The sequence below is a fragment of the Quercus robur genome, chromosome 10 (assembly GCF_932294415.1).
Source record: "Quercus robur chromosome 10, dhQueRobu3.1, whole genome shotgun sequence".
NCBI classification, from domain to species: Eukaryota; Viridiplantae; Streptophyta; class Magnoliopsida; order Fagales; family Fagaceae; genus Quercus; species Quercus robur.
Genome location: NC_065543.1, coordinates 19405573 through 19477661, shown reverse-complemented (window position 1 = coordinate 19477661; position 72089 = coordinate 19405573). Strand labels below are relative to the sequence as shown.

At 34.3% G+C, this 72089-nt stretch overlaps 1 protein-coding gene and 1 long non-coding RNA gene across 2 annotated transcripts; both read left to right on the top strand.

Annotated features, from left to right (window-relative positions):
* Positions 1-14666: 14666 nt before the first annotated feature.
* LOC126701404 (ultraviolet-B receptor UVR8) lies at positions 14667-35657 on the top strand. The gene is made up of 15 exons (XM_050399483.1): positions 14667-15128; positions 15775-15851; positions 17029-17107; positions 21482-21541; positions 21708-21809; positions 24675-24768; positions 27264-27306; positions 27399-27444; positions 27572-27618; positions 27728-27830; positions 30361-30415; positions 30529-30595; positions 31484-31520; positions 34448-34527; positions 34991-35657. Exons 1-15 carry the CDS (start codon positions 14864-14866, stop codon positions 35108-35110), a joined length of 1275 nt encoding a protein of 424 aa, XP_050255440.1. The 5' UTR covers positions 14667-14863; the 3' UTR covers positions 35111-35657.
* A 23599-nt stretch (positions 35658-59256) lies between these two features.
* LOC126703157 (uncharacterized) lies at positions 59257-60536 on the top strand. Its single transcript, XR_007647950.1, has 2 exons — positions 59257-60196; positions 60289-60536. It is a non-coding gene; the product is annotated as an uncharacterized LOC126703157 (long non-coding RNA).
* The last annotated feature ends 11553 nt before the right edge of the window (positions 60537-72089 follow it).

Sequence of the window (72089 nt, the reverse complement as noted above, 5' to 3'; positions counted from 1 at the left end):
GTTTATTCTACTCTTCAGGCTGACATTGATTGCCTACCTTATAAAATGACATATCTTTCTTCTCAAAAAAGAAAAAGTTATCAAAAATTTTTATCGTTTAAATAAATAAAAAATTATCAAAACTTGGAATATATGATGCATTAAAAAGAAAATTTAGAGTATGTTTGGTAACTGTTTTTTCCTTTTATTTTCTGTTTTCAAAAACAATTTTCTATTTTTGAGACTAGAAAACTTGTTTGACAACCCAAAATAGACAGAAAACAAAAACTGTTCTCAAAACTCAATTTGTGAAAGAAACTAAAAATATGCAAAAATTTATTTTCAGTTTCTAATTTTCAAAAGTCAATGAAAACATGCATTTAATTTAATGAATCTATCTCATTTAATGAGTTTGCATTAGAGTTTAAATCCTAGTAACAACATATTTTAATATTTTCTATTTTTTTCTTCAAAAAACTATCTTTTTAATTTTAATTAACCAAACATGTTTTTTATTTAAAAAATACAAGAAAATTGTTTTTTCTTTATATTCCCAAAAACAAGTTTTTGAAAATAGAAAACAGAAACTGTTACCAAACATAACCTTACTCTTTCTCTTGGCGCCAAGAAGTTTTCAAAGCACTTTCAAAAGGTAAATTCAAATTCAAACTTATTCTTTAAATTAAATCTAAAAACATACTCCCACTATTACAATACAAACTTTATTGGCTTGCCTTCAAATTCAAGCTTATACTTTAAATGACATCTAAAAAAATACTCCTACTACAATGCAAACTCCGTTGGCATCCCATTCTAAATAGTGGATGAGAAGAATATTGAATGAGAAGGAATGAGATTGCTCTTCTTTTTTATTATTTGTTCTCAATATTGCAACTAAAAAGGGGTCCCATTTTTATTGATTGTTTTAACTTTTAAGCGTTTGTTGGTCTTCTTTTTTATTTTTAAATGCTCCCGGAAATAAAATAGGAGCATAATAGAAAAGTTAGTAAATTAGTGGTTTTAATTTTCAAAGCAGGACAACATTTTGGGACATTCCTAAATATAATATATGTTCAAAAATTTAAGACGGAAGGAGTCCATGACTTTGGTCCTAGTTTCTAAAAAATGAAAATTACATATATAAAGCTTAGTCTACGAATTAATAATCTAAGATTGGATGTTAAGTTACAAAGTGAGAAGATGTTAGTCACTCACCTCGCTTGGTGAACTAGTTTTCTAGAATATGTTAGCCATGGATTCATGTCACACAATCAAAGCGTCCAAAAATTTCATAAAAACAAGAAGCAATGTGTTATTATATGAAAAATGAATCAAGAAATTAGGGTTTTGAAAAAGTTTTTGTGAAAACTAGGGTTTTTAAATTTTAGGATTTTGATAATGTGAAACCTTAATCTAATAACAACTTGCTTGATCTTAAAACACCCCACATCAACAATCAAAAATAAGTTTTCAATCATAAACAACCAAAAGTTGGATCTAAACTAGTAAGGTTCAAGCTTTATACTAGCATGCATAACAGATTCGATAAATAGAGTTCAAGGGTCAAGCTCCTAATTATTTGGGCAGCACCTCTCTAGTTTGAATTAGGGTAACTTAGGCAATGCCTCCTTTGTTTGAATCAAGGTGGTTCAAGCATCACCTCCTTGGTTTGATTTGGGGGAGCTTGGGCAATACCTTCGCTAATTAATGCTATGTTTGGAAGTTTGAAGAGAGAGGAGAGTAGAGGGGAGTAGAGAGGAGGAGAGTCGAGGGGAGGAGAGTAGAGGGGAATGGTTATCCTCCACCTTATTTGGATGTTTTTAAAATTAAATAAGGGGGAGGGGAATAATTAGCCCTTCCTCTTTTTTGAATATTTTAAAAATTAAGATGGGAAGGGGACGAAATAATTAAATATTTTCAAATAGACAAATTTACCTCTATTTGAAAATGGACTTGCAACATTGGTCTATGATTAATTTGTTAAATTAAATAATTATGACTATGACGTGCAATAATTTATTTTTTTTTCTGATTCGAATTAAATAATCAATATTGGTCTATGATTAAATATATTTTTTCTTTTTTTATACTAAAAAAAACCATCCTTAATTGATAATAATTAAAATAAGAAAAAATGTTTTTTTACTGAAAAAATCAAGAGGAAATTGGGTTAACTAAACATAAAACAATAAACAAAATAAAACAAATGGAGTTTACCTTATAGTTTTTATATTGAAAATCATCAAAATATAGCTAATGTATTAGGTTACATTGAAACTGTACAAAATTTTCTTTCACTTAAAACACTTTGAATAATTGCTTAGACCTGAGTGAGAAATGATGCATCAGCTTAAGAGCATCAAAATGAATCTTAATAACTCTTTTTTTCCAGTTCTTACATAGCTGTTACATGTTTCGTCCACATCGAAATTTTACAACTTGAATTAATTGAAAGTTCAAAAACGTGTACAAAACACCTTTGAACGTTTAGACCCCCAAATAACAACTTAACCAATTCAAGCAATATGTCAAACAACTAGTGTGCGGAAACTTAACATATGCTATAATATGAAATTGGTTAAAAACTATCTAAGCCATAACAAAATAAAACCACAGCAGATAATAAAAAGGCAAAGATAGAGAGGAAGGAAGATGCAAACACAAAGACAACACGCGATGTGTTATCGAAGAGGAAACCGAAGTCCTCGGCGAAAAACCTCTTCGCCGCCCTCCAAGCGGTAAGCAATCCACTAGAAAATACAGTTGGGATACAAGGACAGCAATAGACCCTCCAAGCCTAATCTACCCAGTGCACCTAAGCCTTCCAAGCTTCTTACTCCAACGAGGTTGCGCCGAACCTTTTTCTTTTCTAGCTTCCCGAATTCCGCTACTAAACCGTAGCATCAACCAATGAAGATTGGTTCCTTCCTAACTGCTTCCCAGAAATCCAAACAACTGACTCACAGTGATGATGATGGTGAGAACCAGGTTTGGTATAATGCCTCTCAAGGATTTGACAATGGAGAGGAAGAGAGTTGAGGAATTTGAAGAGACTCTAAGGTAGAGATTGTGGGTGAAACAATCTGGTTTTTCTTTAGGGTTTCTCTCTCAAAATTCTCTCTGGAAGCTCTCTTTCAATCGTGGGTAAAAGGGGTATTTATACTGGAGTGGGAGAGGAATGTGAAACGTCAGGTTTTACAAAACAGGGGTGGCTCGCGGCTTGACTAAGTCGCGAGATCCAGTCACGAGTTAATCGTATGACCAATTGTCCTGTTTTGTCCTGTAGTGCTCCAGCTAGCATGACTATTCATCTTCCAGCATGCTTGGCATGTGTGCTGCTTCTGGCGGCTTGCAGTCGCGAGTCACCCGCGAGTCCCAGTCGCGAGTCTCTGTTTTCTTGCACACTCTTGAGCAAACTTCACTCTATTTCACTCACTACCCTTACAACAAACCCACCTAAATACAGGGTTACTAAATGCTGAATTACAAGCAAATTTGGCACGGAATAAAGCCAATTAGATGGTTGAATAAATTCAACCTTACAATCTCCCCCTTTGGCTATTCCGTGACAAAACCCTAAAACAGACTCTAGACTTAACATGTGAGTAGGGAACAGTTGAACAAAACTCACTCACACCTAACTCTATAAGCTGTGAAGCACTTGAATCATATGAACAAAATACTCTTGAAACACAACAATACACCATGATCATTGTAAGCAGAAAATTATAAATGCATATGAAATAGGCAATATGTGATCAAGCAAAGATGGAGTTAATAAACAAACCATGGCTTGATCAACCAAGTGAACACCACAAGGTAGTGATCACAGTGCTCATTCACACTTGGAATGAACACAAGGACATACAAGTTAACAAGCACAAGGCAAGACACTTGTATGCTCAACACTCAACCAATGCATAACACACAAGGCATATGCATCTAGGAACAATCCTACAAGGGCACAAGAGTGACAGTACATAAACCAAAATGCAGAACATTTAGATTAAAGTACTGATTTCAACATAGCATAAAGGCTGCATTAAGCAAGGTACATACCATAAAGCCTACAAACTATGCATAAAACATTAACCCTAAAAGCTTACAAAAGCACATGGGTACAAACACAAAAATATCCTGAATAACAGTTTACAAAACACAATATATCAACTTAAAGAGAAAAATGAAACTGAAGAAGAATGTAAAGACACTCCCCCTTAGGTAATATCCTCCCCCTCTAATTATGCCTATCACTCCCCCTTTTTGTCGTGGAATAGGCTAGTCATCCTCTTCCAGCTTTCTCTGAATTTGATCCAATTGAGTTTGAAGAGAAGTAAACTTCATATCCCATCGAGTGCTTTGATGGTGTAGAGAAGCTGTGAGTCCAGACATCTTTGTATTCAACTCGTGGACAGAGGATACAATGCGATTAAGTTTCTCATCTAGGGAGAGAGTGCTAAACTGAGAGTCACTGTGAGATGCAGAAGTTTCTGGTTTGGCTCTCTTCCGACTATGTCCAATGCTTGCATTGAATGTACGCATGTTGATTGGACTTGGTTTGGAGATAGGAGATTCATCAGCCGTTGGATAAATTCCCTTGAGCTTCAAGATCCGTGAAATGAGACTGCAGAAAGGAACGCATATCCGAGACTCATTTCGAAGAACCGTCTTGCGCAGAACATGAAAGATATGAGCACAGATGTCTATTTCCACATCAGAGATTAGATCATGAAGAAACAAAGCACGTCCGAGGTTCATATACCCAGTGCTTGATAAAGGGTACAAATTGTGAAACATCACAATTGTAAGCACTCTCAGTTTTGGAGAAAGAGAGGAAACACTGATGGATTTGCCATTGGGTGAGAACTCTAAGTCTTGACCAAGACTTTCTTTGAGAAGTTCCTCATCAGGACAGAGATCATCATAAACTGGTGAATGTCGGAAAATGAGTCTGTTGATGTGAAGAATTTCTGCCAGATATGTAGGAGAGACAGAAAAGCTCTTTTTCCGAACCCAGCACTTAAGTTCATCTCCTTCCACAATTGCGTTGGCATAAAATTCTTTTACCAACTCTTCATACACGTCATCCGGATCAGATAGAAGGTAATTCCAATCCTTGTGAGCAAACCATTTCGGAATGTCAGTGTCATGAAGTGAGGACTGATCCAAAACTCTTTCTAGTAATGGTGTGGCATGTAGAAAGAAATTCTCATAAGACTGATAGGCTGCATATGATCTGAACTTGTTGGGATCGAATCTCTTTGATGAAGAGCGAGTCCCTTTTGGTTGAGGTGGGTAATCATCAACATCAATTACTGGTTCCTTCCCTTTGGAACTACCTCCTTTCACAGCAGCTTTCTTGAATGGTGACATGACCAGTCTGCATTATGAACAAGGGAAATGACAGAACACAATCCAACAGACTATATTAGCAGTGGGTTAAAGGAAAATTAGGGACAATGAAGGAACCCTAATAGCTGGATGAAAATGGTCAGAAAATAGCAATGAGAGACACAAATGGCCCAAATTGAACTAAACAGTAGAGGGATTCCAAATAGAACCACATAATCAGCTGAAAAAGGACCCACATTCAACAACACATCAACAAGATACCACACAGGATCATAGTGAAACACGACATCAACAGCAGATCAGACAAAAATAGCTAACCCTAGCTAGGCACATGATGAAGAACACAACCACCAAAATAAACTAGCTCAAAAACAGAAACACAAGCTTTCAAAAGCTAAGCATGGACAAAGAGTAATAGTTGAGCTAAAAACCCATCACAAAATCACAATTAAATGTGAATAATCCAGAGGGAAAACCATAACAACAAGTAAAATAGAGTGCAAGACAGAAAACCATACCTGTTAGTCGACGATTTTGAGCTGAAAAAAAAAAGGCAAATAATGGAGATCGAAAATGGAGGCACGGTGTGAATGGGTAAGAGCAGATGAGAAAGACAATGAACAGTCACAAAAAGATCGAGGGAAAAACAAAAAGTTTAAAAACTGCCCCTGTATGTCCAAAACACGCGATTTTCGCGACTGAAACGAGTCGCCAAAAAGTCGCCAGATCAAGCCGCCAAAACACTCAAGGACAAAAATTTGAAAAAATTTTCTAAGTGTTTTTCGCGACTGGAAGGTCTACCCGCGAGTGAGTCGCGAGCTGAGCCGCGAAAATCTCTGAGTAAACCATGCGACTGGACCTTCCACTCGCGAATAAGTCGCCAAAAATTACCCGCGAAGACGCGTCTGAGGCACGCGACTTGACATACCCGCGACTGAGCCGCCAAAACAGGGCAAAACTGGATTTTTGAAATTTTCAGATTTTTCAAACAAAATACTTTTCAAAAACATCTAAAACTCTCAAAAATCTTTTTGTGCTTGAATTAACAAAGATTGAGCATGTGAAAAACACATTTCATCAAGTACAATCACACAAATGAATATGGCATTTATTAAACATAAACTTGTGTGTTGTGTGTGGATATCAACAATGAGATAGTCCTTAGTCTAGAGCGAAGCTTCAATGATCAATTCAACCAAGGCATACACAATTAGCACTAGATCATGTGACCCATCTCAATTATAGAAATATGTATATATGACCTCCCACACAACTTGATAACATAACTTGGAGCTTATCATTTTACTCCACTTTCAATCATAACATTTGATCTTTTTGATCTTTTGAGGCAATCACCTCTCATTGTGAGAGTGATATATGACATTTCACTTTAAAGAACAGGCCTTTGGCCTTTTTGAATAAACATTCACTTTAATATAAGGTCGCTTACCCTTTTTCCTAGTCAAATACTAGAATGTGCGACAGGCTTTTGCAGCTCAATATCTCTTTTCATTTGGAGATTTACATTTGGTGAGCTCTTTATAGCAAAACAAAAATAAAGAGTGGGAAGATATATAGACACAAGTCTATGCATGTCTCAAGATCAACAAAACCATTCACTAATCATTCATGACAAGTTTGAAGATCTATTTACAACAATCACAAAGATTTCAAGATTTTTCCCATAGTGATATAAGTGCATGAAAACAAGCAATGCTTGAAAATGCACAAAGCCATTAGCACAAAGATACAAGACAAAACAAGTTTTGAGACAAAAATTCAACAATGTCAATCAAGCATTCTGATTTTCTAATTTTTATGTGATTTTTGGATTTTTGACACAAAAGAAGAAAATGATTGAACAAACATAAAAAGAAGCAACAGTATTCACAAATGGACAAACAAACAATAAACATGTTGCACAAAAAGCTAATCAAAGAGGTGTGTGCCCCAACACAAACAGACTTATCATATTATAAATATGTGAAGCACACAACACACAAGAGAGTCAAGGAATTGTACCAACACCAATGGTCTTACGGAGTGATTCAAACCGTAGACCATCGAGAGGCTTGGTGAGATATCCACCTTTTGATTGTCGGTGTGTATGAACTCAAGACACACAACTTTTTCCTCTACCAAATCCCGAATGAAATGGTAACGTATCTCTATGTGTTTGGATTTTGAATGCTGGACAGGATTCTTGGAAAGATTGATGGCACTGGTGTTGTCACAGAAGACACACATCGTTTCTTGAGGAATTCCATAGTCATGAAGTAATTTCTTCATCCAAAGAAGCTGAGTGCAGCAACTTCCAGCAGCGATGTATTCTGCTTCTGCAGTAGATAGAGACACTGAATTCTGCTTCTTGCTCATCCACGAGACAAGATTGTTACCAAGATAAAAACATCCGCCTGAAGTGCTTTTCCGATCGTCTACACTGCCAGCCCAGTCAGCCTCTGAATACCCAGCAAGACAAGCATTTGAGTCTTTTGAATACCACAGACCATAGTTTGCAGTACCATTCACATATCAAATGATTCGCTTAGCAGCAGTCAGATGAGATTCCTTCGGATTAGCTTGGTACCTGGCACAAACGCCCACACTGAAAGCAATGTCCGGTCTACTGGCTGTAAGGTAGAGCAAACTCCCTATGATGCTCCTATACAATGTAGGACTTACTTCAACTCCCGACGAATCCACATTCAGTTTAGTGGAAGAGCTCATGGGAGTGGAGGCATGTTTTTTGGAGTCTAGTCCAAACTTCTTGACAATGTTTCTGGCATACTTCTCTTGAGATACAAATATACCCTCCTTCTGTTGTTTGACTTGAAGACCCAAGAAGAATGTGAGCTCCCCCACCATACTCATCTCAAACTCCTTCTTCATCTCCTCAGAAAATTCAGTAGCACGATCTTCGATAGTTGCCCCAAACACTATGTCATCAACATAGACTTGTGCCACAAGGAGATAATCTTCATCATTTTTGACAAACAGAGTTCGATCGGCGTACCCTCTCTTGAAACCTCTATCTAGAAGATAATGTGTAAGACGATCGTACCAGGCTCTAGGCGCTTGTTTTAAGCCATAAAGGGCTTTCTTCAATCTTAATACATGATCTGGAAAATGAGGATCCTCAAATCCTTTTGGTTGCTCAACAAATACTTCTTCATTTAGATATCCATTCAGAAATGCGCACTTTACATCCATTTGATAAAGTTTGAAATCCAAAGTGCACGCAATGGACATGAGGATTCGAATGGATTCGAGTCTTGCCACCGGAGCGAATGATTCATCAAAATCCACTCCTTCTACTTGAGTGTATCCTTGAGCTACTAACCGAGATTTGTTTCGAATTATCTCTCCATCTTCATCAGTTTTGTTTTTAAAAATCCACTTTGTGCCTATAACATGAACGTTCTCAGGCCGTGGAGCAAGTTCCCACACATCATTCCTCACAAACTGATTCAGCTCTTCATGCATTGACTCAACCCAATTCTCATCTTGAAGAGCCTCTTCAACCCTTTTTGGTTCAAACTGTGCAAGATAACAGTGATATGTTACATGATTGGCTAGCATAATGTTTCCTTTCCTGAGGCGAAGACCGTCATCAAGAGATCCTATGATATTACTTTCCGGATGATTCTTGATAACTCTTGAAGATGGCCTTTTTGAAGTGGAAACTTCATCACTACGAGAGATAGGAGGATGAACTTCTGGAGGAGTAAGAGGACTTGAAGTTCTAGACCTCGATCTCGTTTCCATCCTTGGGTTTATGGGAGTCGATTCAACTTCTGGTATAGGTTCTTCACCTTCTATATCCAAAGCTTCTACCTCAACATCGGGCTCTTTGGTGCTCGGCCCTTCTACATCATCAATCATTTCCACCTTAGGTAAGGCATCATCAATCTTGACATTTATGGGCTCCATCACAGCCTTTGTTCTCTTGTTAAACACTCTATATGCTCGACTTGTAGTAGAGTAGCCAAGAAAAATACCCTCATCGCTTCTCGCAACAAACTTCCCAAGATTCTCTCGATCATTTAAGGTATAGCATTTACTTCCAAATACCCAGAAATACTTCACTTTAGGCTTCTTCCCATTCCATATCTCATAGGCAGTCTTCTTTGTACCTCGAAAGAAAATCCTATTGCTAATGTGACACGAGGTGTTGACAGGTTCTCCCCAAAATTTTTGAGGTATTTGCTTGTTAAGCAACATGACTCTTGCCATCTCCTGAATCACACGATTTTTTCTCTCTACCACTCCATTTTGTTGTGGAGTTTTGGGAGTTGAAAACTCTCTTTTAATTCCATTCTTCTCACAGAAGGACTCGAATCTTGCATTCTCAAATTCCCTCCCATAATCACTTCTAACTTTGGCTATCGGAATCCCTTTTTCGTTTTGTAATTTCTTGCACAGAATCTCCAACCTCTCACAAGCTTCTGATTTTTCTCTAAGGAATTCAACCCAAGTGTATCTTGAGTAGTTGTCCACAATGACCATAATGTATCTCTTCCCTCCTAGGCTTTCAGTTCTAGTAGGCCCCATTAGATCAACATGAAGTAACTCCAAGCACCGAGAGGTTGCTATCACATTCACCTTGTGATGACTTGCCTTAGTTTGCTTCCCCATTTGACATGCACCACAAACGGTCTTCTTCACTTTTCCAAACTTAGGAAGTCCCTCGACTGCTTCAAGTTTGGAGACTTTTGCTACTTGTTTGAAGTTGGCATGCCCAAATCTGTGATGCCACAGCTCCAACATATCCACACGAGCACTTCTACACGATATTGGTGCCATGGGAACTATTCCATAACAGTTATCTGTAGTCCGATTTCCTTCCAAAACCTGAATCCCCTCTTTATTGATGATCAAACATCCTTTCTTAGAGAATTGTACCAGGAAATCATCATCACAAATTTGAGTGATGCTCAGCAAATTCGCCTTCAGCCCTTTTATGAACAGCACATCTTTCAACAGAGGCAAACCAGGTATCTCAATGGTTCCTTTGCCTAGGACTTGAGCATGACTTCCATCACCAAAGGTCACATAGTCACCAACCTTTTCTTTGAGTGTCTTAAACAGTGACTTATCCCCTGTCATATGGCGAGAACACCCACTGTCAAGATACCACAAACACGCATTAAACACCTTCAATGAGGTATGCACAAATAGGTTCACATGTGACAGACATTCTTGACCTTCAAACACAAACTCATCATCAGTTTTCATACTTCTTTCAGATTGATTTTTCATTTTCAGATTCTCAATCATCTCACACAACATTCTATTCTTTCTTTTATATTTCTTAATCAATGATTTAGATTCAGATATGCTACTGTGTAAGACAAGATTCTGATTTTCAAGATATTCCAACATGTGAACAAATACTCTAGCATGTTTCTTGGTTTTTAACAACTCTACAAGATCATCAGTAAGACACCTTTCAGACATATGCATAAAGTCATTTTCACAAACACTTAAGCTACAATTCAGCATGGTATAATCCAAAACAACAACCACAACACAGGGGTCTAGGATCACACTTAGGTAATAAAACCACAACAAGTGTACCTGCTCTGATACCAATTGAAATTCAAAAACGTGTACAAAACACTTTTGAACGTTTAGACCCCCAAATAACAACTTAACCAATTCAAGCAATATGTCAAACAACTAGTGTGCGGAAACTTAACATATGCTATAATATGAAATTGGTTAAAAACTATCTAAGCCATAACAAAATAAAACCACAGCAGATAATAAAAAGGCAAAGATAGAGAGGAAGGAAGATGCAAACACAAAGACAACACGCGATGTGTTATCGAAGAGGAAACCGAAGTCTTCGGCGAAAAACTTCTCCGCCGCCCTCCAAGCGGTAAGCAATCCACTAGAAAATACAGTTGGGATACAAGGACAGCAATAGACCCTCCAAGCCTAATCTACCCAGTGCACCTAAGCCCTCCAAGCTTCTTGCTCCAACGAGGTTGCGCCGAACCTTTTTCTTTTCTAGCTTCCCGGATTCCGCTACTAGACCGTAGCATCAACCAATGAAGATTGGTTCCTTCCTAACTGCTTCCTAGAAATCCAAACAACTGACTCACAGTGATGATGATGGTGAGAACCAGGTTTGGTATAATGCCTCTCAAGGATTTGACAATGGAGAGGAAGAGAGTTGAGGAATTTGAAGAGACTCTAAGGTAGAGATTGTGGGTGAAACAATCTGGTTTTTCTTTAGGGTTTCTCTCTCAAAATTCTCTCTGGAAGCTCTCTTTCAATCGTGGGTAAAAGGGGTATTTATACTGGAGTGGGAGAGGAATGTGAAACGTCAGGTTTTACAAAACAAGGGTGGCTCGCGGCTTGACTAAGTCGCGAGATCCAGTCGCGAGTTAACCATATGGCCAGTTGTCCTGTTTTGTCCTGTAGTGCTCCAGCTAGCATGACTGTTCATCTTCCAGCATGCTTGGCACGTGTGCTGCTTCTGGCAGCTTGCAGCCGCGAGTCTCAGCCGTGAGTCTCTGTTTTTTTGCACACTCTTGAGCAAACTTCACTCTATCTCACTCACTACCCTTACAACAAACCCACCTAAATACAGGGTTACTAAATGCTGAATTACAAGCAAATTTGGCACGAAATAAAGCCAATTAGATGGTTGAATAAATTCAACCTTACATTAATAATGCTCCCTCTTTACAAAAAAAAGCTGAAATCTAGTGTTATGTACAACATGATAGCATTCAAACAAAGACCAAATCACTACAAGGTTGAGTCATTGGCACCAATATTCCGGTCAATTGCAAGTAGTGGGATTTATCCAAATTCATATCAGCTAAGCACTGTCAAATCACTGATCGGACCATTTCAGGTAGAAAAAGAAAATATATTTAGAAACCAATTTTATAGCCACAGGCTTTTCTATTCTTCCATTCCTACACCTTCAAATGCAGCTGTCATGGAAGCTGATGCCTTTTCTAGTGTCCGCTTCTTCTCAATTGAACTGAAGGCCTCGAGAACATCTCCCACCTCCCAATCATTATAATCTTCCATCCCAATTCCACATTCTAGTCCAGCATTTACCTGGCCAAAAGGACAAGATATTTTGCATTTTAAAAAACAAGAGAAAACGTCCCAAATATGCATAGACACACTTTCAGAAACCAATAGCTGCACAAACTCATGTGAGTTTGATTATACACAATCAAACAAGCAATTTATCAAACACATTGTGAGCAAATCTTTGAAACTTTAAAATTCTAGTAAAAAAAAAAAAAACCCAAATCAGAAACCCATTCACAAAAAACAAGAAATTACCCAATAAAAATCACAAACACAAACCAATAATCAAAAACCTGACAATAAAATCAAACTTACACAGTATACACAATCACAAAGCCTAGGTTTAACCATAGTTCATCCATACATCAAAAATTAATAGAATTGCAAGTGTTTAGATAAAAATAAACAAGAAACACAGATCCATATATAGTTACAATATACAAATTTATTCAAGGTCATACAATCTAGACTCACTCAAGCATTTTATTAAACACGTTATGAGCAATACTTTAAAACTTTAAAACTTTAAAATTTAAGTTAAAAAATCCCTTATATCCGAAACCCACCCACAACTAACACTTTATTACCCCATAAAATCACAATTAATAAGAAATTACCCAATAAAATCACAATTTTAAGAACATAGTTATTTGATCTAACTCAAAAGAAACCCATGAAACAAAAAGAAAAACAAAGTTTACCTCTGAAAGAGAAAACTAGGTGTGAGAGACAATTGAGAGTGAAGAAGTTATGTGAGAGAGAGAGCGAGCATGAAGAATGGAGAGACTATCGAGGAGGAAGATATTGTGTGAGATAGAGAGAACCAGCGGAGTCTTCAGAGTTGAGAGTTGAGAGAAATTTGAGAGAAATAATGTTTTACAGAATTTTTTTTATTTGAACATAGTTTGTAATTTTGTTAATATGGTAAGGGTAAATTGGGTAATTTATTTAGTCAATAATTTATGTGCTCTACTCTCCCTCCAAATCTCTCCAATTTGGTGGAATTAAAAATGAGGGGTTAGAAGTAGTTCAAACTCCTCCAAACCCCTTCAAATCCCCCCCCCCCCCTTCTTTTTTAAAAAACATCCAAAAAAACTAACAAAGTAAATTAAGGCAGTGTTTGGATCCCCTTTTTTATCACTCAATTTCCGTCACTCATCACTCATCACTCAAAATACCCTACCCGTTTGGCACCATCACTCAATGTGAAAAAAAAAAAAAAAAAAAAAAAAAACCAGATCAGAAGGAAGAAGAAGAAGTCACCTAGTGTGAAAGGAAAAAGAAAAAAAAAATGATGAAGAAACGCACGCACAGAACCCAGTGAAGAAAGAAAAAAAAAAAAAGATGGTCAAAAGTTGCGGCTAAAGTCTGACAGTGAGTCCCTCCATGTAGTGTTAACTTCTAGCTATGAGTCCCACCATTTTTGAGTTATGAGTTATGGAAATTGGTGAACCAAACACCCCTTAACTTACTCTCCCTTCTTTTACTCTACTCCCCCTCCTTCTCCTAACATCCAATCAGAGCATAAAGTTTGGACGGGTGGAACTTTGGTAGCACAGCCTTCAAAGTGTTCTTCAAAAATGTGGGTAGAGTGACAAAAATTCTTCAATGATTTGGAAGTGAAGATGGATCAAAGACTTGCTTTTAGTCAAGTTTATGTTAGGGAAGTCCTAAACTTAATACTTTTGCGGGGTAGAGTGTCATGATTAACAGAAAGGATCAACAATCACCAATAGCTATTTCTCAACATCTCTCTCAAATGATTTTGTTTGTCCCCTCTTTTGCAAGTGTGGAGGGGCCTCCTCTATTTATAAAGGGAAGGGAGAGGAGCCATAGTGACAAGCTGGGAATGAGGTTTTGATTGTTATAAATTATGATTTTTCCCTTATAGATATGTTGTGAAATGAATGAATATATATATATATATATATATATATATATAATTTGATAATTGAAAATAGGAAAATGTGTCCACAAGTAATTATTATTTTGGGTTGAGAAAATGTCCCAGCTAATCAAACTACAAGGTTTTTGCATGTTCTATAACTTTGGTTACATTAAATTCTGTCCATGTTTGTTGTCTAATTTTTTTTAAAATCGGCCTATACTTTAGCCCATAATGATACTAGTTGGACCTTTTCTTGTCAGGCCATTGGGCCAATTCCTCTATCTCATCTCCCGGCTTGGGTTGTAACTTGTATTTTTATTTTTTATTTTTTTTTGGTTTATGTAATAAAAGTTGATTATTCCCAAAAAAAAAAAAAAAAAAAAAAAAAGGCACCAATTTAACCGAGTCTAGCAACTTCTGGGGGATCCATTCCATGTAGTGTACACATGGTCATCGTTCTCCAAAGAGACGTTGCACCATTTCCAGCCATTCCTTCTAACCTGCCCTAATTGTTCCTTCTAAACCCCATATTACACACATACTCTTTGGAATCTCTAACTCATTCTGTTTGGCAAATTATTTAGAATGTGGAACAGAAGTTGCAATTGGCAAATCATTATTAGGAGATTGGATTTGAAAACTTGTGGGACAAGAATATTTCAAAGATGGATGTCAAATGAGAATTCAAGTAGAAGTAATAAATTTGCAGCGCTTTGGGGAAACGGAGACTACGGGAGACTTGGGCATGGTGGGTTGGAGTCTCAGTGGAGACCTGCCATTTGCTCTGCGTTTCGAGACCAAAGCCTTAGAGCCATCTCTTGTGGCGGTGCTCACACTCTCTTCTTAACAGGTTTCTAACCCATTTCTCTCTCTCAATTGCTTTTTTAATTTACCCATTTTCTAGCTTATATATATATATATATATATATATATATATATGTGTGTGTGTGTTTGAATGTGTTTGTTTATGGTGATTGCGTTTTGCAATTATGTGCATTAGAATGATTAATAGTGAGGATTGTTATATGACATGCTCTGCGACGTGCAACTAATGCGAGTGAAGTTCTCCTAAGTAATAAAGATTAAAATAAAAATAAAAATTATGTATAGCTGATATAGAAGAGGTTTGCTTTAATTTTCAATTTTCCAATAGGATATGGTCAAGAAATTTATTTAAGTTGATGAAAACTCTATTATTATGGATAACTAAGTTGTAACTGGTGGGCGCGATAACATTCAACAATAGTGACTGATGATAAGGTGGTCTTACCTAGGTATGATCATCTTGGGTTTCATACTGAGTATTATTAATGTGCATTACAATGCTGAGTATTTCTGTAGAATTTCTCTCTGTCGTTGGTGCTTGTAGCCTTAAGCCTTGTACTTTATCTGGCATAAACTTTTGATGATTGTAATCCAATACATTGGTGATGGATTGTGAAGAATGTCAGCTGTGTGTGGGAAGAGGCTTACGAATTATTATCCTTCTTTGGCAGAATCTGGGCGCGTTTTTGCCACCGGTCTTAATGATTTTGGACAGCTTGGCATATCAGAGAATAAAAGCTACTCACTTGTATGATGTCTTGACCTTTTTTCCTAGTTGTTTAATGTTTTTTCTTTCCAGCATTTATTAAATGGGCGTAACAATAATTATTATAAACTGTTCTACACTTGTTTCTAATTGTTTGTATTCTTCTTATCAGTTTTTTTTTTTTTTTGATAAGTAAAGGAAATTTTATTCAAATACTTAATAATGAGTCACCCGAGTATATAGGAAGTATACAGTAGGGGGCCAAAATAATCAAATACATAAATTACAAGCATCCATCAAATCATAGACCGAAAAAATAGAATGACTTACTATGATAGACATCTAGTCCGATAGAGTTTTAAAGAAGAAAAGTTTTAAATCAGCTATAATCCTTTCAGAATCTTCAAAACACCAGTTGTTTCTCTACCGCCAAAAAAAAAAAAAGATTTTTTTTAAACTAATTTTTTTTATTTTTTATAAGGTCTTCTTGTTTGGTTCTGTTCTGTACTTATTTATGACATGTAAGCATTAGGTATCTTGTTGTTGATATTGATGAATATCATTAAGGATTTGTTGTTATTAAATGTATAAACACCTTGACTTGGGGCCTAAGAAGGGGTGAATTGTTATTAAAAATCTAGGGTTTATTTTCAAACCCCTAAACTGTAGGGAGATGTAATTTTCCCTGGGAGTAATATGAAAAGCCATTATGGATATGAAGTTTTTGGGCAAACAGGGGTACAATTATTGTAATTCTAACCATAGATGACCTTATAGCATTCTAACTACTAATTAAGCAACTAAAAATAAGCTGTGAATTAGCCTATCACCGTTTTACCATGTTCAAGGGTAAGTAGCATACTAATTTCACATCCCTTTGTGTGTACCAGTATGACCTGCCATCTAACTAACCTAAAATTAGAAGGTGGATGTTATTGCTGCAATTTTAATTTGCTCAAAAGTTGCTTGTTGCACCAGTAAGCTAAGGTTAATTTAACATATTTTCATTCATTTAGCTTAAGTAGAATCTCTCCCTAACCCTGTAGTGCATCTAGTCTGTCTATTTGAATTTGCATGCGTATCTACAAGTGATAAATTTCTGATCTTGTTGTAATAAATAATAATAATAAAATGTTTTAGTGTTTCCTGGCATTGGGTGCTTAGTTATGCAGCCTATAAAGTCTTCTTGATAATAATTTACCTTTCTTTCTTGTTCCAGGGGCCAGTTGAGGTTTCTGGGCTTCAGAAGGAAATTGCACTAATTTCTGCTGGTTATTATCACTCTTGTGCTATTACAGGTATAGGGTTAGGAATATATTCATGCGGAATTTCTTGAATATCCTTTTTTTTTTCCTTTTCTAAATGATGCATTAAAATTGAAACTTCCCGTTGAATTATTTATATATTTTCCAATTTCTACAAAAAGTATATCAATAACAGTAGATGAGTTATCACCGAAGCCAAGATGGGAGGAGTTTTTGGATGACTTTTATGCTTTTGTTTTTTTTTTTTTTGGGGGGGGGGGGGGGGGGGAGATAAATAGAGATTTTATTATGAAGCTCCCTCATGCATAAAAATAACACAAGGTAGCCTAAAAATATATATATCAAAGATTACAAGCAAACGAAAGCGATTCAGTGAAAATTGTAATAGTATCACTATCACTAAGATCTATGATAATTGCCCATTCACAAAGCAGTATAATAAAAGACAGCTTCAGTTGAAACTCCAATACTTTCACATCTTCAACAATGTGATAGTTTTGCTCCCTCCACAACAGACACAACACAAGGGAGCTAAATTCCACGCAGCAGAACTGTACCAAACCAATTTCTCCAACCAGCCAGTAAGTCAGCCACTTTCTTTGGTATCACCCAATAAACTCCAAAACTGCCCAACATAAAAAACATAGGTCCACATTGCATTTGCAAAATTAAAATGAAATAGAAGATGATCCACCATTTTCCCACTCTGCCTACATAAGCAACACAATCTAGTAATATGATTCCTCTTATTCTAAGATTATCATTAGTCAGTAATTTTCCCCATTCTGCTGTCCACATGAAAAAAGCAGCCCTCTTCGAAGCTTTGGCACACCAAATCCCTCTCCATGGAAAACAGATCTCCCATAGGGCATGCAACACCCCACAGTAAGATCTAACATCAAGCACCCCAGTGCCACGCAAGCTCCATCTCATCCTATTAGAACCTGTGTTCCATGGCATTTTGGAATACAGCAATCCAAGAATCCAGATCCCAATCATTAAACAGTCTATTGAACTGAATATTCCAATGCTTCTAACCCCCACTGGACTCACATTCAAAATAAGAGGACACAAATGCATCCGGATCAGCTGCTAACAAGAAGAAATGCACCTTATCTCCAATCCCCACACCAAATCATACATTACTAACGAAATGGTCTCACCTTGCTCAAACCCCTTTACATAAGCTACAACCATGTGTTGCGTGTCAGCTTTGTTATCTAGTGGCCCCCTTCCACCCTATACTTCAATGCAATAACCCATCTCCACATTGCCCAAAATGCCACAACCATTCCCCTAATAGAGCTTTATTGAAAGTTCCCAATTGGTGCACTCCCAAACCCAGGCATGCAATTGAGGAACATACTGTGTTCCAATCCATCAGATGAAACTTAACCACATCCCTCAACCCATTCCATAGAAAGTTCCTTTGCAGCTCCACTAATCTATTGGACTCATGAGACGGAATGGCAAACAAAGACAGTAAATAAGGAGACTCAACAACATACTCTTAATTAGCGTTGTCCTTCATCCTTTGGAAAGATATTATTTTTCCATCCCAACAATTATTGCTCCATCTTGACAATAGGATTCCACATTGCTTTCACCTTGAAAGAAGAACCCAAAGGCGTATCCAAATTATTGACTGGCAAACTCCCAACTTTACAACAAAGGATATCAACCAACACTTCTATACTCCCAACGTCACCTATGAGGACTACTTCACTTGTACCTAGATTAACTTTCAATCCAGTTACTGCCTTATAGCAAGTCAGGAACAATCTTACATAAAGAAGTGGCTCACTCTTTGTGTCACATATTAGAATCGTATCATCAGCTAACAACATATGAGAGATCTTCAACCCATCTACTTAACCATTGCCAACACTAAACCCAGAGATGTAACCCAGGGCTTCTGTCTTATTCAACATCTTACTTAAGACCTCCATCACAAGAATGAATGACAAGGCTGAGAAAGGATCACCTTGCCGTAAGGCCCTTTTGTGCTATTAAAAAAAAACTTGTGGGAAAGCTATTTACTAGGACAGAAAACCAAACTATAGTAATACATGATTCTATCCAGCTCCTCCATTTTACACCAAACCCCATTCTTCCAAACAAGTATGGTAATGCTTCCCCATCCACATGTTCATTAGCCATTTTGATGTCTAAATTACATATCAATCCCGATACCATGCTCATGATCCTACTGTCAAGACAATCATTAGCAATAATTACAGAGTCCAGAGTCTGCCTTCCTCCCATAAAAGTATTCAATGTCTCAGACACTAGCTTCTCCAACACTAATTTCAGCATGTTTGTCAACACTTTAGCTACCAATTTACAAATATTTCCTATGAGGCTAATAGGTCTGAAATCTGGAATATTCAAAAGATTAATCTTTTTAGAGAATGATGCAATGAAAGAAACATTGTGTTTTTTTCAAACCTACAAGAACCATGAAATTCTTTTTAAAAAGGCCATAACATCACCTTGAAGTGCCCCTCAGTAGTTTTGGAAAAATGCCATTGTAAAACCGTTTGGTCCTAGGGCTTTATCACCATTCAGCTACTACAAGGCATGCACTACCTCCTCCCTATCAAATTCCCTCTCCAACTACTTCTTTTCCAACCCCTCAATTGTAGGAAATTCCAAACTATCCGCCGTTGGTCTCCTGGTCTCTGGCTCATTAAATACCCACTGGAAGCCATCCTCCATATTCTTCTGTAAATAAGGTACAGAAAACCTTTCCACTGAAGCCTTGATTTTCTCCCAACACTCCCCTATCTCACATCATCAAAATACGCCACCCACTATACAAAAGGGCTGCCCAAAAGACATCTGATAATATAATGCTTCATTTTATCATTTTTTGTCTCCTGTAAGAATGCTAGGTCCCCCTTCCACTCCTTAAGCACGTTCTTCACCACTGGTCTCTTGTTGGGGTTATTCAAATTCAACCCTTGCACATTCCAGATAATAATACACAGCTTCATAGAGACAACTGTAGCAACCCCCACCTGTCCCTATCCCTACCGCTTGTTCCTTGTAATTCACGGTAAAATAAATGCAAGATTTTTTGTCTACATAAATCTTTTGGGTGTTGGGTTAGCAGTGTACCTATTGGAACTCCTCACCAGATTTCCTCATTTCATTTCTACTGCATCCCCTACTGTAGGTAAACAGTCTTTATACAGGATTTTGCATTTTGTAACTAAACACGTACACATACACATATATATGGGCAAAACTTAGATACAGTACCTTAGGTACCCATTTTAAAATCCAGCCATCTGTCTTATTAAAATAACTTAGCTAATGGTATTAACACCTTCTTACTCTTATCTCAAACTTGAAGATCTCTCCACCACCGGATCTCCATGGCTGCTGTCAAGAGTGACCACAGCAGGCCACTGTTAGCCACTCTCATGGTCTCTTTTGGGTTCACTCTTCTTGCTGAAGTCTAGCCTAGGCCCCCAAGGCTGAAAGCTTGAAACCCATGAGCTTTGCCACCATCAGAAGCACACCAGTGATGTGGTGGCTGCCGATCGTCGTCCTCCTCCTCTTCTCTTTCTTTGTTTGTTCTTTAGTTTTCCTTTAATTTATCTTTTCTCCCCTCCTCATTTGATTTTATGTGGGTTTGGGGATTGGGTTTGTTTTGGTTGTTAGGACATGATGGTTTTGGTTGGATTCCAAACATGGGGTTTTTGGGTATGGTCATTCTTAGATCCATGAGTACATGAAATTGTTCATTGTCTGTCCAAGTTCTCTGCTTCTCTAACTGCCCCTAGCCGCAGACTAGAAGCAACAAACCTTTAGGTGACAACGCAATGCACATAATTAAGCCAGCCTTTTCGTTCTTCTAAAATCTTGATTTCTTTAAAATTTTAGAAGTCTGAGAGATTGAAAAGCTAAAGAGGTTGAGTTTTCTTGTGGGTTCTCTAACATCTTGGGGAAACTGAAAACAAAAGTGAAAAGAAAGAGACAGATAAACAAACTGTGTTAACACTGTTAATTGAGTTATTTAGTGAGACAAGTGGCTAAATTTTAAAAGGGGTACCTACGGTAATGTATCTAAGTTTTGTTCCATATATATATATTTTAAATTGATATATTTTTTAGGGAGTTGGGTTTAATTATTAAGCTCAGGTAAGTTCAAGGTGCAAATATTTCTTTAGTTTGACACATCTGAAACTGATAAATTTTTATTTGATCCATAACTCATAATTTTCATCACAGAATGCATGTAAGCAACTTTTGTGAATTTCGCATTTAATGGCCATGACTATCTGAATCAGTAAAAATATAGAGCTCATGATCTTTTTTCTTTTTGATTCTTTTCTGTCAGTATATCTTGTAAGTGACTGCATTCTTCTTTTCCATGGTGATCTGTTGCGTTTCTTGTAGTGGATGGAGAACTCTACATGTGGGGGAAAAACTCCAATGGGCAACTTGGCCTTGGAAAAAGTAACAACTAAACCTCTTCTTTTCTGGTATAAGTGATATTATTTAATCATGGAACTTGTCATTTTATATGTCATTATTCAGCACTCTTTGCTGCATTAATTGTTTAGGCACACAGAAATTGAGAGGTACATGTTTGAATTAACACATATATTGTACTGATATGCAGGGTCAGCAGAAGTAGTCCCTCTACCAACCAAGGTAGACTGCTTGGATGGAATCACAATTAAAATGGTAGCTCTGGGGTCAGAGCACTCCATGGCTGTTACTGGTATGGGGAAAAAATAAACAATTTTAGAAACCTAGATTCTGTTTTAAGCCCTATTTCTGTTTTTAATGAAAACCGGGGTTGGGATTGCCATTCCCAAAGTTGTTATTCCCAATAAAATGTATTTGTTTTTTTTTTTTTTTTGATAGGTAATAAGACTTTTATTGAAAAAAATTGAACATCATGTTCACGATAGTGAACACTTTGAACAATGAAACAAATACAAGAAGATCAAGAGCTAAAGGAAATAGAAACTATAAAATCAGATATAGCAATACAGTTCGTACACCCCCAAACACGAGCCCAAAGAAATAGAGTACGAAAAATTAAACATTTAGATGTTCCAAAGTTCTCGCCTTGTCTTCAAAAATGCGAGCATTATGTTCCCGCCAAACTAACCACATTAAACATGTCGGGACCATATTCCAAATGGTTGAAAGATGCTTTCCAAACCTGTTTCTCCAAATAAAGAAAAAAGAGTTCACTGACCTTGGCATTACCCATTGAATCCCAAACACTGCAAAAACTTCACACCATAAGGCATGAGAGAACTTACAATGAAGAAGAAGATGGTCCACTGATTCTCCATCGCAGCAACATAAGCAACACCTATTAACCAAACACTGACCTTTCTTAATAAGGTTGTCAATGGTGAGTATCTCATCATTAGCTGCTGTCCACAAGAAGAAAGACACCCATTTAGGCACCTTAGTACGCCATATACACTCCCAAGTCCCAAGGAAAGGCATCAGTGGTAGGACTAGATAATAGCTTATAAAAAGAGCGCACATCAAAAACACCAGATGTAGTCAATCTCCAGACCAGCTGATCATCCCCCTCACCCCTCGGCATAGAGGAATAAATAAACTCAAAGAATGAGTAGGCAATGGTTGCCTACCAATCCTGAGGACCATGACGGAACAATATATTCTAGCTCCTACCTCCTTCTAAATTTGATACAACCAAGTCAGAGACCCATGCGTCTTTAGAAACAGAGCAAGCATACATAGAAGGAAAGAGTTCCTTCAAAGGAGTAGGCCCATACCATGGGTCATGCCAAAAACTAACACAACTACCCTCCCCCACATTATACAGAATCTGGCTAAAGAACTTTTTTGTTCCTTCTCTAAAGAACTTACCCCTCTAGTGCAATAACCTCCTCTTGCCTCCCCATATTTGTCTGCTATAACCTGATGCCATAATCTATGATTTTCTTTCCCAAAACGCCACAACCACTTCCCAAGTAAAGCCTTGTTAGACAGCCCAACCCTCCGGATTCCCAAACCACCACATTCAACTGGCAAGCATACCTTATCCCAAGCAACTAAAGGATACTTAAAAACATCCTTTGAGGCCCCCCAAAGGAAATTCCTCTAAATCCTTTCAATTCTTGTTGCCACATCCTAAGGGATAGTAAACAACAATAAAAAGTAGGTGGGAAGACTCAATAGGGTACTTTTTAACAAACTAAGCCTACCTCCTTTTGACAAATAAAGTCTTTTCCATCCAGCCAGCCGTTTTTCCATCTTTTCTATAATAGGATTCCAAATTAATGAATCCTTATCATTTGCTCCGAGAGGCATGCCCAACTATCTCATAGGTAGAGTGCCCGCCTTGCAGCAAAGGATACGAGCCAAACCATTCAAATTCCCAACATCGCCAATAGGAACAATCTCACTCTTGCCTACATTAACTTTCAAGCCTGTAATAGTTTCAAAGAAGATCAGCACCATCACAACATATAATAACTGTTCCCTAGAAGCATCACAAAACAAAATAGTATCATTAGCAAAAATAAGTGAGAGATATGGATACCCCCATGACAACCTCAAAAAATGTGAAAGTACATTTCTTTCCTTTTTCCATTCTCATATGTAGGTGATCTCAGAAATTAAGATGAGAATTAAAACCCATACCACTGCATTGTTGTCATCACTGTTACTCTTACCAACTCATCACAAATACTGGCATCACCAGTCTCCTCTGCCGCCACAGAAATGTACCCAAGCATTCACATGCCATCTTTGCAGAAGGTTAAAAAAATTAAACGATCCCACAGCAAAGTGTAGATAGGTATTTTATCAAGCAGCATTTTTGCCATTGTTGCGCTGCCAAATGGCTTTTAATGAAGTTGCAGGAGGATTAGATTCTATTTGGAGTTTTTTTAACAACTCTTGGAAAGTATGATTTAATATTCCAGAAAACCCCAAAAAACATGTTTTTAGCTCAGCAAAATCAATCCTTCTTCTTATTTGAAAGAAAATAAAAATGGTTACACAGGTGGATCTGAAATTTACTGGCTGTAGGCTTTGATGGCCAAGAGGTGGTACTTGTGGAAGAGTAGTGTCCTTATTATTTCTGGTTGGTTTTTGTTGGGTCATGGCAGTGATGATGTGTGAGAGTTTGTGGAAATAGGGATGACAATTTTACTCCAACCCGCCCTGCCCCATAAAGATGATGGGGCTGGGAAGGAGTGAAATCTTTGCCCTAACTATCAGCACAGTAATGGGTTCAATGATGGGTGTTGGTCAATGATGGGTGATGTTAATGAATAGAGTGGAAGTGGTGTGAGAGAAGGGTGAAAGGATTTTTCTTTTTTCTTTTCTTCCTGATTTTTTTTCCACTAAAATTTTTTGTTTTATGGGTATGGGAACCAAATTATTTTGGGAGTTTATTAGGGAATGGGAATGGATTTTGTGCATATCCAACATGGGGAGTAGATCTTGTGGGAAAGTGAGATCCCACTTCCCTATTCCCACACCCATTGAACAAATTCAAGCTTATAGTGTGATTTTTTGCTATTTATGGATAAGTTATGCTTGTGTAAATCTTTGTTTCATCTTGGTCCTCATTTATTTTCTCCACCAGATAGCGGTGAGGCTTTAAGTTGGGGGATTGGAGATTCTGGACGACTTGGCCATGACCATGACTCAGGCATTTTAGGGTTCTTCAAAAGCACCAGGTTGAATTTTCATTCATTCATTCTTTCTTTCTTTCTTTCTTTCTTTCTTTCTTCTTGAGCAATACTGTTTCATAAGTACTATGTTATTGAAAAAAGTAAGAAAGAAAGGTACAAGAAGAACTCAAGTAACAGGGAGGTGCTATAGTATATGTCATATGTACTTTTGTTGTTCAATCTGAGTTCTTCGATGATGCTTTGTTTTAATTCATATAAGGATTGATTACATATTTGGTCCTAACCTTTAAGCTGTGTGTCAATTTGGTCCTTAACCTTTTGGTATTGTGTCAAAATGGTCAGTGCTGTTAAGTGATGCATGGAAAATGCTGACGTGGCTAACAACCAAATTAAAATATTATTTTTTATGCCACATGGACTTCCACATAAGCTGCCATATGGCATTAATTAAAAAATAATAATTAATTCATCATTTATCTTTTAATTTCACATAAACTTAAAAAATAGATTTATGCGTCATATCTTTTAATTAATTCATCATTTATCTTTAAAAAAAATTAAAACTCCTTACTCTCCCCTCTCTCTCGCCGTTTCACATTTGTTCTTTCCCCTAGACCTTGCTGCCATTGGAGCCTATTTGTACAAGCAATAGAGACATCTGGAGTTGTATGACCTTGCTGCCATTGGAGCCTATTTGTACAAGCAATAGAGACAGCTGGAGTTGTATGATTACCAAAATTGCCTTTGTCAAGAAAGCCAAAGTGCTCTTGGTTATAATAAACCAAATTTGCTTCAGGCAAAAAAAGAAAGACGATTCAAACCTAAATGAATGAACTAGTGTTCTTGGCAACCCTAACAAAAACCTAGAAAAAAAAAAAAAAAAAAAAAAAAAAAAAAAAGAAAAAAAAAGGGAACTCATGGCAGAATGAAAGAATCAAAATGAGGTCAAAGAGGGCGTTTGGTTGAGCTTGAAGAACTTGAAACGACGCCTTGAGATCTTTATCGGGCTTGGATGGGTCGAGAAATACAGGGGACTTGAAACCCAAACCCTCTTTTGCAGCTTCCTGCTCTCCCACTCTAACTCGCTCTCTCTCATCAATCTACCAAGATTGATGCTCTAAGACTCTATTTGTCTTCTATCTGGTGCCTAAGGGGAAGCTAAAGAGGGTGAAGAGGGTCTGTTTCAATTGAATGAAGCCCTTTGCATTTGTTGGTATTGTTCATTTGTGCAATCTGTATAGGTTGGTATGACTTGATTTGTATTTTGGGTTGTTTTTCAAAATGGGTTTATATTATGGGTTTGGATGTTTTAGTCATGGATATTGAGAGAGAGAGAGAGAGAGAGAGAGAGAGACAACACAGATATAATTAGAGTGAATTAGAAAATGTTGATTTTTTAATTAATGCCATGTGGCAGCTTATGTGGAAGTCCATGTGGCATAAAAAATAATATTTTAATTTAGTTGTTAGTTACGTTAGCATTTTTCATCCATCACTTAATAGTAGAGGCCATTTTGACACAATACCAAAAGATTAGGGACCAAATATGTAATTTAGCCTTAATATAATAACTAATACTCAAGTAATTGTGAGTGTTCAAAAGGTCCTAAAAGTATGAAAGATATAAAATATCACTTCCTTCACCTCTCCTTAGATAGAGAGTGCTATTAACTTCTAAATTCCTGATGGAATCATCTCTTTTATGGGACATGAGCATATGAAAGAGCTTTGTCCTTCTCTGCTTGCTTCAGCTAAATGGTCCCTGTATCTATCTTCAATTCTCCTCTTTTAAAGATAAATGCTACAATTCATACTTAAAGTTTTTAAATTGATAAATTATCTCATGTACTAAAAGTTTAAGCTGGGTGAATTTAATCATTTAACCATTATTATTCTAACACTCCCCTTCCACATCTGGGCTTGAACTCCCCCTCAATAAGTGAGTCCTAACACATGGAATTTTTAACTTTAAATGGGAGGTGGGGAAAAGATAAGGTCAAACTCAAGATCACTGATTGGATATCATGATAAAATACTTTGTTGTCCCAAAAGCTTAATTGGCACCTCTTCTCCTTTTAAATGCTAGGTGGAGGGTTCAGTCATGGGTTTTTGTGTAACCGACTGCTACTAATTCTTAGACTAAAAGGAATTTGTGAATTTAATCACTCAACGATTATTATTCTAACATAAATGTTCTCCTTGGGATGTACCTTAAGCACCATCCTACAGAACCAGCTCCCAAATCTTATAAATACCCTACCCTTATAACCAGCAAGTCCTCTGAGACCTCATTGTCATTGTCACTTTTTTTAAACCATCTTTCAAGGGTTTAAATTTCCTAGCTATCACCAAACTGGTTGTGAAGCCTCGCAACAAGTAGCTAGTCCACCACTCCTGCACAGAAAGCCTGTCTCCTTAAGCCGCTATCTGATGAACATGTTAGTCTCACATGGATACAGCTCCTTTGAGGAAGTTTCTATGGTTATCTGGCTATACTTTTCCTTTCCTTTTTAGTTATTAACATATCTGTTTTTGTGCAGTGAATACACACCGCGGCTTATTAAGAATCTTGAAGGGATCAAGGTATTACTTGTTCAATTGGTGATTGATCGTTCATATCCTAGTTTTCCATTAATAATTGTGGTTTTTGAGCTTCATTATTGATGCATACACAGGTTAAAAATGCAGCTGCTGGGTTGCTGCATTCGGCTTGCATTGATGGTATCTTTTTAAACTTCATTATCATTCATTGCTCTCTGTGGCAAAGCTTTGGCTTCCTTTAAAATCTCTCTCCTCTCTCTCTAAGTTCCTTTAAATCTCTTGTTATATATTTTTCTGAATTTTGCAGAAAATGGCTCTGTCTTTGTATTTGGTGAAAGCGCAGTAGATAAAGTGGTAAATCTTGGAGTCATATTTTAAATTGATCTTTATACTCATAGTTTCTTGACCTCTTTGGTCACTTTATAATCCTATTCTTACCATGTCTTAACAAAAATTAATTCAGGGCTTTGGGAAGGTGAATAATGCAACAGCACAGTTCATGATTAGCGAACTTCCATATTCAGAAGAAGTTGCATGTGGTGGCTATCACACATGTGTTCTAACAAGTAATTCATTATCTTCTCTTTCACACACACACACACACACATATATATATATAATTACTTATTTTATTTCCTGATCATGAGCTAGGAAGAACAGAACTTATGAAGTAAGGAAAACTTGGTGATTTTGCTTTCTTGTCTACCTGACAATGATCAATTTGTTCCCTTTGAACAGTGTCTTATCTAGCAACCATTCATAAGCCAGGTTGCCTCTCTTTTGATAGGACTTTATTTGCATAATCACAACCATCCTATCCAAATGCCTAAGAAAGATTTCTCCCACTGAATGTTCTTGAGGGAACTGTATCAGCCTTAAAAGAGATCTGGCTTGACTGAGAATTACTCAAATCCACAGATCAATTCAAGAAAAATTAACAAACTAATAGTAAAAAAGGACATGTTTAAATAGGTGATAGGGAGTATGATTTTGTATAGAATAGAGTGGCAGAGAAGAGTAGACGTGGCCCTTTCATAGATTTTGCTAACATTTTATTATGGCCATTGATTGTCATAACAAAAAAAAAATGGAGAAAATGGGTTGCCTTGCCTCAAATCTCTAGAACTACTAAAGAAGTCACTAGGACTGGTATCTTTTTTTTTTTTTGAGAAGAGACTAGGACTGGTATCTGATTCAATCAAATAGAAAATCTGACTGTGAAATTACTATAGTGTCTTCAGTGATCCCTAAAACGAAAATGCCACATCATATATATATATATATATATATATCAGTGTGTGTTTGTGTGTGAAAATTCATTCCACCCGACTGGTTTAACCGCAAATCAGCAGCTAAGCTGGTTCTTTACCCTTAAAAAACAAGTAAAAATAAGCTTAGGAACCATCCAGTCCACAATTTCAAGAATCACCTTCCATTTCAAAAAAATGTCATTTCACCCTCCATCACTTGTTCACCACAGCCCAACCTGTGGATCTCGCTAAAGCTTCTCCTGTCCAATTTCCTCTATAGCCCCATGTAGTCAGTCTCATTTGATGTGGACTGTTGGCAATCTCATTCAGCATGAGAGCATTGATCTTATTTGCTTCATTTGTCACTGATCGAAATGAGATTTGAAGGGATGTTCCATGATTCAGCCTCAAAACCTTGAACTTCTCTATTTTCCAGTTCTTTAAATGGTCCTTTTTTTAACACTGCCCAATCCAGAATCTTTTTACCTTCTATGAAAGTATTATGTTTGCTAAAGAAGACCTTCTTGTACTTTCCTTAATCTGTTAGCCAGCTCTTTTGCAAGCAATTTTTACATATTGCTCATCAAACTATAGACCTGATTGGATATCTAGCTCACCCACTTTCTTTGGAAATAGTATGATGAAATAAGCATTCAGGCTTTTCTCAAAGCAGTTAGAATCCATATCAAATCCTCCTTCAGCACAAACTAGCATGACTGAGAAACTGCAAAGGGGAACCCATTTTGCCAGGTACTTAAATCTCCATTTATACTCTTTTGTTCTGCAAACAACTCTTCCTCTTCATATGGCCCTTCTAACCATCCTGCCTCTTCATTGTCAATGGACATTAGCTATAACCATCCATGTAAGGTCTTCTCCCTACAGATTATAGATAATAATTGTTGTAGATTTGAATTACAACTCCATTCCCTATCATTTGATGATAATCAAATACAAAAGTCATGAGCTTTGTATGTGAACAGTTCTTAACTAGGAAGCATGTGTACGGGTACAAGTACAACTTGGTGACAGCTAATTTTTGAAAAATTATCCCCTATTAGCCCTTACCTAGGAAGCGTGGGTACGGGTATAGCACCCCAAATGAAGTGTCCGTGCTTCCTCACTTCAAAACAAGATTTCATTGAGAAAAAAAAAAAAAAAAAAAAAAAAAAAGCTTTCTATGTGTGTGTGTGTGCATATATATGTAGTCATGTGTCATGTTTCAACAGAGAATTTTCTTTACTGTTTCCTTTGAATGGATCCGTGCTCTATTTTCTGTCATTTTTTTTTTTTTTGAGTAAATAAAATACACTAACCTCCCTTGAGATTTTCCTAAATGACACTCCTCCCAAACACTTCATGAAATGACACTGCCCCCCTTGAGGTTTGTATAAATGCAACAGCCAGATTTTCAATAATAGAATAGTCCATTTTGAAATATATTATATGAATTTAGACATACCTCAAGAGGGAAGTTATTCATCCACAAACCTGAGGAGAGTGTCATTCTGTACATATTTGGGGCAAGAATTTTTTTTAAAATGGAATATTCCATTAGTGAAATCACAGTTTGAGAGGGCATGGACTTAACTATTGCATTTATATAAACCTCGAGGGAGGAGTGTAGTTTATACAAACGTTGGGGGAGAGTGTTTTTGATAAACCTCAAGGGAGGGTGGCGAAATTTACCCTTTTTCTTTTTGATTCATCATTAGTTCTAGATTCTTAACTTCTCTCTCTCTCTCTCTCTCTCTTTATATATATATATTTATATATATATATTATACAATTACTTATATAAAATTTAATCTTTTTTTTTCTTTGTTCGTTTCACCATTTTATATAGGGAGTGGAGAATTGTACACTTGGGGCTCAAATGAGAACGGTTGTCTTGGAATCGGGTTTTTCTCCACTTAAAGACTTCATTTTTAATCTCAAACTTTGGACATTTAGTTACCATATGGTTATATAATTTTGCTTGAAGAATACTGATATATCCATTGATTAATTGTAGTTCTACTGATGTATTTGATCTACCCGAAAGAGTTCAAGGTCCTTTCTTGAAATCTCCTGTTACCAAGGTTTGGTTTACTGTTTTTTTCTAATAGTATCTTCTTATGTGTACATTAAATTACATATTTTTGTAAGGAAACAACTTAGAGGAATTTTTTTTTTTTTGATAAGTAATGAAATTTTTTATTAAACTAACAAAAAAAGTGTCACCCAGGTATATAGAAAGTATAAACTAGGGACAAGTATAGTCAAACACACAAATTACAAGCATCCATCAAAGCATGAACCTAAAATATTGAATGATTGCCTACTACTGACAACCAATCCAAGAAAGTTTTGAAGAAGAAAAGTTCTAGGTTTGGAATTGTCCTTTTAGAATCCTCAAGATCTGGTTATTTCTCTCCCATCAAATGCACCACATCAAACAATGAGGGACAGCCACAACTTGGAGGAAAATTTTATAAGGACTTGTAATATCATAGTATTGGTAGAAAGTGAGTCACATTTTTGTTTTGATATTATACAAACCTCCATAAAATAAAGTCTAAGCGTATTTTATCAATTCCTTTCCAGACCGTACTTTGTGTATAGTATATCCTATCCCTATACAATTTTTAAATTGGATTGATTATTGATTACTAAAGTAAGTTTGTTTGACAAAATTAATACTTCTTAATGAAATTAAGAATTATTGTTCATATCAAATTAAAATAAGTGTAATTATTATTACTGATCAGTAAATATACGTGGATAAAATTACCTAAAAAAGGCGTTTTTGCTGATCACTCTTTGAATTTTCAAGTTATAAAGAGCATAAGACAGTAATAGAAAGAGAACTTTAAAGGCAGTGAACATAAGCACCCAACCCCGACTGATGGTAGAAAAATTTATTGCTCAAATTCTTACATCAGTTTTATATTTGATATCTCATATCTTTGCCAAATATGTGTATACAGGTTTCCTGTGGTTGGAAGCATACAGCAGCTATTTCTGGTAAGAACCTTTTCAAAACTAAAGCCAAGTTGGCGTTTGTAGTTTCATCTATAGCATTTTTCTAAAATTATCAACATATGGATGTTAATTTTTACATTCTTATAAAATTGAATTTTCAAATAAGTTCTAGCTTTATTTTAGTTTTGGAATTTTTTCAAAAAAATGTTTACATTCCCTCAATTTATTGAAACAGCTGATAAGCAATGTTTTGCTGAAAGGCTTGCTGCTCTTCATCTGTGGATGTCATCCTTTTCTGTCATAATTGATGACACAGGAGAATTAATACAATCATTTGGAAATTCTAAATATGAAATATTTCAATTGGAAACCAAGCAACTAGCTTTCTCCTATCTGACTATATTCTTGAATATCATTGAAAACTCCCTAATAAACGTCTGAGTGGTAACAACTTAAGTTTGCAAATAAGTCAGTCAGCTAGTTTTCTTCTCTATTGAAGCAAAACAGAATCCAATCAGAGTTTGTCACTAATCTCATGCCCGTTGACTTCTAAGATTGGCTACTACGATATACAAAGTTGGCTAGTTAGGTATTGAACTTTGTGGTTGGAATCTTGAAATCTATACCTGTTCATAAAAATTATGAGCACACCAAATAGTTGAGGGATTTAAAATTCCAAATAGATACAAATAAAGGGCTAGTTTTTTGTTTTAAAAGTTTGTTATACATTTAGCGAAAAATTGGGAAGAGTAAAGGGAGAAATATCTCTTGGAGGTTCTTTAGCTAGGAATAATTCTATACATATCATGCTATTAGAATCAAGAGATTCTTTCTTATCTTATTTTCCAAGTATTTACCACCTTGTTAGCCTCTTTACCTAGTGTCATGATAGATGTCTCTTTTTACCTTTTTCTAAACTATCTTAATATCCCTGAGCAAGTAAACCAATTTCAAAGTGAATAAATTTCTTTGTTATCAGTAGTCATTAAAATCAGGATATGTGTTAGGGTCATCATGTGAATTGTATTTTATACACATCATCTTTGAAATTATATATTTTTTGGAATAATTTGCCAACCAAATTGTACAAGACTGGACTTGCTTTTTTTTTTGTTATTAGATCACAAACTCCTCTTGCGTTTATCTGGTCTTGAATTAAATTCCTTGTGTACATGCATGCTAATCAACAATATAGGTTCCCCCTTTTAAGATAATGCAGCAGTAAATTCTTCATGATACTGATGCTTTCTTTTCCTAGATCTGGTTGAGTTGAAGGTTTGCAAGTTCCTCATCATTCATTTCTAGGTTGCTTGGCCTCAGAACATAAGAAAGAATGACCATGCTTACATCTTAGTGCACACTATGCCAGGAATTTACATCCTAGCTTTCGAGCATAGAATGCTTCTGATCGGGCATAGCAATGGCCATTTTGGCCCAGTTATAGGGCCTGCCACTCCCTGCCCTGTTGAAGGTTTAGGGTGGGGGCAGATTTCTATTTTTCACTCATAGCAGGTTTAGGGCAGGGTGGGTATTGGCTCCTCCAACTCACAATTGACCTGGGTATTTTAGAACATAATGGAATTTATTTGCCCTAGCAGCAGTCAAAGCCCTCCTCCCTCTCTCTCTCTCTCTCTCTCTCTCTCTCTCCACTCAACCCAAAGAGCAGTAAGGCAAGGCAGTATTCGGCCCCTCTCACCTCTCACCAAGGCAGCCTACTTGTGCAGGAGCCCACCTGACACTGTTCATACCAAGCCACTCACCAGTTACATTTTCATTTATAGAAATGGTTTTTGTCTCATGTCCATATAGGCATTGTTATTTCCTTTGTTTTTTCCTTTGAATTTCTTTTGATTTTTATTAACCTAGAGAAAGCATATGATAGAGTACCTAGAAGGGTTATGTGGTGCGTAAAGAGAAGAAAAAAAATCCCTCTAAAGTATATTAAGGTGATTAAAGATAAGTATGATAGAGCTGTAATTAGTGTGGTAACAAGCAGAGGCATCGCAAGTGAGCTTCCTATCACAATAACTCCCCCCATTTATGATGGTTTATCATTCCTATGACCATGACACAGAGCGGAGCAAGAAGAGTATTTCTAAAATTCACAAGAGATATACATCAATAATTATTGTTACTCATTTCATTATTGACATTGAACATGAAAGCAGCACAAACTTGGAAGATTGGTTTTAGTCATATCAAGATGCTTTGTTTGGTAAACAATTCTACTTCAAATATAGAACATCCTGACAGTAACATGCAATGCAGCTCAAAGGTTGATATCATAGTTTATACACTTCAGTTCATCAGTTCAAGTTCCTGTGAATATGGAAAGTGACATTTTCTCAATATGATTAAGGCCTGATCAGTCTAGCAAACAGTTGATCTAGTGGCTTTATAACAACTGTGAGTCTGTGACTCGAGCAGGTCCAATTCAGATTGTTACCAAAACTGGTCTAATAAGGGGTAGGCAGAACTAGGGCCAATTGATAGTTCAGACAGTCCACTAGCCGGTCTGGCCCAGGTTTTGAAACACAGCTATAATATCCTAGAAGAATTTTTATCCCTCGTGCTAAGAAGCACACATACTGAAAATCATAAAGGCAATGATATGGTGCTTCAACTATTTTCTGAACATTATAATGTAAATATTATTCATTGTGCTCACCCATTTTATGGTGCTTTTTGAACATGCTTGAGAAAGCACCACCCCTTTTTATTTACAGCCTTTCCATATGACATTTTCACTTGTCCTCTCTGAACATGCTTGTAGGGACAAAAATACTTTGTCTACAAGATTTGATGGGACATTGCAATGTATTTTAGTTGACATATTGTCCATTTCCTCAAATGCATGAGATCTCATTATGGCTAAACGTTCCATTTTTTAAATTTATTTTAGTGTTTGAAAAAACTTTGAATCAATGCAGGATGTATATTTTCTGACAAAATTTATTATTTTCATCCAGAAGGAAATATTTTCACATGGGGTTGGGGTGGTTCACATGGAACGTTTTCTGAAGATGGACATTCTTCTGGTGGACAATTGGTTTGCTTCCAACTCTCTTGAATAATTTTCATCTGCATTGTCTCAGTAATTGACATGCAACATAAGAAACCGTAGTTATATCAATAATCATGATCATTATCATGGCTGTTGGATAATTTGAATATTCAAATAGTCCGTGAATATTAACGTTTCAATTGTATTGTGTGTAGGCTCTATTAATGGCCATACTTTATTCCTATAGGGCAATGATAATACATTGTAGCACATTGTTATTTAAATTTGGCACTATCTTCAGGCATTATCCTATTAACTATGGTGCTTACCCTCTATCATTTCTGGTGCTTTAATATATTGTGTTGCAGTGATCTTGAGCTGTTATCATTTATATGTGATGGCTGTCACACCAATGCAGTTTATTCCTTAGCTCTATTCTTTTCTTGTTCTTCATAGTCTTAAATCTCATTGTAGTTGAGATATTACAATGATATGTTTCTTTGTGTAGGGTCATGGAAGTGATGTCGACTACATTAAACCTACAATGGTTATGTTTGAAGGGAATGTGAAAGCATTACAAATTTCGTGCGGGTTTAATCACACAGGTGCTATTCTTGAATGCACCTAAGCTTTGGCCTCCTTAATTTCAGCTATTCATTGCACAGAAGCGGTTCAGACTTTTGCTATTGCCAATCACATTCATTCATTCATTGTGTCACATCATCTTTGTCATTCATCGCCAAATTAGTGACTATACATGTTTATACCCATCCTAAGGAATCTAGAATGGTGCATCATTCTTGATCGAGGGCTATGTAATATACAAGATACCAGAATAATTTTCACAAATCCAGTATATACAAGTACATACGACAAAGGTCTCAACCAATACAAAGCATGTAGTGTCATTGATGTCAGAATAACAGAATTTAATGTATCCAAAAAATAATTATTCACTACTGTGAGTACTTTATGCAATCATTTGACAATGTAATTTTTGTACGAGAATTTGCCATATACAATTATTTAAGAGAAAATATGTGTATATGATGCTTTGACAATTAAGGATTCACAGCTATGACTTGAAAGATGCCAAGATTTCAAGTAATTGACTCAATTTGGAATTTTCTTGGTTATCTTGAAAGATGCTATGAATAGGAAGTTTCTGATTCAAATTATTTTACCTCGTCTTGCAAAGTCTATCCACATTTATATATTGTTTCTAGCTTCCTGACCGAAAAGGTAGTTCCTTCTTTTGTAATAGTATCTTGTATTAAATTTTACACATTAGAGTATTAATTAAAAAAAAAAATTAAAAAGGGAAATTTTGGGAGATTGTGGCGTAGGCATAGGCATAGGCATTGGAATTTGCCTATAGCACTTCTTCCCATTCTATATGTTTCATCATGTGCTTCAATTGATTTCTTAAGTAAGAATTATTGGTATTTGGCTTATTTTCAGTACTTTTTTATCAGGAATTTCATTTTGTTTTAATAAAAAAACTGTCACATACCCACTTTCTAAATAAAATATAAAGATTAAAAACCACAACCACTTATCCATGTATATTTAAAACAATGGGAGATATTCAATTAAAAAAATATTGGAGATAAACCAAATTTGAATTATTGTTCTTATAGAATTTAATGCTTTTCCTCTTGTGGCTTGCCACATGTCAATCATTGAAGGATGGCATAATCGGACTTGGTTTTCTTTTTTGGGAGGCGAGCTTGGAATTAGCAAACCACTACATTTTTAAACCTAGAACAAAAAGTGAAGCCCAAACTGCAAGAAAATACAGACAATAAAGGAATACCGATTTATTTTTAGTGGTAAATGCGAGTGTGATGAAAGGGAGAGAGTATGACTAGTGTTGTACAAGAATGAGTTGATCAAATCCTCTTGCTTTAATTGGGGGAAAACTGGAGGGAAGAAGTGTAAGGAGACATGCTTACTCTTTTCAAGTACAACCATTGATTTGAGGATTTTGACCCATTGAAACTTCTGTATGGAGACATGCTCTTCTAGAAGTTTACATGGTCACTTATGAAATGTCAAGCTCATGCATGTAGGATGTAGCACTTTCATGAAGTGCTGAAGAACTATTGACTCAATACTTTTCATCCTCCTAGCCACACGACTCAATCTTACCCCATGAAAACTCATAGGTTTGGATCATGAATATGAGCTTCAAGTGACAACCCAACTTGATCTGTCATGGGTGGCGTGATTTCAATAAGAAATCTACTGATTTAAGGTGTTTCAACTATGGAGTTCCAATAATCTACTTATTACCCTCATAATCAGTCTCTTTTTGGTCATGATCCTATTTCTATCCCTGATTTAGCTGATGACTAATCCTATCGGCATAAGCTAACAAAATTGCTAAAACCATTACTAATGAAAGACCTGTTAGAAGAACTATTTTTTGCTATTTTTGACTACTTTTGATAGCTGTGAAATGAATAGTAAAAGTTTGGTTGATTTGAAATGAACTTTCCTGATTTTTTCACTATGCAAATAATGTCAATTTGTTTTTCTACTTTTGACACTACTTTTAAAGGACAAATGAAAAGTAAAAACTGATTCTTGCTACTAAATAAACATTAATGGTTCTTACTGCTCTCCACGAGGGTTGATTCTCACTGCTCCCCACTATACAAATAGTGTTTATTTTGCCTATAAAAGGCTTGCTACTCTCCATTTGTAGGACAGAATTCGAACTTAGAATTCAGTTTTAGTCCTACTTAGCTTTCATATTTCTCATTTTCTTCCCCAATTACATAGCCTTTGTAACCTTGCTATTATTCTACTTGGAAAACTATACTTTAAGCTTATTTACTTTGGGTCCGGTTAATCATCTATTTTTGGAAACATTTTCTCGAAAATTGAAAAAACTGTCAATACTTTTTCAATTTCTAAGAGATTTTTTTTCCAAAAATGATATAAGGGCACACATTAGCAAAATTCATTTACTTTAAGCTTTTATTGTAATCTTTTGTTAAAGCATCTATTGTTATTTACTTTAAGCCTATTTAATTTAAGTAAATTTTTATGGTTAATCTTTACTTCCGCCTATATATATATATATATATAGAGAGAGAGAGAGAGAGAGAGAGAGAGAGATGGGCTAGGAGCCCATGTCATGTGGAAAGATTTGTAGATCACAAGGCCTAGTTTGTAAAGTGAAAGGAATGATGGGTCATAAGTCCATTTCAAAATGTAAGAGATGACAAAAGTCGTGAGTCGTGACCCTGATCTATGAAGAATAGAGAGATTTCAAGTCACAAAACCCACATGGTAAAGTATCCATGAGTAGTAAAGGCCATCGTTTTAAAATAATAATAATAATAATAATTTATTATTAGATATTAATATTAGGCGCCATGAGAGACCCATTGCATAAAGATTTTGGGCAAAGAAAAAGAAAGAGAACCCGTGTGGCAATGTAACATCCCATATGTTTTAATAATATTAATTTATTATTAGATATTAAAAGAAAATTTAAGATTATATTCGCCTTTAACCTTAGGTTGTGCTTGGGCAAAACGGTTTTTTTTCCCCTTCTTTCTAAAAAGTAATTTAAGTGAGGAAACTTTAGTAAATAGTTTTTAAATCCCAGCCTCTATTTATTTATTTTGGTTTTGGCTTATTTCTAGTATTTTTTTAATATGAATCTCCTTTTGTTTTAATGAGAAATTGTCACATCACCTACTAACTAAATAAAAAGTGAAAATTTAAACTCACTGTCACTTGTCATTGTGTATTTAAAACAAAAGAAGACCTCCAGTTAAAAAAGTACTAGAAGTAAGCCAAACCATTTATTTCTTCTCCTTTCACATTGTGCAAGCACTAGTTGCTAACTCTCTCCGTTGTTAATTCAACACTCTCTCTCTCACTCACAAAAACAATCACATAGAGGAGTGAGAGTGCCAGTCACTTCCAATGCTGAAACTAGGATTTTGGTTTAGGAAGGTAAGATTTGAAAACAAAATTAATTCCAAAAATGTTTATATAAGGAATTTTTTTTTATATTATTAAACAAGGTATATAATTAACATAAAACTATGATCTAAATGTAAGTTAATTTTTTTTGGGGGGGGGGGGGGGGTGCTTAGTTAATTTGAATTTTTTTTTTAGCCTAGTATTAAAGCAAGTATCATCATTGTTATATAAAGCTACTTCATAATTTAAGCTAATTATAAATATATATTTCAAACAAATATAAAACTAAATAAAAATAATCAATTTTTAAATATAAGATATTCAAAAAAATCATTTGAATTCTAAAATGTACAATGGAAAAATAAATTAATTTAGAAGAATTGACAATATCAAAAATTTAAATGATTTATGTATGCATTAATTTTTTTTAAAGATGTTTGTAGGGTCCTTGGGCCTAGAAGTGCATTATTTATTCATATGTTGGGTCTGTGGCCCAAGCCGAGAACAAAGATCTGCCCGAGGATGAGATGTCTTCGTAAGAGGAGATTGCGCTGATGAATAAAAGGTGAGGTTTGGTCCTAAAGGCTCTAGAAAGTGTGCCGAGGATGAAAACTTCCTCGGCCGAACTAGGCCGAGGTCCTGGAAAATGAATTGACAGCAAAGATGACAATTCCTGAAATTCATTTGGGGTGGACAAACACTGCAGAGATATAAGATAAGGATGAGCTCCAAAATATCTGGAAAGAAAGTTGTTGCCTTCGCATTAAATGTACTGCAACTAATCCCCTAGCCGCATTAATATAGAAGTGATACCTGAACAGTGTATTTCAGCCTTACAACTACTACTTGAAGACTTATGAGAAGGACTAATGGGACAAGTATTAACCCTAACCATCTAGCATACAGGTGGATGGTGGAGGTGAAAGGGAAAGTGAGTATAAAAGAAGAGGAGAAAGAACAAGAAAGGGGATCGGAAATTTGAGAGAAGAAATACTGTAGTAATCCACAATCAAATTTATAACGCTATCTAAGAACATTATATTAGAATTATTGTCTTTGGACTTCGCCAAGGACTTTCTTTTTTCATTTTATAATAGTCCATTTTTATATTTTTGTCATCAAGCCTATCTATATCATTGTTTGATCAACTAAAGCCCAGTTTTCCAACCCATTCCTCTACAAATTCATTGTTTTGGGCTTCTTGGGCCTAAGTCCGTCCACGTGCTGGGCTAGGAACTCAAGTCGGGTCTTTACAATGTTGTATAGTGTTTTATTTTGAATTAATTTATAAGTATCATTTTTTTTTCTTTATTAGATTTCATTTCCACCTATCAAATGGTTAATTGATTGTAAAAGGCCTTAAAAAGCATATAGCATTGTGAAAGATTTAAAAAAAAAAAAAACATGTATCTGCACATTATTTAGGAGATATTACTATAGTATATCATGTTAAGAATTATTTCTTGACTATGTAAAAAGATTTAAAAGTTATTTTTGATAAAGAAATTTTGAGTTTAAAATGTTTTGAAAATTTGAGTTTGTAATATTAATTTTAAAAAAAATGAATCCTTTTTTTATTAAAAAAAGAACCAATATTTATGTTGACATATATATTTATATATATATATATATATATTATTATTATTAATATGCAAATATAAAAGGAAGATATTGGGTGGGATTAGGGGGGTGCAATTGCCCCCTTCACCCTCCCTTGGCTTTGCCTCTAGTCACCCTCCCTTGACTCTACCCTTGGTCACTCCTATTTCTTATAGTCTGTTGATACTCATTTTCGCAACACATTTTTTTACAAGCCCAATTCATGTATTATGTTTTATTTTATTCTTTCAAGTATGGCTCAAGCCCATGCGACTTATTGGGGAAATTAAGAAAGTGTGATTTGGAGGGTATGGATCGGTTTCTTTCGGACCTTTTACATGAGCCTAGCCCATGCATGCTACCAAGTGGGGAAGGGACACTGGTAGCATCTCAAGCTCATCGAGAAGGATTTGTACCTAAAATTTCCACCCTAAAAGAGTTTTCATGCTCTAGCTGACTGTGGCCTAAAATTTCTGCTCGAACCCATTTTTGCATTTAAACATAGTTGGCTCCTATTGGCCAACTCCATCTGCTAGCCCTCACTTAGGTGAGCCTCCCAATGGTCTGAAATGTCTGACCAAAGGCAACCAATTAGAGCAAACCCCTTTTATTTCCAAAATTATGTAAAAAGCAACCAACTCATATCCTAGGCAAAAGGCAAACTACACCACATCATGGAAATAACACTTAGGAGGATAAAAGCATCTTCAACTACCAAAAAACCAGTCATTAGCAACACTCTAAACTCTATATAAAACTCTGTCTTCAACTCAAAAATGAACCAACTACGTTTTACCCACATGGCTAAAACTTTAGAGAAAAAACTCATTCAGCTAGCCAGCATTCTCACAATTCCAAAGTTTAGGGGTGGAAATATGGGTACAAGGGAACCTTCCCTCTCTTCCTCACAACCTCTCTCAATTTCCTCTTCTTGCTGACTGTAGGTCGAAGTTTCAGACTTGTGTACATTTTCTTGTATTTCAATTGTGGTTTTTTTTATTTGTCTCTTGTTAAAGCACCATTAGCCTTTTGTTCGTTATATATTTGGAATTTTGGGTTTGATTCTCCACAAATAAACTTTTCTAAAGAACCCAATGAGAGATTTGGGCTAATCTTGCATTTTTGGCCCTTGTCACAAAACTTTCCCAACATTGTCTTATAGTATGTTTGGTTGAGATGATTTTGGGGGAAAAAAAAAGAGGAGAAAGTATGAGAGAAAATGTTTGGGAGGGGGGAGAGAAAATTGGTGGGAACCAAGTGTTTTCTCCCCAGGTCCACTAAAACTCAATCTCCCCAAATTGGGGAGAAAATATAAAGAGAGGAATAGTTGCAGTCAAATGACTAAATTACCCTCTCCTCTTACATGCTAGTTGCTTTTCTTTTTCTTTTTCTTTTTTCCACGATATCTTCTTGGACGTGATACAATGAAGAGAATGTTAAATTCAATTTTGAACTTTGTTGGTACGAGCTTCTAATCATTTTTTGGGGGGGGGGGGGTGATTTTTTTTGTTACATTTTTTTTTTCTTTTTTCTAGTCATGACTTTTCTCTTTTAATAAATTTGGGCAATTGTCTTCATTTTTTTTCTTTTTTTTTTGGTTGGTTGTTTGTTATTTTTTTTTTTTTAATTGGACATCATTTTTTAATAAGGACATATGAGTAAATTTATCCACTTTTCCACCCCCTACAAACACAAATGAGGGAAATTAAAATATCTTCTATCCTCCCACTTTTCCATCTTCCCAACCAAACGGACCCTTAAGCTTAGGTGTATTGTTATTGTTATTATTATTACTCACTCCTTTCTATTTTGTTAGTCCTATTTATTCTTTTTTAAGCAAAAATTATTGCTCCATTTTTTGTAGTCTTATTTAAAAAATCAAGTTTTTAAAGAATATTTATGGACAAAAGAAATTAGGGAAATTTTGAAACCCTGTTGTTTAGGGGTCTAACAAATGAAACCAAGTAGTTTCAAAAGTAACAAATTAAAACCTAAGATTTCAAAAGGTATCAAATTAAAAATTAACTAATTTAAGTGGAACAACATTGTATTTGGGGTTTAATGTGGATTGACGATTTAATTTGTTGCCTTTTCAAACTTCAAGATTTAATTTGTTACTTTTGAAACTATAAGGTTTAATTTATTACATCCCTAAACTATAGAGTTTAAAATATAATATTTTCATGAACTTTTATTAAAAGATTTATAATTCTTATTTTAGGTCCAAATTCCACAAAATTAAAAATGAGGCTTATATGACATTTCATTAGTCTAAATTTTATAAAATCAAATTTAATTGGGTTAGTGCTAATTAGGCCTAATAATCCAAGATAAGTGGTGTCCTGTTCAGTGGACTACTCTATAGCCCAAAAGGTCACTTAAATGAGTCTAATCCCTAAAATGCTCTTATTAGCAACTAGCAAGGATTTGTCTCTTAACTGGATAATATTCTAAGGCTTAGCTTTCACCTTGGTCTCAATAAAAAAGGAAGATCAAAACTTTATCAAGGTCCAGCCCAAGAAGAGAGTGACAAATCTCATTTCTTGGCATTTGGATCCAAATTTGTGTGCGCAAATATCTAATTTCAAATAAAAATGGTATAAGTTTTTAAAATCATCCGATTTAGTTCTAACACAAATAAAACTAATGAAAAAATGGTATTTATTTTTCAAATAAAATAAAGAATAAGTTGGGAAAAAATATATTTTTCAATAAAAGCATTCACGTCAAGAATGCTAAAGAATATAACATTTAACAACTCAAAACACTACTTTATCTATTTTAACACCCCACTTTATAATACACCCAACATCAAAAGTTTTATATTTTTTACCACTTCATTAAAATATTATTTCTTTATTCTTTTTTATTCTCAATCTATCTCTTCCTCTCTCTTTCTCTGTGCATTTGTCTTCTCTCAAACCCACTGCAAAACCCAACCCACTGTTACTGCCCATATCCACTGCTACCAACCACCACCGCCCACACCCACTGCCATAGCCACCACCACCCACAACCTCAACCCCCAACCACCAAAATCACAAACAAAAACAAACCCAAAATCAAATCACAAACCCAAAACCAAATCATAAAACTCATATCCACCCACCATTGGTCCACTGCGAAAACCCATCAAACAAATACCCACCACCACCGGTCCACCACAAACCATACCCACCCAAAACCAAATCACAAACCCACCAAAATATGCCCAAACCAGAACCCCAGCACAAACCCACAACTTGCAAATCGAAACCCAATGCGTGAGAGAAGGCTAGGCAGCATGGGAGAAGGCTTGGCAGTGTGGATTAGGTGTGGGAAGAAGGCTTGGTAACATGGGTCAACATCGGTCAGGCGTGGTTTGGCTGGGTCAAGCGAGGGAAGAAGGCTTGGCTGGGTCAGGCATGGGAAGAGAAGGCTTGGCAGTGTGGGTGATAGCTAGGGAGAAGAGATGAAAAGAAAGAGAGAAAAGCCTTGTGTGGAGAAGAAAGAGAGAGAGAGAATAGACAGACATATGAGAAAAGAGAGAAAGAAGAGAGCACATGTGTGAGAGTGATTAAAAAACAATATTTCCTTATAACATTTAGCTACAGTGAGCTGTTAGAGATGGCAACTCACTATAGCTGAGTGTCAAAATTTTCGACATTTGAGTGCTTTAATGTAGTGGGTGTTATTGTGTTTTGGGGTGTTAAATATAGCTTTTTAGCATTCTAGCATCCTTAATGAGATTGCTTTTAAGAGAAAATTTTACCATATTTCAAAATGGGAACAGAGGATGTTGAGGGAAAATTGTACCAAATAGTAATTGTAGGGGTGATAGGACTAGGAGTACATATCTATGTATATATTGGGTCAGGGGCCCAATCCGATGACATTAAGTAGTCCGAGGATGGGTAAACACTTTCCTAAGAATCTGTGTTGGTAAGTGAAGAGGTGAGGTCTAATCATGATCATCCAAGATGGTGGTCCGAGGAGGAATGCTTCCTCGGCTGGGCAAAGCCAAGATCAGAGGGTGCAGTCTGCCATTAAGAGTAACATTCCAGACCGTTCCATGGATGAGGATAAGTATTAGGAAGGAACAAGACAGAGGAAAGTTACGAAATATCTAAGAGAAAGCTGCTACCACCACATTGAATGCTCTACAGCTAACTTTTTAGCCGCATTAATGAGGAAGTGATACCTGAATAGTAGTTTTCAACCTTACAGCTACTATCCAAAGACTTCAAGAAGGTGCTGATGGGACAAGAATCAACACCAATAATCTGATCTGCACATGGAGGGTAGAGTTGAAAGAGGAAGATAGTATGAAATAGAAGGAAGGCCTTGAGAGAAAAGGGATCAAAGAATTAAGAGAAAATTAGTGTAGCAATAAGAACAATACTTGTAACCAACTTCAAGATACAAGAACTGATCTCGTCGGATTCTGCCGATGACGATTTTCATTAGAAACAACTAGTCTATTTTTACTTTATGGTCATTTGATCCACTGTAATTACTACCTAATTCATTAGAACCTAGTTTTCTAACCCACTTTTTATAAATTCATTGTATTGGGCTCTTTGGGCCTAGATCCTTGACATTTTTGGGCCTAGGATTCAAACCGTGTCCTTACAGTAATAATTCTTCTCATAAAGGAAATTAAATAATATCATGAAGTGTCACTTGACTTCCCTTATGAATAAGAATAATGCTAGAGATACAAAAAAATTTACAAAAATTTTTACAAACTACTGATGTGGTGAGTGATTATTGATAAATGAAAATGTGATATTAATGGTGAGTCTAGATGAAAACTAATAAGAGGTTAGCCACATCAATATTTTGTAAAAATATTATAAAATAGTTTGTGACTGTAGCATTATTCTTTTCCCCCTTATTACTAGATCCTTGAATTTTTTTTTTTTTTTGAGTAAACAGTAATACTTATTAGAACACACACAAACAATAAGTTGATTCATCTAGTGCAATAAGGCCAAATTTTATACATTCAAAATAATAATCTCTTAGAAAGAAATTCTTTCCGGTGTAATTATCCATGACTACGTTTAATTACTTGGAATTATAATAAACTTTTGACTTTTATATGACATTTTTTTAAATGAAAAATTGATAGTTACAATGTGGAGGAGAATTTAAATCCTAGATATCTTTGTTGGAAATACAAGGAGTTATCGCCTACTGATTGAGTTACAAGACTCTTGACAACTTTTATGTGACTTAAATGACTTTTATATACACACACATATATATGATAAAAATATATTAATGATGATATCTATATATAATTAAAACCTTTCCTTAGCTTTCCACAACCTTTGCCAAAACCTGTGCATGCTTAAAGGCCGTGAAAAGCTAAAATCCCAAACAAGGTGAGAAACTTTGGCTGGAGAGTTTGTCAAAACATTCTGCCAACAAAAATGAACATTTTCCATAGGAAGGTGATTGACAACCCAAGAATGTAGTTCGTGCTCAGAAACTATCGTACATGTCCTATGTCACTGCACAAAGGCAAAGGCAGTTTGGTCCCATTGTAATCTGAGAAATATGGTAGAAGGCCGAGGGGATTTTATGGACATTTTGTGACAGTGTGTGATGAACCAAGGTAATGCCTCAAGCTTAATGGATATGATACTGATGATTGCATGGAGTATATGGTGAAACAGAAATGAGGTGAGGCATGGAGGAAGGAATATGTCAGCTGCTGAAATTTATGGGATGACAAACAGACTACTGCAAGAATATACAGTAACCCAGGAGATCCCACACCAACTTCAGAATACACAATCAGCTCAACATCGATGGGTTCCTCTTCCAAATGGATGGTATAAGGTGAATGCAAATGGGGCTATTTTTTCGAAACACAAATGGACTGGAATTGGTGTGGTAGCAAGAGACAACCAAGGCTAGGTGGTTGTTGTCATGAGTAAGAAGTTGGAGCTTCCATTGGGACCATTGGAAATTGAAGCAAAAGCAATGGAGACTATTGCCATTTTCGCTAAAGATATCGACATCCAACAGGCAATTTTTGAAAGTGACAACTTAATGATATGCTCAACCATATAGGGGGACTCAAAAAGCCTCCCCAGCTATTGCCAACATTATTGCAGGTACCATACACCACATGCAAATGCTACAACAATTTGAAATTCGTCATACTCGAAGGGAAGGAAACAAGGCAGTACATGGACTAGCTAAGTATGCACAGTTTATTAATGATTTTGTAACATGGGTGGAGGAAACTCCACTGATTATAAATTTTGAGATTTCCTCAGATGTAAACTAGATTTTTACATAGTTGGAATGAATGGATGCACTAGTTTCCCTATCAAAAAAATAAAAATAAAAAACCTTTTCTCAATTTTTTATGTTAAGAACAAAAATTTGTTGTGTTAATTCTTTTCGTGGTGATTTCAATGATACAAACCTATGGGTGGAACTCACACTTAAAAACCTGCTTGCAAGAGGGGAGTACCCAAGAGTTTATATACACATGGTCAAGCTTACACTTAATCCGTGTGGGACACTAAAATCATAACATAACATCACGCTTCATAGCTGACGTCAACGATGGCTTACTCTATTGACACTGACCCAATTGTAGCTCTTTCTCGCCTCGTCTGAGATCCAATCACAAAACCGCAACTCATTTGATCCCATACTCAGTGAGCTACATCCAATTACTCGTCGTAGTAGCTATCTCTAGTACTAAATAATTCAAACCCATGGGTAGAACTCACCCTTGAAAATCGGCTTGCACTGGGAGGGTTCCCAAGAGCTTATATACACATGAGTAAACTTACACTTAATCCATATGGAATATTAAGATCATAACACTCAATTATATTTATTTAGTTAATTCTACAAGAATTTCTATTTTAAAAAAAAAAATATTCTTCATAAGAATGGTGAGGTCGTAAAGTAGTTGTTGGCTTAATGGGGGCGTAATTGTGGGACTGGACGAGAGGATTTAGGTCAACCCAAATGACCCATGATTCGGAAAATTTATATGGCAGATAGCAATTCTTAACCACTAACATTGAGTAAATTGTTGTGCAATTTATATTATATATTTATTTATTCTTCTTTACCTAATAGATTGGGTTCAAGTTACACCACCCAATAACTCATTATTGAATTCATATTTTGAAAATCTCATCATTGGGAGTCCTTTTTCTTTTTAGAGGCTCTACTCACTTATCAGTTATTTTAATCTAGCCTCTAGGTGGTCCTCTCCAAGATCCGACTACAAAACCACAACTCATTTGATCTCATACTTAGTGAGCTACATCCAATTAGCTCTAATACCAAATGATACAAACCTATGGGTAGAATTTAACCTTGAAAATAGACTTGTAAGGAAAGAGTGCTCAAGAATTTATATACACATGGTTAAGCTTACACTTCTTCCATGTGAAACACTAGGATCATAACACTCAATTATATTTGTTCGAATTTCTATTAAAAAAAATATTCTTGACAAGAATGGTGAGTGGCCTGTGGGCCTAATCATGGGACTGAACGAGGGAGCATTCATGTCAACCCAAATGACTCATGATTCGGAAAATTTATATGGTAGATAGCAATTCTCAACTACTAACATTGAGTAGATTATTATGCATTTTATATCAAATAGTTATTTATTTTTCTTTTCCTAATGGCTTAGGTTCAAGTTACACTTGTCCTCTATTCCATTTTAGGATGTCCCAAAATATTATCCTGTTTCTAAAAATAGAAGTTATTAATTTACTAATGTTCCTATTATACCCCCTATTTTATTAATAATTCAATTTTTTAATAAATTTATTTAAGTATAGTTTTGGAAACTTATACATTTTTAAAAGGTAGGGAAGACAATAAATGATGTTCCCTTAAAAAGTTTGACTTTTCAAACAGAACAAACAAAGTGGGACGAAAGGAGCATTATATTATTTAATAACTTATTATTAAATTCATATTTTGAAAATCTTATCATTGGATTACATGTTTTCTATGTTCTTAACATGCATACTAATTTTCATGCTAATCGGATATTATTTATCATTCAATTCATAAAATCATCTTTTATGCATTATTTTAAATTACAAAAATTTAAACTTAAACAAATGATTGATGATATGAAAATTGATCTTTTATTAACTTGAAATTTTATAAGAATGAAGAATACTTGAAATTTTAATAACCTGTTTTTAACTCAAACTTGTTGTTGACCCGAACCCAAATAATCTGACCCCATCCGTTTAATTAAGAATGACCCCGAGAATTCCGCAATATGTCGCGGTTTCCCCGCATGATGAGACAATCAACTCACTCTCTCACACACACACAGGAATCCTTTATCTTTATCATCTCCTACCATCATCATCATCATTATGACATTATTATTGCTCACTCAGGTGGTCCCCACACTGTTCCCAATTTCCACCCAATCAAAAACCCTCCACGTAATCAATCCTGTCTGTCTGTCACCGAGGCCAAAGCATCCATGTGCTTCTCTGTTTTCCCTGGGACCCAGCTAATTAAATGCAATCACGTGGCGCTGCATTCAACGGTACGACGAGCCCAGAATCTGAGCCGTCCAAAAAGTCGTCTTCTTCTTGACCCAAGAAAGAAAAAAAAAAAAGCTTTGATTTCACATTTTATTTATTTATTATTATTATTTTAGAGTGGGTGGGGCCCTTTAGTGTGGGGTCTTCAACTTTTCATTTCATCGATGATGGGTCCACGTCATAGAAATTAAATGCAATTACTGTATCTGAATGGGTGTATTGGGAGGGGTATGGTTGTAATTAATGAGGGTTGTGTATAGTATAGTAAATGATAGTCATAGTATTAGTATTATGTTGTTGTTGTTGTTTGTTTGCTTTCTTCTCCTCGTTAGTCGGGCTGGCTTCAAAATTGAATCCTCGGTTTCCCGACCCTACGCTCCCGCTGACACCGACATGTCCGATCTTCCAATTACGTCTTTTTGGCCGTTTGATTTTGAATGTGGACGGCTCAGATTTTTACTTCTTTAATCGCCGTCTTTGCCATGACGTGTTTTACGGAAGCCACTGTTTGGTGCCACAGCTATACCCTATATAACTCAACTCGATCTATTGGGATTCAAATTAGAGAGAGAGAGAGAGAAGCATTATAATTTTCTAAAAGGTAAAATATAAACTATAATCAATGTTACTAAAGCTTCAAAATTAAAATTTTAATACTAGCATACTTTGGATTATTATGTAACAAATAGGGGTGTGCATTAAACTCACAATCTGACTAAACTAACCCGTTAATTTAATCCAACTTGACACTTCGGGTTGGTGGGTTGGGTTAGAATTTTACTTTGAACCTTAAGTCGGATTGGGTTGAGAATCTTTTCAAGTCAACCTAAGTCAGAATGTATAAAAGTTTATTTTACTACTTTAATTTCAATTTTTTAGTTTGATTGAGTTTAGTATTTTGAGAATTAGTTTAGTATATTTGGAAATTTGAAATATGATTTAAGTCTATTATATGAATTGAAACAATTATGCAAAAAGTGTTTAAATAATTAATGAAAATGCAAATTTTTACATAGCATAAAACATGTATGCACTACCTATCAAGCTAATAACCTAATCCAACCTTACTCAACTCATATGAGTTGAGGATTTCTCAACCCAACCTTGTTAGTTTTGGTTGAAAATACTCTCCAATCCGACCCATACGCATCTTTAGTAACCATCAAAGAAAAGAAGCAACCCTATCTATTAGACTACATATATACTAATCATTAATTTTCTAGTTTAACATCCCCGTATCAATCTTAAAAAATTTACTTTCATCTATTTATGTATGTGAATGTTTCATGGCTTGGAGCATAGCGCCCTGATACAGTGGGGAAAAAAACTTTATATTAGAATGACATGTCTCACAATTGTTTTTAAGACAAGGGTTATATGAAGAAATTAAAGACAAATATAAATTGAATTGTTTATGAACAATTTAAGCTTAACCTAAGAAAAGAATTATTAATGTTTATTTATTTAGCAAATAAGTTTAGCTCAAATATTAAACAGGTTAAGCTCAAATATATTATTGTAGTCTTGAATAAGCTTCACAACATGAAACTCGATTTAAGTATATATAATATCATATGTTTGTATGCAACTATGGATACATGTATAAAATAAATATACTTATATGAACTTAAGATTGGATCGACGATGTATGTTAGTAAACAACTTCATAAAATATCATATTAATATTTATAATCTATTGATAATATTAATAGTTCCTTTTGTAGTAAAAATTATAGATAATTTTTAACCATACAAGGTTGATGAATCTAAATTTTATAAGTTCATAAATGAAAATAATTCTATCTTATTAACTCAAATAATATAATTTCAACTATAATTTAGTTATTAATTATTAGCATAAATTTGTGAATGGGTAAAAAAAAAAATAGTTGTGATGTTTACTATATATGGGAAAAGAACAAGCTAATTAAGCAACTCATATTTTCAAAAATAAAAAAAGAAAAGAAAAGAAAAGAAAGAAAAAAGAAGTAGTTTTTGAACAAGGCTCAAACTTGTTTAAGAATAATAAATAAATAAAAAAACAAGTTTGAACATATAATTTAGTTTTGTGATGAGCTCAAATGTGTCCGAAATAAAGTTAAGCAAACAATCATGATGTTTTAATAATTGGTTTGGCTTAGCTTGTTTTATAACCCTAATTGATATCCCTTACATTCTAAAAAACATGATTTTTTTTTTCTTTTTCTATAATCATGATATTATTTGATAGGAGCAAAAGCTAATGTAATATTAAGTTCAATTCTTGAGGAGGGTTCTAATTAGTTAAACTAGTAAAGTCACTTAACTTCGAAAACAGACCTGTATTCGAATTATGTCTACAAAACAAATCCATATAACAAAGAGTGATTTTCATAAAGCAACCATCATAGGTTTTTAATCCATATTTATATTTAAGAAAAAATTTTAATTCTTGAGAATCTTCAAATAAAATATTTTATCTGTACTCTTAAATTAAAAAGGAAATTACTTTTATGGATTTCTTATAAATTATATTAACGAAAACAACATATCTCTCTCTCTCTCTCTCTCTCTCTCAAATAGACATTTTATCCTCATAAAAAAACACACATTTTATCACATAATTTATTTTGATGCTTATTTTTATTACTCGACCAATGACCCATTCCAGTGGACCAATCCCTTGATTGGACAATAGCCTGGGTTTGATAACTCTCTATCACATCATGCATTAATAAGTGGGGAGGAGTAATGGAGTATAGTGTTCACTTTTTTAGGTTTGTGTGTGTGAATAATGAATATATAGAACGTATTAGGTTTGTCTTTTTTTAATAAACCATTTTTTTTTTTTTTTTTGGATCAACTATCAGGTTTGTCAATAACACGGTCTTGATCCAAGTCTATTAATTATAGACCAATACAGGCAACCACCATGCATACGTTTAATACAAGCTATCGTATGTTTGGCAACTCCTTTTCTTTTTCTTTTTCTTTTTCTTTTTCTTTTTTTCTAAGAAAATTATGCATTAGAATGAGATTCTCCTTCTTATAAAGAAATTAATCAAACATGTCCCCTCAAATCTGAAGTTGATGGGTACGGATTCCCTTTGTGCTTTTTGGTACATTTTCACACACACCTAACTCATTTTTGTTTCACTACCATGCGGAAACAAATGAGTTTGAACTAATAGGGAGATGGTATCTCATACGTCATACACATGAAACTATTGTCTAACTGATAAGTAAGTCTCATACAATGACAAGTAGGTCACTCATCCATGGGACCTATCTATCAATGAGACAATAGTTCCATATGCTTGACACATAAACCATTTTTCCACGTATAGGTAGTTGAGCTAGACTTAGATTAGAATAATTGTAACGTAGACTCTCACTTTAACTCGAGATTAAGAGGACTATTATATTTATACATCACAACAAATTGAAAATTCAAAATACATACTTAAAATACAAATTCAAATACAACATTATCTGATATGTCTCCTCAAGTTGAAATATATCGAAAGAGACCTTCAACTTGTCTCGGAGAAAGAAAAAAATGGCTACAACGAAGACTTTTGTAACTAGAAATAAAATGTACTTATGTTTTCCAAAAATAAAATAAAATGTACTTACAGATTCTAAGGGGCAGGGGCAGATGGAGGGGGGCATCCTGTAGGATTATAAAAAATTGCATCTATATAATTTGAAAAAAAAAAAAAAAAATATATATATATATATATATATTTTTTTTTTTCAAACAGATAAAAAGGATAAATTTTAGAGATAAGTAATTTCCTTTTCAAATGTGTGTTTGAAAGTAGTGTAGTGATATAAAGAAAAGTTTGGGTAAGAAAAATAAGATGAATGTGAGGGAAAAGAAGGCTAAAGTTTAGGAGTTCTCTTAGTTTTCTTTTATTTTTATTTTTAAATTTGGGTGTTTTACTTTTATTTGGATGAAAAAAGAATAAAAAATGATGAATTTTAGGGAATAAAAAGATGAACATGTAGGGGAAAAAATCCTAATTTTTAGAAATTCTCTTTTTGAATTCAAAATAAAATTTGTTATTTAACATTTGTGATCCTATTTCTAAGAGAAATTACCCTTCATTAATGAGGGTATTGTTAAACCATATAAAGGTCCAGTTCAAAAAGGGGAATCCTTTTATATATAGTACAAATATATATGAGAAAATAGTAGGTTCCAGTTAGCTCAACTGGTAAAGTCTCTAATGGTTGAATAAGAGATCTGATGATAAAAAGCTATCATCAAGAGCGGACGCCATAAGTTGAAAATCTCTAAAAAAAAAATTATATATATATGAGAAAATAACTATAACATATGTTAACTTATATTACTTACTTTCTCAAAAAAAAAAAAAAATTATATTAGTTAATTTATTTTGATATATATAACTTGGACCCTTAAAAAAAATTTCTAGCTTCACCACTACTTACAAGCAATCTTGTCACAAGCAAATGATAATCAATTTCAATTCTAGTGTGAAAGCAGAATGACAATGAGATATGTGGCTCCAACATCACCTCACAAGAGAAAAGGAGCATTGTTGGAAGTGAAACCCTAAGTTTTAACTAACAGAGTTCAACAACAGCAATAACAAGGGTTTTGTACTCGGATTTAGTTGAAGAACAATCTACTGTCCATTTATTTTAAAAGGAACAAGAGATGAGGTTGTTGCCAAGAAAAAATGGCAAAACTACCAATGGATCGTCAATCATCAACACACCCAGCATAATCCAGGACTTAAAAGTCATGAATTGCATAGGAGACTGCTTTGAGTTGGAGAGACTATAATGGATAATGTGCTTTTGGTCATATAAAATATGTTTGATAACACTCTTGTGATCTTTATAATGAATATGCATAAACTAGTACACTTTTCTTTGACAAATGCTATATCTAACCTTACAAGAGTAAAATATAAAAAGTATCGACAATATGACGATCAAATGAAAAATTAGTAAGCAATTTATCATCAGTTTTGGAAAACTAATTAGAGGCTGAGATCAGAGTCTGAACAAGAGTTATCCATTCCATAAATCACAGAACATCATAGATCAATGTAATGTTTTTGAGAGAGAGATGAAGGTTTCCAGTAGCCCCAGCTTCAATTGATCCCAAGAAAGTAGTGGTTTAAGATCCTTGAGAGAAAATTCTGAACTCAATTTTGAAAGGGTGGTGTCTATTTTGCACTACTTATTGCATACAAATGTAAACATACATTTGTACTAAAATTGTAACTTCAAGTCACAATTTCAGTCCAAATAGTGTACCTAAGTTTGTGTGCAATAAGTAGTACGTATTTACCCATTTTAAAATAACTGTCTTGCTAGTAACCAAAATGTTATCAACATACATGAGTGTTACCATGACAATAAATGAACATTAAGGCATTGGATTTGGGTGTGCAGAACGCTAGAACCCTTAAGCAGGTAATAAAATTGACAACCCGCTGGTGAACCATGCGCTTGAAGCCTACTTGATCACACAGAGAGCATGACGCAGCTTGCAAAAAAAAGAAAGTATTCCATGAAGCTCAAAGGTTGTAGACACCCCATTTTGCAAGAACTCACTCAAGGGAAAATCATAATCTCAAGTCACTCGATTAAGGAGTAAATACGTCATCTGGATCGTTCCGTGAATTCGAAGTCTCCTATAAAATACATCTAAGTTCACAATGATCCAAATAACATGCTGAATACAACCATTGGATTGTCCGATCAAAAAATCAATCCATATTGAGTTTCAATGGTTGATAGACGGTCTTACAAATTAAAGCATAAACAATATGATTATTTTTAATTAATTCTAATTGGTCCTTTATTGAATTACCTAAAATTAACTACATATCAAAATCCCATAGGGTTTCCCATTAAAAAAAAAAAAAAATCCCATAGGCTTAATTTTTAAGATAAGAATACAATTAACTTATCATATTAATTTAGCAAAATAATAATTATGGTTTTTGATTTTACACTTTTGAATTTACTTCCTCGTTAAAAAAGAGGGAAAGTTAAAATTAACTCTGATATTTAAATGGCTTAAAAAACTTTTAAAGTCATAATCATACTTAAAAAAAAAAAAAAACCCTAGAAGACAAGCTACATTTGTGCAAAATTCAAAATTGAGAGCCATCTAGGCCAGGACTCAAGTGTTGACTGGTACTTGGTCCTAGAATGTTGTCACTTTGGTGCCTCTTATCAGCATAAAATTCAATTCAGAAACACGTGAGAGTAAACAAGAATTCAAAAACTCCCTAATCCATTCACTTTTATAAATAAAACATCCCTTCATCAAAAAAGGAGGAGTCCAGTTCCAACTTTTAGATTAGAGAATTGTTGCATAATTTTTTTTAAAAACTTAATGTAAGTTGCTTCATGCAATGTTTACTCTCTTGAAGCCATCTAATCCCAAAAACTCTAATTATACAAATTTAGTGTCTTGAAGGTGCCTTCAATGTGCATATGAAGTTTTTTCTCCAAAAAAAAAAAAATGTGCCTATGAAGTTCAAGACATGTGACTACAAGTGCTCAAGAAGATCTGCAAGTTTTGAAATCTCATCACATAGTCAATTGATCGAGAGCTTGACACATAGATCACTTAAGTTGATTAATCAAGAATCATGCAATTAGAGTCCAAATTTAGCACAATCAGTCATCCAAGCATCTAGGGTTGTGACCCTAAAGTCAACATATAAAAGCAAACGTGTTGGACTTGACAACAAACTTTTGGAGAGCTGTGATCTGTATACCAAAAATTTAGGGTTAAACAAGTTCTTTGAAAGCATCACCCAGGGATAAAAGATTGAAGATTTGGTGTTCAAGTTGAAGTTGTTACAATTGAAACACAGTCAAGCCATTGTAAAAAATTTTTAAGACAATTCTTAAGGTCACAAGTGACTTTTCATGACAAACAAAATCCACAATAGAATTGTCCATGGACTTGGAGTTGCATGTGGTCTTGTCAATAAGTATCACATGAGATAGTAATAGATTTAGGGTTAAGTAGTCTCTTTTAAACACTTCAATTTTACAGAGTTGATATGTTTCCTTGAGGCTTGGTGGTAAGCCCAAGAAGGGTTTTTCAATTACTAGAGTATTTTCTTCATAATGATATTAATCATGTTATTCATTTTTATTGTTTTTTATTTTACAATATGGTTGTATGTTTGATTAACCAAAAACTATATTTTTAAGCATAACCGATCAATAAATCAAACTCGGCATTAAAATTGATTAATCAATATCAACTAAGGTCTAAATTCCACAACGCAACGATCTACAGCTACAATAAACATAATCATTCTCAATTCATCATACACTCTATAATCTACAACAACATCATCCCTCACAAAGCACCATGAACATAGAAAAGAACTTATTGGGATTATTTATGAGATTATATGTAATTAGTTATTTAGAAGATCTTCTAGTTCTTAGTGCTTAGTGAAGAATCTATGCATGTAAGTGCTTTCCTTATAATAACTTTGTGATCAAGTTCAATTAATTAAGTTTGATTTATGTGTTTAGTTGTTAGCCACAAATGATCTGAATTTTGTCTGCTTTGAATTAGTTTAGTGTTAGAATGATAATCTAGGCTTTGATATGCTTTAGTTTACTTCAAATTAGTTTACTTAGATCTGTATTACTTCAAATTAGGTTGCTTAGATTTGGATCACATCGAATTAGTTTACTTCGAATCAAATTCACTGAAGATAACTTAGATATAGGTCTCAATACTTAGTTTTTCATCCATTTTCTTCACCGTGTTTTTCATTTTCTATTTTTACTTTCATTTTGACAAAATAGTCCGAATTTGGTAAGGATGAGGTGTAAAACCAATATTTTACATCATCTAATAAGAGATTGCCACATATGTTTTTTACTTAAAACTTAACATATCCTACCACACATAATAACATCTCAATAAACTCACAGTTAAGTTGGATTTTCAAATGGGTATTAAAATTGGTCAATTATAGTTGTGCCTGTTTTTTAATATCTAATATGATAAAATTGGTCAAGTATAGTTGGGATTAGAGGGGTAAAATTAGAGTTTTACACCATATTCTTGTTGAATTTAATCTCTTGACAAAATAGTCGTCTTAATTTTTTTTTAATGGTAAATAGTCTTCTTAAATGAGGCGTTTCCGAGTCCTTTCTCTAATCCATGATGTCATATTCTAGTACTTCAAACCATTATATTGAGTTACCGATATTCAAGATTAAGAGAGACCAAACTTAATAAAATTGGTTTATGCTCATGAAGAATATTTGCAACTTTTTTTTTTATGAACAAGAATATTTGAAACATTAAAGAAAGCTTGTTAACAACTGTTATTATATGTAAATTTGAAAAAAAAAAAAAAAAATCCCCTGAATCATATAAATTAATGCCTTTTTATGATTTAAAAAACAGCATTGTTTTTCTTTCTAGAGAATTTTCATTGTTATATTGATAAATTCATCATTTAAACTTTAATTTCTCTAACATTTTTACCCAAAACAAATAATAATAAAAAACTTTGTAGAATATAATTTGGTGACTGCTTTGATTAAACTAGAAATATAGGTTTCATAAGTAAAAATTAAATTAAGTTAATTACTTAAAAAAGTTAATGGACTAAACTGGAATGATTTGTTAACGATATTAACGAACCCAACTCCAACATAAGAATTGAGTTCAATCTTAAGCTTGAATTCTGATCAAGTTTAACAATAAAATAAATGAACCAACCTTAGCTAGACATCTCGTTTACATGCATATCATGAGAAAATTTCAAGATTTAACGCATGATATTTTTTATTTGATGGCAATACTTCTCTTGGTTGTCGGGGAACCTTGTGATTTCATCTGCTGTTTTTTTCCCAAAAAGATAATAATAATAATAATAATAATAATAATAATTATATTTTGGTATCATTTATTGTATGATCAGTTTACATAATTTTTTATTGACAGTCGTATATCGAAGTAGGGGGTAGGGGTGATCCTTATTTGAGAAGGAATGTTTTTCCACTATCATTTCATAGGGTATTTAACACCTTAACGCGAGAGAATCTTCATTAAGTGCCATTATTCTAACGTAGTAAATGAAGGGAGAGCAAATGCAGGAAAAAGAAATTCAGAATGGATTTAAAGGAGTATACAGGGTTAACTTTTTTCCTTTTTTTTTTTTTTTTTTTTTTTTTTTTTTTTTTTTTTTTTTTTTTGAGAAAAATATATAGGGTTAACTACTAGTTCCATTGGTGAAATAATAAAGAAATTCATAAAAATTAGTCAAGTTAAAAATTGATGAAGTTACTCCATTATTTCATATAGGTTTTATTTTTTTTTGTTTTTTAATTTTTTTTTTATCATTGGTTTTCTTTTATTCTAGCTTCATTTATCTCCTTCTTGTTGTCTCCCTTTCATCCTTTCTCTTACAGTCTTTATTTTTTTATTTTGTATTCTTTCCTAATTTCAATATTTGAAATTCATTTTATGTAATAAGGAGCTTATGTATGTTTTTTAAAATCTCACTTTTTTCTAACTACAACTATACTTCATTTAAGTCTAAAAGAAACAATACTTCATTTTTTTAAAACATAATAAACCAATAAAATAAGGATTATGTTAACGGATGTCCTTAGGAAAATTATTAATAAACTATATTAAGAAATTTTTTACACCACTTTTATAGAAAATATAAAAAGTTGTCAAAAAATTAATAACTTGGTCATTTTCTCATAAAATGTTTCTAAAAATAATTTTTAAACCAATACTTTTAGAGCATTCGTTAACATTTCTCTAAAAATAAATTATCTCATGCACATAGGATAATCTAATAACATTGTATATATCACACTTTTAATTTCAATTAAACAGAGATGAAACCAAATTATGGTTGATTGCTATTCTATTAAGTAGTATATAAGATAGAGATACATTGAATCATAAACCATTTATGTTAAAGGTAAACTCCAATGAATTGGTTTAATAGTTCTAATTGTTAGATAAACAAAGTCAACCAAAGATCAACAAAGTTGATTTATGGATATGAGAAATTTAATTTTCTTCTTTATTTGAATAATATCATATACCATGTGAAAGTATTTTCTTATAGTCTGATGTCAACAACTTCTAGGAATCTAAAACCTTCTTAATAAAATTAAATTTTGGGTACAGAAAAGAGAGAGAGGAAAACAGTTGTGATGTTTTGTCATTGTCATTTTAAATAGACATGAAGATATAAAATTAAAATATTTATCTACGGAAAAAAAACAAAGATTTCATTGTCAAATGGTAAAATTTAAAAGCAAAAATTTGATAGAAATATATATTAAGAACAATTTAGGTTTTTGTTTTTACATAAAAGGTCACCCTGAGCGTGCGGGTATAGATAGGATCGTACAGGGTGGGGTGGGGTTGTGGAGTTTGAAAAGTAGAGATAGGAAAAGCCAAAAATAATAAGGTAATGATGAAAGAATCGCATTAAAGGCAGACTTGTCTCGTGTCAAGTGTAATTTAAATGCCCATTTTGTCTTCTTCTCTGTGTGTTTGACTGTTACTGGTGGTAGCAGGTAACAGGTCGGTTGGTTAACCGGCAGCAGCAGGTAAAATACACTTAGGAAATGACAGAACCCAAAAACATTGAAAAGTGGGAGTGGGTACAGGCACAGCTATTCCTATTTCATTATTTTTTGCTTTTGCTTTGGGTTTTATTCCTACTTTCTTAGTTCTTAAATGCCATTTTGCATAAGCTAATTTAGGAACCTTTGAATGGTAGTATTAAAAAAGTAATACTAATAATAAACCCATTAAGTGAGTCAGTGCATTTTTTTTTATATTATTTTCTTTCTCTCATACTATAAAGCTATGTGTGTTAGGGTTATCACACTTATCAGTTTTCAGAGTGAGTGTGAAACTGAAACTCCCACCCAAAAAAAAAAAAAAAAAAAGAGTGAAAGAAATGAAAAGGGTTTTGTGTGTTGAGGGGAATGTTGGCTGGCTCGAAGCTTTTCACAATGAGGTTCTAATGAAATAATGAACTCTTAAGGCTTCGGACCAGGCTTCATTCCCCTCAACCTTTTCAAGTATGTATCTATCTTTGCAGCTTCTTCAAGATTTGCTTATATAATTGTTGGTGAATAATATTTCATGTGAAGGTTAGGTTGAGAGGAATGTTGTCTGGCTCGAGGTCATGGAGCTAGGTTGATTTTTTATGATATTTTTTTCCGGGGTAATTTAACTATAGTATGTAGTACCGGAAAAAAAAAATCATAATTTGAAACCCTAAATGATTCTCGGACCAGGCTTCATTCCCCCCAACCAACACTTGCTACAACCATTTTGATTTTCTCCTACTAAATTAAAGTGAGACCGGTCACTTTTCTGGTAAGGCTTTCTTTGATTCCTCATATAGATTTGTATATGTGTGCAGAGCAGGTTAGAAACCTTAGTATCCTTCTTTTACTTTCATGTTTTCCATAGATTTTACTATATATATATGTATGAATATATTATATGTTTTTACTAATGGTCTTTGAGTTGTTTCCTTAGATTCTTTCTTTTAAACTTCAAAATTGTTTAGAGATTTGTAACTCAAGCGACCCTCTTTACGGTTTTCAACGGAGACCTTCAGGTTAAAATTTCTCTCCCAAATATCAAACTATCAAAATAAATAAATAACCATTCAAAATTATACATGTTCTAAGAGGTTGATTGTTGTTTCAGGTTTAATTCTCAGCTCATCTGTCTTTGTCCAAGGTACAAGGATATGACCTAGATGCAAGGAACTTCTTCCTTTTCCAACAGTATTACATAAGATCTTAATTTGATGGAAGCAGTGGAGAAGTGTGAGTCTGTAAATTATAAATCCTTCCAACGAAATATAGTAATAGTGTTCCTTTGGATGAGCAGTATGGTGCAATAAAGCTGTTGATTCAGTTTATTTAATTTATGTACAACAGTTTTGAAGTTCATATATTTTTAGTTCAGATATAAGTTTATCAGTTTAATTTTTAAGTCCAATTAAACCAATTGGGAGAAACAAAAAAACTCTCTCTGCAAATTAGTTTAAGAAATAAAACTCTTATCTGTTACCTTTCTTTCATTTGTAGTTCATGTATTTCAACCTGCCACAACACACAAACAAAAGAGACACTGAGAATCAGTGTACCTATTCTATAATTAAAACTTTTAAATGGGATTTATTTAAGACCAGTCTAAACTCTTTTTGTATAGTAAGACTGGTCTTAACTCAAAACCTAAGATGGATCGGTTTCTAATGTTCATTATTTCACGTGGACAAGATGGTATATGTACTGTAAGACCTGTTAGATGTGAAATTCTTGCCAGCAATAGCTAGCTACTGATCTAGGTCTAGGTCTTTCTAGGGTTTCGACACAGCATCCCCCACAAATAGAGGATAATCTAGATATTAATTACTACTTTTCAATTCTCTCAGCTTTTCAAAATTAACCCTTTTTCCACAATGGTTAAAGCTATCCCCCACCAAAAAAAAAAAAAAAAAATGATGAATATTAAGAAGGAAGAAGAAAAAAAAAAGCATCTGAACCATGGATCAACATTGTATTTGTACCAACAGATGAATGAACAATTTCCCAGCACACACACACAGATGATGATATATATCGTACTCAAAGGGTGAGTTTGGTTGTCCATTTGAGATGTTAATTTTGCCATGATATTTTTAGTTAAAAGGTTGTTACTGAATTCAGTCTGTTAGCACCGAAAGATGAAGAAGATGTGAGGGTCCAGAAGTGTGAAACGTTACAGTTTAATTTATTATACCTTGTTTGTAGTGAGATCAGAGAGATGTGTACGTTAAATTTTAAACAAGTGCATTAGTTACAAAAGCTGCTGAAACATCTGGAACAGTGAATGAAAGAAGTAAAGGATGGCATAGATAGAGTAATAGAGAGATGTTGAAAGTTAACGAGAAAAGGAAAAAAGAAGCGAGAAATTCTCGCTTAATCATCCTCCAATATTGGCATTATCATCATGACAGACACAGATATACCTGCATATTGAAAGGCAAACAAAACCTGTAAAAGAGGAAGAGAAGATTGATTGAGTATATGAGTATATGTGTGTGTTTGCATGTATTTGCGTTTGTGTATATGCATTTATAAGGCTTTTGAAGTTGTTGAAAAATCAGTTACTATCCTTGGAAAAGCTCGGATCAGCAGTGGCATTGGTATAGGCATTGTCATTGGCAGCTCTCTCTTCTTTTCTGACTTCTCTTTCAAGAAGTCATAGTACAGTACAGATTTTTTTTTAGCCTTGAAAACCCAACATGAAGAAAAAGTTAGAGAGATAAAGAGAGAGTGAAACAATGACGACTATCTGACTTTTCTTGGGAAATGAAACGGAGAGCACAGACTCGCTCGGGTATCGATTCATGACAAACTTGTTGGTGTTTTAAAGAAAGAAGGAAACCATTACCTTTTTCTGTTGGCAGCTTCATCAAATATTTATTATCAATTCAACAACACCTAGCTTTGAGCTTTCTCTTTTAATTTCTTTCTATTTTATCTTCTCCCCCTTTTCTTTTGGGAGTTAAAAAACTGTTTTTTCGTCAGATTGGTGTAAAATCACTCTGTTCCTTTCTTTTTTTTGGTTTCCTTTTAAGTTCTACGATCCATGCATGTCAAATTGTTATGATGTGATAGGAAATAGATTGAGGTATGTGTTTTTTAACATAGTTTATAAGCATTACAATATAACTCTACTTTATTAAAAGTTAGCAAATTCTCCACAACATGCTAATGGGTTAGCAAAATTAACAAAGCTTTGTTTTTGAGAGACACCTAGTCTAATTAGTGCATCAACGCACTGATTAACTTCCTGAATGTGTGTTGGACTGGTGAGCTAGGGACAGTCCTCAAAAGGTATTGCAATCATTAAGGAGGGGTTCCAACATAAAATGTGTTTAGAATAAGGTCAAAGTTTTTCTATTCTTATCTTAGTTTTTTTAAATAAACAATTTAACTTTTAGTTTTCTTAAAAATAAACTAGTTCTTAGTTAATTTTGTCACACATCTAATATAAAAATTACTAAAAATTATATTTTTTGATAAACACCAAGTAAATAATTAAGCTACCGAAAACAACAGAGCACCCAAACAGACACCAACTAAATTATGTTTCTGATTTTTTTTAGAGCCATGCTCGTCAATGTTAGATATTACTGTGTCAAATTGTACATGCAAATTAAATATGACAGCTCATTAGCTCTAAAATTAACTAGATATATATTTGGATATTTTTAATCTAAAAAGATTATACGGGCATAGTGTGTGCTGTGCTCAAAAACAAAAGGTAAAAGAGAAACTAAAACTTAAAAAATTGTACTAAAAAAAGTAGAAACGGGAAGAGTAGTTGAGAGAATTTAAGACATGGAAGGAGAAAGAGAAACAAACCACGCATCCAAAAATCACGTCACAGGAAATTAAGCAAAGACTATGGAAGTGGAGAGGGGTAATCAAAGTGTTTATTTATTTATTTTTAAAAAAAAAATAGCATTGTTACTTTTTGATAATTCTGTAGTTACATTAAGTGGTGAGAGATTTAAAGTTTCAATCCCTAAATATTTCCATTAAAAATGTTATAAAGTATCAATTGAGAGTTCTTCCCAAACATTATTATTTGATTGATATTACTTATATAAATTCGATTCGGTTGATTTTTTCTTTCCAAAGCCATTAATAGTCTCCAAGTGTTTCATCAATATTTCCTTCCCAAAGTGCAGCACGTCTATGTCCTTTCATTCCAAAAAAGCATGCTACAAAATATTAGATTATCATTCTTAAGCAATTCATCATTGAAAGCTCAAATTGTGTTGAACATTATAGCTTATTTAGACCCCCAATTTTAAATTACGGCTTAATTGCTTTTATTCTAACTTATCTAAATGCGAAATAAGAGTAAATGATACGCAATAACCGGAATTACTTTCTAAGCCATAACCACAAGCAAACAATAATAAAGATAAAACTTAAAAGAGTAAGGGAAGAAAGATGCAAATACAAGATAATATTGAAATGTGTTATCAAAGAGAAAATCGAAGTACTTGAGGAAAAATCTCTCCGTGGCTCTCCAAGCCAAAATTGATCCACTAGTGAATAAAGTTGGAGTGCACGAATATCAAAAAGACCCTCCAAGCCTAATCTACCCAATGTACTCGAACTCTCCAAGTTCCAGCTACCAACGGGCTTCACAGAGCCATATCTTCACTAGTTATCCAAATCCCGCAATTAGTTCCAAATTGCGTCTGCCACTCAATGACTTCTTCCAATGCTTTCTATACACACCAAAACTTCTACCAACACTCAGAATGGGTGAGGTAAGTGTTTGGGCTAAAAACCTCTCAAGGATGTGTAAATGGAGAGATAGGAGAAGAGACAACCAGGATTTCTCTCATGAGAATAAGTAGCTCTCTCTAACAAGGTGGGTGTGCTGTAAAAACTTCTCTAGGGTTTTCTTCTAATAGTCTCCTTACAATTTTGTGGATAATGAGAGTATATATAGTATGGGTGAAAGGTATAAGAGTCATACTTAAAATCCTAGCTGTCATTGCATTTTGTAGGTCATCTCGCGAGTTGGCCAAGTCACAAGATAAGTCGTGAAACTCACTGACTCTTTAGCTTCCAGCATGTGCTGCTCATATGACCTTCGCGGGTTGCACCACTCGCAAGCCAAGTCACGAGATCAACTTTTTAAGCAAATCTTCAATACTTAAAACTAAACCCATTACAATTAAATCCCAAAAAATACAAGGAAATAAATTAATGCAATTACAACACTTTTTGTCATTGAATAAAGCTAACATAAATGTTATGTGAAAAATCACAACTTAACAATCATCTTACATAATTTCACCTTCAAACAATACAATATAAAATCTTTCTCAAACGCTTTGATCATATCTGATGGAGTTCTATAAATCTTATCAACAATTGTGCTTATATATAATATAAGATTCTCATTAAAATATTTTTTGACTAGGAATAAATAATGTACACTGGTTAACATGTTAGATTAAGTTGAAACCCCAAAGAGCATAATGAACTCAAAAAAGGAAATTAACTCATACTAGGGCTAGTTTCCTGCATTGTAATCTTAATACATTCATGGATACCCCATTGTTTTGATTAGGTACAAATCTCCTATCCCACTTTATGTCTTCCATTATATGCTCCATTAATCATGACTTGTCATGTATTTATTTGAATTTTCTTATAAAATAATTGACCAAAGTTTAAAGTGAAGAAGTTAAAAAAATAATAAAACCCATCAAATATAGCATACCATAATTGATGGAATATAAAATGAAACACAAAAAGTAGGATAAATGATTTGTATTGAACTTGACATGGTACATTTTTTTAATATATAGATACAATAAAAGTTTAATCTATAGCATCTACTTCATGATAATTACTCTTTATTATTAGGCTAAGAGACCAATTGGTTTTTGGTATGAATAAGGTTTAAATCTCGGATCTCAATGATAAAATCAGCTAAGCTAAATAGAACCGACAAAACATTCATGGTACTAAAACTAAATCAAATTGTCCTAGGTTTCTTTCACATGAGGATAGTCACAAGATTATATAAATCTTGTGTCTATGAGAGAGAGAGAGAGAGCCAGCTAAGGGCCGAGAGCCTGGGCCAAAGCTGAGGCAAGTGAGATTACGTGAATAAGAAGTATATGTATTATTTGCTGTCTTTATGCGATGGGTCCAGTTTGTATCCATTCTTTCTTTCTATCCTATCAATCCCAGCTGTATTTTTCTTAGATACTGTTAGTTCCACTTTTTGTCTAACGTTCAAGACAAAGCTTGAAAACAAACACTGCTCTCTCTCTCTCTCTTCAACTTCATCTTATGCTCGTCCCTCCTTGGCTCTCCCTTTTTGCCAAGCAAAAGAATGAAAAAGTCACCGGACAATAATGTTTCATGTGGGGTTTGATGTTTTCATCAACAACAAAAAAAAAAAAAAAAAATGTGGGGTTTGATCATCAGATCATGTCAACTCATACAATATTGACTACACCATGTGTTCCATCCAGAATCGCCTAAACATAGTGCAACACCCATTTATATATTACACAGGTTTTTACTGAGGTAAATTGGTAGGTACAAAGTTCCTTTGATCCATATATAGAAGACCTTTGTTACTTTCCACTTTAGGTTTAGTTAATTATATATATCTTCAAGAATCAAGATATATAGGTGGTTGTGTTATTACTTTTTATTTAGGATATTGTGTTACTCCACCGTGCACACATGACATGGATATGCATGGGTTAGTTTGCATCTTTGGTTTATCTTTATTTAGTTTATTTATGGATATACATGCAGTTTTTAAAGTCTCATTTTTTTATGTATAACTTTAAAAAAATAAGCAAATGAACTTTTCAATAAAAAGTTAATCCAAACACACAGTAGGATTCAATACTTATGGATTAGAGCTAAGCACAAGTTAAAATTGCTGAAATGTTTTTGCTACTATTGTTTGCAAAGAAATTTTTGTTACTTAAACAACTACTTTGGGTGAAAGTCTAATCAATTCCTACTTCGCATATTTGAAATTTGTCTAAAACCTTAACCAAAAAAAAAAAAAAAAATGATAAAATATTATTTTGGTTCCTAAATTAATTTTAATAAAAGTTTGTTTTTATCCCTAAATTTTAAATTCATTTTTTATCCCAAAACTATTGAACAATTTATCTTTTGTCCTTAAACTATTGAAAATATTTTATTTATGTCTTTAAACTTTACTAAAAGTTTGTTTTTCATCCCTAAACTATTAAAAAAGTTCTTTTTTTTTTTCCTTATTTTTGTTTCTAAACTATTGAAAAAACTTTTTACAAAGTTTAGAAATGAAAAACAAATTTTTATTAAAATTTAGGGACCAAAATAGTATTTTACAAAAAAAAAAAAAAAAAAAAAAAAAAAAAAAAAAAAATGAAAAAATTTGTCTAAAAATACATTTACAACTCCAATTATAGACTAGTTTCTCATTTCGGAAAAGTCACAAAATGTCATGGTGAATTTAGTTACTTAAAAACTTTGTTACATAAACAACTACTTTGGGTGAGAGTCTAATCGATTCCTACTTTGCATAATTGAAATTTGTCTACAACCTTAATAAAATGAGCTTGAATATTAATGAACTTTATAGAAGAGTTATTTATCAGAACAATCGACACGGGGGATCAACCTTTCCTTCAATGACCTTACAATGAACATGAGTTTTTTCATTGTAAATTAGTACGGAACAATTAACGAATTCCGACAAAATAGAAGATTTACGTGACCAAATTTTCCTATTCAAAAGAAGATCTCTCTTTCTTCCACCAACGTGTATCGCCAACATAAGCTAAGGTCGGGTGGTTGCGAGAAGGATGTTAAGCCATATAAAGGTGAGCAGTCTTTATAACAATAGCAAAAAGCCTACTTATAGCCCTATTTTTCCCATTTATTTTCAGGGGAAACCCTAGCGCACATCCATTTATTACCTTTTTTTAGTTATGTGCGGATGCATGGTAACAACCAATTCTATATCTCTTTAAACCATGACTAGTAATGACACTATTGCTTGCACTCGTAGTGGTTGTTACTTTTTTTGAGATTTCCCTCTCCTGTCTTACACTACAAAACGCGGGGGCCTTGGGCCGCGTTTTTTAAGCCGTGACTATAAAAAACGCGGCCCAAGATTGACTGAAGCCGCGTTTTTTAAAAACGGGGCTTAAAAAAAGGTTCAAGTCGCGTTTTATGCGCGAGGCCATAGCATGTTCTTGAGACTGCGTTTTTTTGAGCTAAAAACGCGGCCTAAGGACCTCCATATTTAATTTTTTGCTAAACTCTTTTTTTTTTTTTCCCTTCACTGTGGCCGCATTTTAAAAATGCGGCTCTAGTATACCTGAAGCCGCGTTTTTTACACGCGGCTTTAAATTTGGTTTGAAGCCGCGTGTTAAAAACACAGCTTTAAATTTCGTCTGAAGCCACGTTTTAAACATGCGGCTTTAGTTTGAGATGGGGCCGCATTTTCCAAACGCACCCCCAGGTTTTCCCTATAGCCACATGTTAAAAATGCGGCTTTAGGATTTGTATAAATATTGAACTAAAAATATTTTCCACCCATCGCATATCAGCCTCCATCTCTCAATCCCGATCTCAACCCTCACCCTCAATCTCTCTGATCTCAACCCGCACCCTCCATCTCTCTGATCTCAAGCTAGCCGTCACCCTCCACTTCCAAACCTTTCATCTCCAACCTCTGAACATTTCAAAGCTTCGGTTGTTTCGCAGAGAAAGAGAGTGAGAGAGAGAGAGAGAGAGAGTGTGTGAAACGCAAAGAGCCGAAGAGAAAGAGAGGGAAGCTAAGAGAGGTAATTATGTTTTTATTTTTTGTTTTCAATTTTTGAATTTAGGGTTTTAAGTTCTGTGTTTAATTTGAATAGAAATTTAGGGCAAAGTTCTTTCGGTTCTGATTATTTTCCGTTTCTTTTTTTGTTTCGCAGTTAGTATATTTGAATTCTAGGGTTTTGAAATAGTTTTATTTTGAAAGGTATAGGCTTTTGTTGATTCTTTGATCTGTTGTTGTTTATTTTCGAGCTACATCTCTCTCTGTCTCTGTCTCTCTCTATTTAGAGCCCGTTTGTTTAGGCGTTTACATTGCACGGAATGACAGTTTCGCGAATCGCGATTTCGGGATTGTGTTTGGCTAGGTGATATCTGCGCGATTGCGTTTTCAATTCCGCAAATTTTTGCGATTCCGAAAATGAAGTTTTCTTCTGCTTTTTCTTCTGCGTTTTCAATTGCAGTAATTGGCTCTGTATTCAATACCTAATGTTATTTAATATGCTATTATTGGCTCTGTTATTTCTTCTCAGCATATGAAATATTATACTAGCTAGGGAAGATTTTGGATGGTTATTAGTTAATTACTATCTAGATCATATCTAGGTAGATACGATCTAGGGAAGATCTTCCATATTGTGTTTTGGACTTTTTGGATGGTCGATAGCTAATAAGTCTCATCAAGCCATAAAAAAAGGTTAAGTCTCTGTGTGTTTCATTCACTAGCATGAGAAAATGGAGTAAGAGTCCTTGGTAAAGTTGAAAAATGAAAAGACTAGCACGTAAGTGCTTACTGCTTAGTGGGGGCTTACCATGGAATTTATAGATGATGTGTGAAATCATCTATATATAGATGAGGTGTTCTTGTGGATGACTTATAACAATTTTACCATCTCTATGTGTCTCATTGACTAGCATTAGAAAATGGAGTAAGAGTCCTTGGTAAAGTTCAAAAATGAAAAGAGTAGCTCGTAAGTGCTTACTACTTAGTGGGTGCGTGGAATAGATATATTGAGTTTAGTGTTAGGTATGCAACAATTTTACCACGGATATTAGGTGAGAATTTGTTATTGATTTTTATTTGAGTCTATTTTACTTTTTGGTTTACCACTAACCATTTGACACCTAAGATTTGTTATAAAATGATTGTGTTATTAACTTTACTCATATACATTTTTTTTTTTTTAGAGAATTTCAACTTTCAGACTATGACGTTCATTCCTGATGATAACTGTTTATCATCTAAGACACCGATTGGTTTTTGGTATAGGCGGGGATTAACTCCTAATCTCTTATGCAACCTCATATACATTTCGTATTTTTTTCTTTTTTTTGTTATGAATTTGAACCATAAATGTCTTCATTAAAAAATCAAGAGATATTAGTTTAACTACAAAACTGTTAGCCTTGTTATAAAAAAAAGTTAATATCATATTGATTTTTAAAAAGAAAGGTATAGTGTATACATATTTGAAAAACATATCATTTATGTATTTGATCGAACCTCTTGAACAACTTGTTTCCAATCTAATTAAATAAGTAAAGATAATTAATTAATTAATTTTCTTCCATGCATAAGCTTGACATCAACGGGATTAGTCTCATTTTACTAAGATGAACCAGAATCCCTGGTGTATTACATCTCACTCCACTTAATTATAAAGATAGACATCTTTTTATTAGTAGATTTAACCATTTGGTTTGGGTTTAAAATTTTATAAAACCTTTGGTCAGGAAGCTTAGAAACAATGAATTTAACCTTTGGTTTTGTTTTTTAAGCTTCAACTATTATCCATTCCTCAATCAATCACGTAGGGAAAAAAATAAATTAAAAATCAGAATATTATTATGCTTCATTGAAAATCAATCTGGGCCTGCACAGGGATGAGAAGTTGTGACTATTGTGGTTTGGGTTTGGCAATTGGCAGTAGCTCATTGTTATGTTTTATTTTAATGTTGATTTTGAAGATGCATAGAAGATGTTTGTGAAAATATGTGTTAGAAAAATAGAAATGATGTTCAGCTTTTTCTATCTGTGCATGTTGTGCAGTCCCTTTCCCAGATGTTTATTTACTGTTTTTGACTAATATTTTCTTGGATTGATAGTGGTGGGTGATGAAGATAGCTTGATTATGTATTTCTATGGGTTTTTGATTCCAAGCTACTTATAATAGCATCTTCGAGGGGATTTTTTGTGAAATAATAAAACCAAACCATAATGGGTGGGTTAAGAATTTGTTCTTCTCTCTTATCACTAATTTATATATATATATATATATATATATATATATATATATATGTATATAGTTTTAGGTGATAAGAAATGGACATTTGTTTTGGCCAGTAGTACAATAGTATGCATATTCGAAGGAAGTCTTATTTCACAACCATCCAAAACAAAAAAGCATGAATTTTTATGGGTGAGCATGTGAAGTGTAAAGGTCATATGGTGTGGAACCTACTGACAGTCTGACACCAAATATTTTAAACTAATCTTTTGGAAAGTCTTTTAGAGTGACATAAATCTATCAAACACAGGTCCACATTTACAAAGATCACATATATCATGTTAGTTGAGCACTTGAGCTATATACAGTGACTTCTCTCTAATTGTGAACTTTGAAATTTCATTCCTAATAATGGTTTACTATATGCAGAAGATTTGGTCCAAGAAACCCCACCATCCAATAATGGGCGTGCAGAAGATTCAATTCAGGAAACCCCAATATCCAATAATTTAAATAAAAAAACGTGAGATAACGCTGATGCAGCGAATATGGTCTCTTCCAGCGAACAAGAAACTTGTATGTGGGTTAAATGAGAGCAGGCAACCGGTTGGAGAAAGCGGGCAAACATTCAAAAGGTGGTTGGGCACCTTATGCATCTGCCACACCTATTGCCCACTTATGCCAAGTAATTGGACGCATGTTGACCGTAAATGCAAAGAAGAAGCCTGGATCGAGATAGAGGTTGTATCAAATTAAGCTACTTTTAATTGTTATCTATAGTCGTGTATGTGCTAAATGGCATTTTCAGTAGGGTGAATTATTGCACTATGCTAACTCAATTTTTGCATTTCAGAAAAAGTGGATCATTGACCCAGAAATTATCAGACCAGCTAATCAAATGAACTGGGCAATGCACTTACTAGGGGAGTTGAGGAGGAACCGAAGGAGTAAGTTAAAAAAGAAATGCAACCCAAAAGATGCGTTAAAAGAAGATGTCATTAAAAAAAAAACCATCTTGGGCTGACGAGCAGGACTACCACGCACTAGTTGACTATTGGTTTGATTCTAAAACGAAGGTTGCGCTATTTTCTTGCTCTATTATCTTTTAGTGGTAATATACATATGATGGGGTATTTGGATATACCGAGTACAGTGTTTTAACTAATTTTTTTGTTTTAATTTTTTGGCGGGAATGTGTTCGTAGACATTAATTGATACGAACAAGAGAAGTCGTGCGTTTCAGAAGGATATAGCCAGGACAGGGCCTATAAGTTTTGCCCAAACTGCTGACAATATGGTAAGAAATGCATTATACAACAACTAGCCAAGTTTTAATGCTCTACTATTTTAATTGAACTTGTGACATATTGGTATCAATAAATTGTAGTTGTATTTATTTATTTATTTTGTTGTTGAAAGAACATGGTCGATTCGAATTCATGGAAATTAAAATAGATTTTGTCGGCGTGAGTTTAGCATTGAGGAAGGGCTTGCATGGAGATGACAATAATGGTGGCAATGCCCAACGTTGTCGTATGGTCCAAACTAAGCAATCCACAATTTCATTACTGCAATAATATAAACTTCTTGGTTTAGAAATAATCAATATTAAAAAATCACAACAAAATTTCCGTACATATTGTTTGGTTAAATTAAAATTATTGTGTGATGAATCTGAAGAGTTTGAAGAAACTAGTTTACTGATGGAGAGCACAGTGTTGGGGTAAGGAAGACTTGGCTTTTTTGCATGTTTATGACTATTAATAGACATTTCTTGTGATGTTTCCTGTTTTTGATTAGTGATTTCATTAATATTTATGTTTGCCACTTTGTTAGTAAGAGTTTAGTTTGGTATATAGCAATTGGTTGTTCTTTAAATTTGCTTTCCTTTGTTACCTTGTTTGTGGAAAACTAA

Excerpts from the sequence above, each read along its gene's own strand:
- LOC126701404 (XM_050399483.1), top strand. The coding sequence starts at position 14,864 with ATGTGGAACAGAAGTTGCAATTGGCAAATCATTATTAGGAGATTGGAT. Across the intron at positions 17,108-21,481 it reads TCACTCTTGTGCTATTACAG|TGGATGGAGAACTCTACATG; the intron begins GTATAGGGTTAG and ends CGTTTCTTGTAG. Across the intron at positions 27,831-30,360 it reads TCACACATGTGTTCTAACAA|GGAGTGGAGAATTGTACACT; the intron begins GTAATTCATTAT and ends CATTTTATATAG.